General features: G+C 34.8%; 8 protein-coding genes across 10 annotated transcripts; 5 read left to right on the top strand and 3 right to left on the bottom strand.

Moving 5' to 3' along the window:
- The first annotated feature begins 2,066 nt into the window (after positions 1 to 2,066).
- On the top strand, positions 2,067 to 3,272 carry LOC107060912 (uncharacterized). The gene is made up of 2 exons (XM_015309475.1): positions 2,067 to 2,428; positions 2,534 to 3,272. Exons 1-2 carry the CDS (start codon positions 2,067 to 2,069, stop codon positions 3,270 to 3,272), a joined length of 1,101 nt encoding a protein of 366 aa, XP_015164961.1.
- Positions 3,273 to 13,010: 9,738 nt separating this feature from the next.
- LOC102596658 (DEAD-box ATP-dependent RNA helicase 24) lies at positions 13,011 to 22,834 on the top strand. Of its 2 annotated transcripts, none has more exons than XM_006349115.2 (6): positions 13,011 to 13,920; positions 18,101 to 19,329; positions 21,400 to 21,439; positions 21,655 to 22,054; positions 22,151 to 22,214; positions 22,415 to 22,834. In XM_006349115.2, exons 1-5 carry the CDS (start codon positions 13,317 to 13,319, stop codon positions 22,200 to 22,202), a joined length of 2,325 nt encoding a protein of 774 aa, XP_006349177.1. In that variant the 5' UTR covers positions 13,011 to 13,316; the 3' UTR covers positions 22,203 to 22,214; positions 22,415 to 22,834. The 2 variants fall into 2 exon arrangements, with proteins under 2 accessions (XP_006349177.1, XP_015164981.1); XM_015309495.1 differs by having other exon boundaries at positions 22,151 to 22,245.
- An 821-nt stretch (positions 22,835 to 23,655) lies between these two features.
- LOC102596329 (pentatricopeptide repeat-containing protein At1g02370, mitochondrial) lies at positions 23,656 to 26,097 on the top strand. The gene is made up of 2 exons (XM_006349114.2): positions 23,656 to 24,024; positions 24,766 to 26,097. The coding sequence occupies exons 1-2, from the start codon at positions 23,770 to 23,772 to the stop codon at positions 25,996 to 25,998; spliced, it is 1,488 nt and encodes a 495-aa protein (XP_006349176.1). The 5' UTR covers positions 23,656 to 23,769; the 3' UTR covers positions 25,999 to 26,097.
- Positions 26,098 to 26,359: 262 nt separating this feature from the next.
- Positions 26,360 to 31,947, bottom strand: LOC102593579 (uncharacterized). The gene is made up of 9 exons (XM_015309474.1): positions 31,933 to 31,947; positions 31,564 to 31,857; positions 31,060 to 31,127; positions 30,334 to 30,400; positions 30,050 to 30,204; positions 29,875 to 29,945; positions 29,074 to 29,139; positions 27,245 to 27,345; positions 26,360 to 26,949 (listed from the first exon to the last, which is right to left on the bottom strand). Exons 1-9 carry the CDS (start codon positions 31,945 to 31,947, stop codon positions 26,707 to 26,709), a joined length of 1,080 nt encoding a protein of 359 aa, XP_015164960.1. The 3' UTR covers positions 26,360 to 26,706.
- On the bottom strand, positions 31,842 to 34,808 carry LOC107057673 (uncharacterized). The gene has a single exon (XM_015309494.1). The coding sequence runs from the start codon at positions 34,668 to 34,670 to the stop codon at positions 31,947 to 31,949; it is 2,724 nt and encodes a 907-aa protein (XP_015164980.1). The 5' UTR covers positions 34,671 to 34,808; the 3' UTR covers positions 31,842 to 31,946.
- A 3,155-nt stretch (positions 34,809 to 37,963) lies between these two features.
- Positions 37,964 to 43,777, bottom strand: LOC102596002 (uncharacterized). 2 transcript variants are annotated; one of them, XM_006349113.2, is made up of 8 exons: positions 43,396 to 43,777; positions 42,887 to 42,954; positions 42,197 to 42,263; positions 41,913 to 42,067; positions 41,738 to 41,808; positions 40,944 to 41,012; positions 38,847 to 38,947; positions 37,964 to 38,555 (listed from the first exon to the last, which is right to left on the bottom strand). In XM_006349113.2, exons 1-8 carry the CDS (start codon positions 43,654 to 43,656, stop codon positions 38,262 to 38,264), a joined length of 1,086 nt encoding a protein of 361 aa, XP_006349175.2. In that variant the 5' UTR covers positions 43,657 to 43,777; the 3' UTR covers positions 37,964 to 38,261. The 2 variants fall into 2 exon arrangements, with proteins under 2 accessions (XP_006349175.2, XP_015164979.1); XM_015309493.1 differs by having other exon boundaries at positions 40,944 to 41,009; positions 43,396 to 43,776.
- Positions 43,778 to 48,949: 5,172 nt separating this feature from the next.
- Positions 48,950 to 52,206, top strand: LOC102595658 (stachyose synthase). The gene is made up of 4 exons (XM_006349112.2): positions 48,950 to 50,493; positions 50,583 to 50,760; positions 51,002 to 51,369; positions 51,492 to 52,206. The coding sequence occupies exons 1-4, from the start codon at positions 49,009 to 49,011 to the stop codon at positions 52,080 to 52,082; spliced, it is 2,622 nt and encodes an 873-aa protein (XP_006349174.1). The 5' UTR covers positions 48,950 to 49,008; the 3' UTR covers positions 52,083 to 52,206.
- An 8,717-nt stretch (positions 52,207 to 60,923) lies between these two features.
- LOC102595328 (putative ubiquitin-conjugating enzyme E2 38) lies at positions 60,924 to 62,003 on the top strand. Its single transcript, XM_006349111.2, has one exon. The coding sequence runs from the start codon at positions 61,002 to 61,004 to the stop codon at positions 61,854 to 61,856; it is 855 nt and encodes a 284-aa protein (XP_006349173.1). The 5' UTR covers positions 60,924 to 61,001; the 3' UTR covers positions 61,857 to 62,003.
- Positions 62,004 to 71,340: the final 9,337 nt, after the last annotated feature.

Below are 71,340 nucleotides of genomic sequence, written 5' to 3'. Positions count from 1 at the left end.
TACATGATGATTGCAATTGATTGAGTTTTGTTAGGTTTATTATTGACCATCACATGAATCTTTCTTGTGTTCTTATTTTCCGTATTTCATGATTGATCAGTATAAAAATAAATTTATTGTCCAAATTGAACTCGGGAGAGGAATAAGAGGATAGAACGTGGGACATAAGGAGCTTGTTGAACTCTAAATAACTAGGGTTGATTCGTTTTTAGGATAGGGATATACCTAGAAACCTCGCTTGGATCACCATACATGAAGATAACTTAATGCTCGGTAGGTAATCAGTCTATCCCTGCTCAAGGATGTAGTTAGGGTGTTATCTATCGTAGACGATTAGAGGTCGGAGACCATGATCATACATCTTACCATGTGATTCATTGATTCGATAGTTAATAATTACCCATATAAATGATATTGATTGCATGAATCCTGATAGAAGCTGCAGCCCTGGATCTTTCCCAAATCATTGTTTGAAACCCGTGAAACTGAATCTTGTATTTACATTTTGTTTTAAAATTTAGAAATGGAAATAAACAACCCTTTAAATCTGGAAATACATTTGTGGTTAATTGAGAACTAGAGAAATTGATAGTATCTAAGTGTGAGTCCCTGTAGGTACGATACCTGGCTCTCGAAAAGAGCCAATTTATTACTTGTACGATCACGTGCACTTGCGTGTACGATTAGACCGCAACAAGTTTTTGGCGCCGTTGCCGAGGACTTTAGAATTAGAAAGTATTTGAATTTTTCTTATTTCTGAAGTTGAAACGCAAGTGTTGACATCTTGATCTTAGCATTCCATTGTTGCATATTGTTTTGAAACTCCAAACTGGACGACGATTAAGGATTGTTATCACCTCTTTCAGAACCTAAAAGATTCGTACACTTACATAGAAGGCAGAGACGATTAGCATATCCGGTTCCCCTAGTTATAGGTGAGCTAGAATTTCCGGGACCAAAAACCGAAGAAGAAGAACTTGAGACAATGGCTGCTGAGTTGAAAGTACGAGACGTGGCAATCCCACTCCCATCAATGTGACTTTGTGCATACAGAAACCTGAACCTGGTGGGAGATTTGTGTTAAAGCAGAGTATGGTGCAAATTTGCACCTGAATGGGCAGTTTACTGGTCTTTCACATGAGGATCCCACAGTTCACATTCAGAACTTCCTTGAGATCAGTGATACTTACACTCCAACTTAGGTGAATAAAGATTACGTGAGGCTCACCTTATTCCATTTCTCTCTGCTTGGGGAAGCAAAAAGATGGTTGAACTCAGAGCCTGCAAATTCAATTACCACCTGGGACGATTTGGGACAGAAATTCCTCATCAGATTTTTTCCATCTGGGAAAACAGCTAAACTGAGGAGTGATATTCTGAGTTTTAGGCAGAAGGGTGGTGAGAACTTGTACCAAGCTTGGGACAGGTTTAAATCGATGTTGATGAGTTGCCCTCATCATCATCAATCTAATGAGGTGTTAGTCCATACCTTCATTGAAGGGTTGGAGCCTAACACTAAGATTTTGCTTGATTCAGTTGCAGGTGGACAGGCCTTAGAGAAGACTTATGCAGAAATGTTCACCTTGTTGAACCGGATCTTTCAGGGTAATTCGGAGTGGAACGGAGGGGGAATGAAACCTATAGTATAGAAAACTGCAGGTATGCTGGAAGTAGATGCGATGAGAGCTCTAACTGCACAGATTTCTGCTATGGAGAATATGAAGAGTACATATTTCAGCAACATGGCATTGGGACAACAACATGCGCAGGTAAATGCAGTTCAACAACCACCGTCTTGGTATGAGATCTGCGAAGGTAGCGATCACGGTGCAGAGGTATGTAATGCAAACCCAAATTCTGTTAATTTTGTAGGGAATACCCAGAGAGGAGGAGACCAACAAAACTATGGAAATTCTTATAACCCAAGTTGGCGTAACCACCCAAACTTTTCTTGGGGTAGAAATCAGAACCAGGGACAAGGGTAAAACCATTATAGGCCACAATGTAATGCCAATGGTTATCAACCACAAGCACAAAGGGAGCAACCTAAGCAGCAAACCGAAAACATGAGTCTGGAGGAGATGCTAAAAAAGATTATGGCTGATCAAGCCCAGTTAGCTGCTGATGTAAGGAATAATCAATTAGCTACACAGAATCTGGAGAAGCAATTTGGGCAGTTTGCTAGTGCCCAAAATTCACGACCGCAAGGAGGTTTGCCTGGAAACACTAACCCAAATCCTAAACAGGTGAATGCAGTAAGCACACGCAGTGGTTTGCAATTGGAGAAGTTTACTGCTAAGGAAAGAAACACTGAAGTTATAAACACAGAGAGTGAACCTAAAGAGGGCGAGCTTAAGGAGAATGAAGTAGTTGCACCGGAAGAAAACGTGCAACCAATAGTGAGACCACCCCCTCCATTTCCTCAAAAGTTCAAGAAACAAAAGAAGGACAAATGTTTTGGTAAGTTTCTCTCTCTCCTGAAACAAGTTCACATTAACTTGCCATTGGTGGATGTTTTGCAAGGTAAACCCAGGTATTCTAAGTACGTGAAAGAGATCGTAGCAAACAAAAGGAGGCTGACAGAGTATGAGACTGTGGCACTTACTGAAGAGTGCAGCTCTAGAATTCAGAACAAGCTTCCCATTAAACTAAAAGATCCGGGTAGTTTTACTATGCATATTACTATAGGGCAAAGCATCCATACTCGAGGGTTGTGTGATCTAGGAGCTAGTATAAACTTGATGCCAACTTCTCTGTACAAAAAGCTGGGGTTGGGTAATCCTAAACCAACTACCATAATTTTGCAGTTGGCGGATAGATCTGTACAAATGGTATCTCTAATTTTCCCAGTAGACTTTGTAGTATTGAATTTCAAGCCTAATCCTGAGATCCCTTTCATCTTAGGACGACCTTTCTTAGCGACTGGTAGGGTAATGATAGATGAAGCAGCTGGGAAGCTTACTATGAGAGCTCATGATAAAGTGGAGGTGTTTGATGTATACAAAGCCTTAAAATTGCCAGTTGTGTATGAGGAGTTGTCTTCCATAATCGTGATAGATCTTGAGGCAGAAGCTAAATATATTACAGCTAAGGATCCTCTAGAGCGAGTGTTAGTGGGTGATGACATATATGGGGATGCTGAGGCACATGAAATGGTGCAATTCCTTGATGTGTCTCTTATGGTTACTGTTGGAGAGCGCTGGGAGCCTCTGAATAGGGTGTTGGGTCCTCCACCTAAACCCTCCATTGAAGAAGCGCCCAAGTTGGAGTAGAAAACACTGCCAGCCCACCTCAGGTATGCATTTTTGGGTGAAGATGAAACTTTACCGGTTAATTTGTCTGCAGCATTATCTGATGAACAGATGGAAGCCGCACTACTCATTTTGAAGAAGAGGAAAGCAGCTCTGGGATAGCAAATGTCTGACATCCATGGTATTAGTCATGTACTGTGTATGCACAAAATATACATGGAAGAAGGGTACAAGGCAAGGGCACAACATCAGCAGAGACTAAATCCATTGATGAAGGATGTTGTCAGAAAAAAAGTCATCAAGTGGCTGGATGCAGGGATTGTGTAATCTAATAGTAAATGGGTAAGTCCAGTGCAGTGTGTGCCTAAGAAGGGAGAAATGACAGTTGTGACCAATGAGAAAAATGAGTTGATCCCCACAAGAACAGTAACTGGGTGGAGGATATGCATGGACTACAGAAAACTCAATTAACCCACCATGAAGGACCACTATCCGGTACCGCTCATTGATCAAATGGTAGACAGATGGCTGGCCAAGAGTATTATTGTTTCCTTGATGGTTATTCAGGGTATAATCAGATCGTCATTGCACCTAAGGATCAAGAGAAGAAGACATTCACCTGCCCATATGGCACGTATGCGTTCAAACGCATGCCATTTGGCTTGTGCAATGCCCCAGCCACATTTCAGAGATGTATGATGGCAATCTTCCATGATATGGTGGAAGATTTTGTTGAAGTATTCATGGACGATTTCTCGGTGTTTGGTGAGTCGTTCGAACTTTGTTTATCTAATCTTGATAGAGTTCTTGTTAGGTGTGAGGAGACCAATCTGGTGCTGAACTGGGAGAAGTTTCACTTTCTGGTCAGAGAAGGAATTGTGTTGGGGCACAAAATCTCCAAGAGTGGGCTAGAAGTAGACAAAGCGAAGGTGGAAGTGATTGAGAAGTTGCCACCACTAATATCAGTGAAGGGAGTGTGAAGCTTCCTTGGACATACTGGTTTTTACAGAAGGTTCATCATGGACTTCTCTAAAACTGCAAGACCTATGTGCAGCTTATTAGAGAAAGAGATGAAATTTATGTTTGATGAAAAATGTTTGCAGGCTTTTGAGATATTGAAACAGAAGTTGATTGAGGCTCATATTCTTATTGCTCCAAATTGGGAGCTTCCCTTCGAGCTGATGTGTGATGCTAGTGATATAGCAGTTGGGGCAGTGCTTGGGCAGAGAAAGGACAAGGTGTTTCACTCTATCTACAATGCGAGCAAAACACTTAACGCAGCCCAATCGAACTACACAGTTACTGAGAAGGAGATGTTGGCATTGGTGTTTGCATTCAACAAGTTCAGGTCATACTTGGTGGGAACCAAAGTGATAGTCTACACTGATCTTGCGGCCATTCGGTACTTGGTCAACAAGAAGGATGCCAAACCTAGGCTGATTAGGTGGATCCTGCTGCTACAAGAGTTTGACCTCGAAATAAGAGATAGGAAGGGAACTGAGAACCAAATAGCTGATCATCTGTCCCTCCTAAAGGATTCGTCTCATGTGAAAAATGAAAGGCAGATTCGTGAAGAGTTTCATGATGAGCAGTTGCTTGCTTTGGACATTTCTCAGGTGGCTTGGTATGCAGACATTGTAAATTTTCTGGTGAGTGATTTATTTCCACCTGGGGCGTCAACACATCAGAAGTAGAAGTTAAAGTATGATGCCCGCTTTTATATATGGGATGAGCCTTATTTGTTCAAGCAGGGTCCGGATCAGATGATTAGAAGGTGTATAGCTGAGAAGGAGGTGACACAAGTGTTGGAGAGTTGCCACGCGTCGCCATATGGTGGGCATCATAGAGGCGAAAAAACTGCGCATAAGGTATTGCAATCTAGTTTCTTTTGGCCTACTCTGTTTAAAGATGTTGTTTTGTTTGTGAAAGGTTGCGATCAGTGTCAGAGGATGAGCACCATTTCGAAGAGGCATGAGATACCATTGAACAACATACTAGAGGTGGAGATCTTTGATGTGTGGGGGATAGACTTTATGGGACCATTCCCATCGTCCCGGAGAAATCAATACATTCTAGTCGTTGTGGACTATGTGTCTAAGTGGGTGAAGGTTGTTGCATTGCCAACAAATGATGCCAAAGTGGTTATCAAGTTCATTCGAAAGCACATCTTCACCAGGCTTGGAACGCCAAGGGCGATAATCAGTGATAGAGGTAAGCACTTTATCAATAACTCAGTTCATAGTCTGTTAGCGAAGTATGGGGTGCGGCACAAAATGGCTACAACATATCATCCCCAAACTAGCGGACAAGTAGAGGTATCAAACAGGGAGGTCAAACAGATCCTCCAAAAGACTGTGAATGCCCAAAGAAAATATTGGGCTAACAAGTTAGATGATGTCTTATGGGCATATCCGACTGCTTACAAGACACCGATAGGGACTTCTCCTTATCGAATGGTGTTTGGGAAAGCTTGTCACTTACCAGCTGAGTTAGAGCACAAGGCATATTGGGCAATTAAGAAGCTGAATCTAGATGCTGAGTTAGCAGGCAGAAAGCGGATCACACAGCTGCACAAGCTAGAAGAGTTTAGGCTTCACGCCTATGAAAATGCAAAGTTGTATAAAGAGAAGACCAAAAGGTGGCATGCCAAGCATATTGTGTCACGCACATTTGAGCCTGGTCAGTTAGTGTTACTTTTCAATTCTAGATTGAAGTTTTTCCCAGGGAAGCTTCGGTCTAAGTGGAGTGGTCCGTTTGAGGTGGTGAGGATGACTCAACATGGTGTTGTAGAATTGCGAAACAAGGATAAGAGCTCTACTTTCCTTGTAAATGGTCAACAGGTCAAGCACTACTTCAGTACGGATGTAGATCGTGAGCTTGAAGCGCTCACATTGAATGATGAATGAGTCATGAGATAGGTCGTGCCGCGACGTTAAATCAGGCGCTACACGGGAGGCAACCTGTGAACCATTGTAATAGTTAGGATTTATTTGTTCTTATTTGGTTATTTCAATTCTTAGGAATTAGTAAAAAAAAAGGATATATCAAGAAAAATGAAGAAGAGCAAGAAGGAAGTAGTTGCGCGACACGGGACAGTTTGAGATGTCTTGCCATGGGTTGTTGGTTGCTCGATTTTCAGGGAGTTGGGAAGGGTGTTTTATGTTGTCATTATCGTGTGTTTCGTGTTGGGATATGTGTGTTTCAAAGTCTGAGTAGAAATACAGTGTTGCCTGATTCTTAGGTTAAATTGCTAGGGTATATAATATGTGGGAATGTTTGACAAATTGTTTTTGGGTGTACTCGATTCCTTACGTGTAATATGCCTTGGTTAATCATAGGTTTCTGCGTTGGGCGATATTGTGGTTATAGGTGATTTTGAATTCTTGAGTAAAAATCACTTAATGTTCATTGTTGTTGATCTAGCATGAGGTAAAGATTTGTGGGTTATGTTTGCTCGTGATCAATTATGTCTGAATGGTTAATGATTGATGTAGTGTTTGCAGTGAATTGAGAGGTAGTATGGGGGTTTGACTACCTCGACTATTGAAGGTCTAGTATCTTGTATTTTGGCAAACACGGAGTGAACGATTACTGTTGCTAGGAAATGTTGGCCGGGTGGTAGTGTGTACTCAGGGGTCTATATTAGTTGTGTGAAGTGTTGAGTAACACTTTCTACTTGTTTTGTGGTTGTCTCTGATATTGTGATGCCTCACCGATTTGATGAGCTTGGTAATTACTTGAGTATGTTGCTGGTAAATTGTGGGAAGTCTGAGTACCTAAGCTGAGACTGCATTGAACTAAGTGTGGGGTGGTGTGCGCACACCACCCATATTATTATCATTGTTTTGCAGTCACGGGGGTTGAACTTTGGTATATTTTGCAGGTCACCATATCTAGCTCACACATACCCGGCAAAGAAGTGGCCACATCAAGCAATAGGAAACATGTCCGGAGTGGGAATGTCCCACCCACACCTGCACTTCCCAGGGATCAAACTAGGCGATTTGGGGTGAAGGTTGTTACCAAAGAAGGAAAGGCTTGGTATAAGAAGCACATCGAGGCCACTTATTTTTCTGATGTCTGTGTTGACTGAGACAGTCTGGCACGTGAGTTCCCCCAGATCCGGAGGCGAATTAGGGAGCTCAGCATGGAGTTCATCTTTGCTGACCCAGACGAATGTAACTTGCACATGGTCTGGGAGTTTTACACCAACTAGGCACCCGAGGCGCGATCCCACTATGTGACGGTGCGTGGTAAGAATGTGCCCATCACTCCCACAGGTATTAATGATATATTGGGTACACCGCAAGACACCGACCCACTAGTGCTGACAGGGCTGAAGATACGCCCTCCATACCAGGCCATCCGCCACATGCTATGCGGGCCACAGTCCATGGCTCAATGGACTAAGCATAGTGGGAAGAGATATCATAAATCTCTCATATACGCTCACATGCTGCGGGAGACACGTGTTTGGCTAAAGGTGGTGATGAACTAACTGATCCCGGGCTTACATTACACTGATATCACGCGTGACTGGGTGTGCCTGGTTTATGCTTTGATGACTGGCATCAAGTTGAACATCGGAGCCATCATAAAATCTTCGATGAGGAAGGCTCGGGTTCACAAAGGACATAGGTATGCATTTGGTGGTCTGATTACCAAAATGTGTCGTGTTGCAAGTGTCCCTAAAGAGAATTTAGATTACATGGCACCACTTTATCCAGCACCGGTGGACATTATTCGCATTAAGGGGCCGGACACTGACTTCGGCCTAACACTCACCACCGTAGAGTGCCACAGGAGAGATGAGTTGATCATGGCTATGATGTATGGCCTTGAGATGTTACGACACAAGACTGGTGGTCGGCCATCTACTGATCTGGAAATAGGGGAGGTCAATATGCGTTATCTTCTGAATGACCATGCTAAAGCATTACTTGGCATTGGTCCTGAGTTCCGGGAGCCGACTGAGAATGATATCCCGACTGATGAAGAGAACTTGCATACCAGCTCAGATGTGGAGTCCGATTCGAATGAGGAGATAAACCCCATACAGGCCGAGGCTGAGGCCGATGGGGGTGATATAATGGATGACTAATCAGGGAGTTTCTTTTTCACTTTACCTTTTCGAACTTTATTGAGATTTTGACATGCACTGGGGACAGTGCTATTGTATAAGTGTGGGAGGAAGATGGAAAACATATACGATTTGTACATATATTGGGTTGAACATTGTTTTCTGTTTTGTTTGATTTTGGGTTCCTTGGTAGTTGTTTTCGGTTCTTTAGCCAAGGATAGTCCCTTTGAACCGTACAAAAATACATAAAGATTTTGTTTCTAGGATTGAGTCTGTAGTCATAGATTGAGTCAAGCTGCCCAATGATAAATGGATGACGACCATCTTAAGGGCAATTTCGTCATTGAGTCTTAGGCTTGGTTGTGCTGAAGCTGAAAATCTCTGATGTATGAAAAGCATGGTTGAAATTGATGTATGAATGCAGTGAATTCGTGTATAAGCTTCATCTGAACCTTCTGCGTGACATGATTGTGTGTTGTGATTGATCCATTTTGAATACAACTTGTGCCAGGAGTGGTGAGTTTTGTATGATATCCATGATTGCATCTGAGTCTAGAACTTGCCCAGGTTGTTATTGAAGCGAAATACAAGTGGTATTATGTTTGAAAGGTGATAACAGGCTTTCTTTGAATTGTTTGAAATTTGAGCCTGTTCAGAAAGAAGATCCCTAGTCTAGCCCAATTGAGCCTTTTAGCCTTGATTTTGTTCTAACCCACATAATAAACTGAATCCCTTTTATTGATACCGTAGTTTTGATCCTAACCCCTAATGCACTATGTTAGGAAGAAAGGTAAAAACAACGGAAAGAGTAGATAGGGTGGAAATGCGTAGTTGTTAGGGAAGAATGAAAGAAAAGGTAATTGATACCCCATGATTGTGAATCTGAGATTGGCCCTGGTCCTAAAAAGGATAATGTGCACCTTAACTCAAGAGAAATCTCCGAGTAAAGGGTGGCTAGTGTTCATAAAAATAATAAAAATAATAATAATAATAATAATAATAATAATAATTTGAGGAAATAAAGGGGCAAGTAAGCATTAAGGCAAGGTTAGTAACACTAGTGAAATCTTATGAAGAAGAAGAGGGCTAATGAAAAGAAAAAGTTATGAATGAAAGAAGAGAGCTGAATATAGTGCATTAGGGAGGACGAGTCACTAATCGCATCTAAATGAATCCTCCCCCACCTTAAGCCTGCAACACAACCAAACCAAGTACTGTTTGATTTTGAGCATTTTACACTTTATTAGTAAAGATGTACATAATGGTCAAGCTTATGGTTCTCAGTGCATACATGTGTGATGTTGTTTGCTGAGTGAGAGTGCATATTGTCTGCAAAGTCCTTAAATTATATTCAATGGGCTAACTCGAGTGCATGGACTATTCCTTGGAGTGAGGGGCACTTGTTGTATGAATGATAGGTGATAGGTAATGGTGCATATGTTGTGAATGCGTTGGTTGCAAAAAGTTGTCCAGTCATCTACTTGAGTTATGCATATTATAAATGAAAACATGCAGTGTGAATTATGAACAGATCCTTAGAAGTTAGTAGTGGATGCACAATCCAAGGTAGTGAGTCTAGGTCTAGGAGTTGTTAGTAGTTGTTCGAGGACGAACAAAGTTTTAAGTGTGGGGTAGTGATCTTAGCCATATTTATATGTCTAGAATACTAATTATGTCCACATTTACGCCTAGTTTGAATTCAAAATGTATTTGTTTGTAGTCTTATCGAGTCATTTGCTTATTTATGAGCTAACCAACATGATTAGTTGTGTAGGTATGCTTAATGGGAGAAACGAGCACAAAAATGGATAAAGGAAGATATCTGAAGATTTGAGTCAAAAGAGAACAAGGAAGAAGTTGAGGAAAATACACCAAGGTATTTACGTGTTCTCTCCGCGTCGCGCGGTTGAATGCAGAATGTGGGTTGCAAAAATCAACTTCTAGGCAGAACACCTCGTGCTGCTCGCGCGTCGCGCAGAAGACAAAAGTATCGTGGACTCGAAATTTAGAAGTCATTGCGCGTCGAGCGCCTGAGTACCAGATTTGGCCGTTTTGACTATTAGTATAAATAGGGTTTTATTTTATTTTATTAAGGATCTTTTTCTGGGTTTTAAAGGACGACGATTTGGAAGAACGTTTTTCTTCAGTTTTAGGGTTATTTCTTAAACTCTTTTCCTTTCAATCGTTTGATGATTCATAACCATTGTATGATTGAATGTTGGACTATGAGTAGCTAAATACTCTAGTTCTAGGGTTGTGGCTACATGATGATTGCAATTGATTGAGTTTTGTTGGGTTTATTATTGACCATCACATGAATCTTTCTTGTGTTCTTATTTTCCGTATTTCATGATTGATCACTATAGAAATAAATTTATTGTCCAAATTAAACTCGGGAGAGGAATAAGAGGATAGAACGTGGGGCATAAGGAGCTTGTTGAACTCTAAATAGCTAGGGTCGATTCGTTTCTAGGATAGGGATATACCTAAAGACCTCGCTTGGATCACCATACAGGAAGATAACTTAATGCTCGGTAGGTAATCAGTCTATCCCCGCTTAACGATGTAGTTAGGGTGTTATCTATCGTAGGCGATTAGAGGTCGGGAGACCATGATCATACATCTTACCATGTGATTCATTGATTCGATAATTAATAATTACCCATATAAATGATATTGATTGCATGAATCCTGATAGAAGCTGCAACCCTGGATCTTTCCCAAATCATTGTTTGAAACCCGTGAAACTGAATCTTGTATTTACATTTTGTTTTAAAATTTAGAAATAGAAATAAACAACCCTTTAAGTCTGGAAATACATTTGTGGTTAACCGAGAACTAGAGAAATTGATAGTTTCTAAGCGTGAGTCCCTGTGGGCACGATACCCGGCTCTCGAAAAGAGCCAATTTATTACTTGTACGATCATGTGCACTTGCGTGTGCGATTAGACCACAACAATAGCTTTTCAACTAAAAATTCTCATATTGTGAGAAAGACCTTTCATAACATGTCATGATTATTCATTAGTGTACAATTGAGAATAGCCTTTCAATCAACACATCATCATAACATAATCATAGAAACTTCATTCATGAGTGTGTGTATGTGAGAATAGCCTTTCAACTACCACACCATTACAATATAGTCATAATCACATTACTTTCATTGAAATCACAAGGCATGTACATAAGCATCATGATTATACAACAATCTTCATAATTTGCCCTCCAAGGCCATGCATCATAATTCACCAACACACCTAGAATACTACAATTTAGGCATGAATAATGACATAAGTCAAGTAACTATACCATTACAAGGACAATTGCATAACATTCATCTTACTACAATTCACCCACATCAAAGTCATAAATTAGGGTTATGGAAAATCATGGATTCATGGAGAATTTTATCTTAAAACCACCATAAAACAACAATTCAATCTTAATATATGATAATTAAACCATTGAAAAATGTTTTGAGAAAAAATCCATGACCTAGAATGAAAACCCTTAGTTTTGGAGAATTTCCAACTTTGAAATTGAAGGTTTGAGAACTTCATGGATGAAAAGTTAACCATGAATCAAAACTTACCATACCCTTAATTGAAGATTCCTCACGAATTTGGGTGGAAAAGATGAGTCCTTCTTCTTCTTCTTCCTTCTTCAATGGAGGTTTTAGAGAGAGAATTATTTGGAGAGGAGTTGGTTACTATTTTGGGTTTGGAAATTATGAATTGTAAAGGAGTGGTTAATGACAAAGTACTTATATATGTGAAATAAAACAATATAAATCGACCCCATTAATTAACTAACTAATTTGGAATTTACCAACTTGCCCCTCATTTGGCCGAACCTAGGCAGATTGCAGGCAACATCCACGACCCATGACTCACGGACCGTGAGTGGGGCTACGCCCCATCCTGCAGGTCCGTGGGTGGTGGTCTGCAACTTCTCATTTGGGGTCTTGACCTACGAACCTCCCCCACGAGGCGTGGATGGACCTACAGGGCGTAGGTCTCATCCGTAGCCCACACCATTTTGGCAACTTGGGCAGTTTTGGGGAGCTTTAGGGTCCTCCTCAAGGACCCTTGGTTGGTCCTTGGGGGGTCGTACCTTAACGTTTAACCCCTAAACTCCTCAACCGAAGTTCGGGAAGTCATTTTATACTTCTAAACCTTACATCAAACTCAACAACTCACACGTAAGGCTCTAGTTTCACCTACTAGTTTTTCCGAAGCGTTACACTACTCCCCCCTCACTCTTTCTATATCTCTCCTCTCTTTATGTTTGGTGATGATGTATATCAATGCATATCTTGATCCTAGATACACTATTTTATATCAAACACATGTATCTATGTATAGTATATAAATATTTGATATCAGATGCATAGATACAATTGATATCGAACACATGAGATGAGGTTAATATTAAATATATTGAATAAAGTTGATATAAATATAGTGAATGAAATTAATTTTAAATTCATAATTTTTTTGAAATTTATAAAAAGTGAGGCGAGCGAGGAAGGAAGATCAACGAGTGAGAGAAAACAGAAATGAGCGAGAAAATTAATAAATATATATCAAATTTCAAATACATACAAATTACAACTAAATAGTAATAGTTTATTCGGAAATAAATATTTTCATATACTTAGGGAAACTATTGTTTCACGATATGTATAATATCCTCATAAAAAGGGATTAGCAAAAAGAAAGGAAAAAAAACAAAATAAAATAGGCCGTGGGCCGACCTTAGTTCAGTCGCCGTTCCCGCTGCTCATATCAGCTTCCGTTTAGCGGCAAAACAATCAGGCGTTTTTCAGAAGCAAACCGATGATAAGCAAGATGGTTTAGATTTTACAATTTGGATAGCTATCTTTGCACTGGCCGAAATTTGTTAGATAACACCATATCTGTATATTCAGTTTTTTTTTTAGGGTTCAGTAAACTAGGGTTTGAACTTTGAACCAAACGAATATGTCGAAGAGAAAATTCGGATTCGAAGGATTTGGCATTAATCGGCAAACAACGTACAACTTCGAGCGAAATCAAGCTCCTCAGCGACTGTATGTTCCGCCATCCTCACGTTCCGGAGGTAGCCATGACAATTACGAAGATACCGACTTAGATAACATTGAGTACGATGACCACGAAGCTGTCGGAGGGAACAACGATGATGGAGGCGGAGGAGGTGGTGAGGATGATGAAATTGATCCACTTGATGCGTTTATGGAAGGGATTCATGAAGAAATGAAGGCTGCACCGCCTCCTAAGCCGAAAGAGAAGTTGGATAAGTATAAGGATGATGTAGATGATGATCCGATGGAGAGTTTTCTGAGAGCGAAGAAGGATGTAGGGTTACAATTGGCTGCTGATGCTCTTCACGCTGGTTATAATTCCGACGAGGAGGTGTATGCTGCAGCAAAGGCGGTTGATGCAGGGTTAGTTGAGTATGACTCCGACGATAATCCAATTGTTGTTGATAAAAAGAAGATTGAGCCTATTACTGCTCTGGATCATAGTGAGATTGACTATGAGCCTTTCAACAAGGATTTTTATGAGGAAAAGCCTTCTATTTCAGGTACACTGTGTTCTGTTTGATGATTTCTCCTCTTGATCTAGTTTACTCGTGGTCCACAATTTAACTTCGTTCTTTTGTTGGTTAGAATGACATAACGTGCACTGAAAAACCATAGATAAGAACAAGAGGTGAAAAACTAGAGATGGATTCATGATTCTAAGTTAGTGGGTGTAGAGCATTGGCGGATTCATGATTTCCAGTATAAATGTGTGAATAAGCTAGCAAAACACAATTCCAAGGGAGGCAGTAGTATATAATTTATAGGTAGATAAAGTTTGATTAGTGGGATTAAAAGTCCCTAATTCCACTATTCCAGTACTTTATTTTTAAAAATAATAATTATAGTGAAACGACGACGTTTTGGGCAATTGACTCCTGGCTGTTTTGGAATTAAATGGAAAAAAATAACAAAAGCTAAATGTAAAATAAATAACTTAGTTGGTCAGATTCGAACCCTGAACACAAGGTACATTTTGAAGGCCCTATGCCACTGAGCTACGTTTTGTTTCTTGTTCAGGGTGTTCAAAATTAATATATGTACGTAAATGCAGTATATCTACCCTATATACAGTGTAAATTTTTGTTGTGAACCCTCTCCCGCCTCCTAGATCCGCCCATGGTGCAGAGCACTATCAACCTCCTGCTACTTTTAGCAACACTTGCAAACTCAGGATAAATTCAAATTTTCTTGCTTAACTATATGTGTAGTTCAAGCAGAGGACAATGTGTGGCTAGGACAATGTGCGGCTGCACCAGTGCCTGCATATTGCATCCGCTTATGGGGAGAGTAGAGCCTGCCTCATGATCTGTCAGACCTGGTGGTTTTTAGAGCTTGTTATAAATAATGGCTTCTAATACTTCATGTAAAGATTAATTGTTACAAAAACGGAAAAGGGTTAAATATTATCCATGTACTATCAAAAATAGTTTAAATATACCATTCATTATACTTTTGGCTAAATATATCTCCTTTTTTTAAAATTTGTCTAAATATATCCTTTATGTTATACTTTTGGTCTAAATTTACCCCTCTTATTATACTTAGACACTAATTTGCCTTTAATTTTGACGGAGCGACACGTGACAAGCTCATAATCAAATGACCAATGTAATCTCCAATTTTAAATACCCAATTTCTTTAGAAACTCACATGTTTAACCCATTCCCGACCCATGAAATTTCCGAAAGTGAGGTTACTCTCATATTTGATTTCACATCCTCTTGTGTCTCCACTCATCGCTGCCTCAGGTGTGCAAATAATTGAATGTACCCATTCATATTCATAATGAGATCTCTATTCAGATATGAACTCTTTCAATTTTGGAAAAGATAATGCTTATATATGTTTAGAAATTCCATAGGAATCACGTATTTATTTGCTCTGTATGTGGACGTGATTGTTTTTAGTAATAAAATAAGCTTACATTGAGAAGGCTTTTAAATAATTGAAAACCGATTATTGTAGTCAGAGAAAATATAGTCGAACTAAAGAAGTAAATTACTCCATCCGTTCCATGTACATGTCGTCCTTACTAAAAATAGATGTTCCTTAATATTTGTCATTTCACAAAGCCAATGCATAAATGACACTATTCTTCCTATTTTACCCTCAAGAGTTCTTAGCCTTGAAAGCATGCGTTTGACCAATATAGGAAAACTAAGTAATTGATTCATGTTCATTGGTAATTAATTAAAATAAATTAATTCATGTTGATTCATTGAAAATTTGACTTCAAGAGAACACTCAATAAGGGTACAATTTACCTAGTTTGTTAAGGGGCATGAAACCTAAAATGGTGACAACCAAATAAGAAAGGAGGGAGTATAACGATAGGTTGCTCATGAGCACTGAAATTGTAATTTGATGGTATTACTTTTATCATTTACTGATTTTCGTGATCGAAAGTATGATAGGCTTATGCTTGCTTGGAGACGAAGTTTCTAGAGAACGCAATGCTAATTCAAAATATTCATGGTGATTGAGAAGATAGAATTAGAAGAAGATGAAAAGAAAACAACTCAAAAGGGAGGGAATGGGTTAAACGGGTGTGTTTCGAAAGAAATCAAATATTTAAAATTGGGAATTATTTAAGTGGAGAAGGGTAGAGGGGTGGGCTCATTATCCACCGAGTTTAGAAGGCTGTGATTGGTCCAAAGGGCGGGTCACAGACGGATTTCTCGGTTATCAAAAAAAATTAAAAAAAAATTGGGAATCACATCGGCCATTTGATTTTGAGCTTGCCACGTGTCCCTTCGTCAAAATAAGGGCAAATTTGTGCCAAAGTATAACGGGAGGGGTATATTTAAGCCAAAAGTATAACGCGAGGTATTTTTTATACCAAAAGTATAACGAGGGGTATATTTAACCCTTTTCTGTTATGAAAATTGTAATGTGGGCGATTTTAGTTTTTTGGTAGTAAATGTTGACACTTCACGAATATATGCTGTTTTTAGTTTCTTTTGGAATGAGATACAATTTTTGGTTCATATGGGGTATGGCGTTGTACTAATCCCTAACATTTCCCTGGTGCTTTGGTCCTTTGTTTGAACTTAAAAATGATGAATCCATTTTAGAAATGTTGGGTTGGGGACTGTTGTAAATTTTATTTAAACATTGTTTCTATTGATCATTGATGTGCAAAATGTTATAATTTGAGCTTATTCTAACTTATGGCTTCTGGCTTATTTTTAGCTTAAAGCTAAGTGCTTATAAGCACTTTTTTAACTTACCCGAACACTCCAAAAGTGCTTACAAGCAATTTCAGCTTAAAAGCACTTGAATAGACCAATCCGAACGGGCTCTTAGTTGTTTTGTTCCTGAAAGATGGATAATTCCATGAGACCCTTCACTTGCTGAGGCAGATTAGACAGGAAGTTTAACACCTGGCTTTCATTATGATCATGGCTTAGGGCAGTGTTATCAAAGGCGCGCTTTAAGTGCGCTTAAGCCCTGAAGCGAGGCTCAAAACGTGTTAAGTGCTTCGCCTCGTTTTATGTGCACTTCAGTGTTGTCATCAAGGTTCTAAGGCAAACATGTCCTTACCAATGAGCCTCTTATGAAGAAGTGACACTAAATAATTGATATTTCATTAATCATAATTATTTTTTAATTTCTTTGGTCATATATTTGTCATTCATATTTATAATTATTAGTCTTGGACAAAACAAATATATTTGTATTCTTTTCTCCATTTGCGCCTTTTTTCATTAAAGCCCACACTTTATTTGTGCTTTGCGCTTAAAGCCCCCACGGACCTTAGAGCTTTTTTGCGCTTTTCGCCTTTGATAACACTGGCTTAGGGATGCCAGCTTACCAGTAGGTTTATTAGCTTCCCTAAAGCAGTGGTTGATATTGAAGCCATGAACTTCAACTAAATTCTGAATCTATTTGATGTAGCTGTCAGTATAACTACACTTTGAGTTGCTTTGATGTAGCTATCAATATTCCAAGGAGATTCCCATTCACCTTTTACACTTTGTGAGCAAAAGAGAGTCTGTTTCTGCAATACTCAACACTAGGTTCCTATAGTCGCACCAGTTCAAGCCATAGAGTGTAGCTGCTGCATCTGCCATGTTGCTGGTACCAGGGCCTAGGGTAATAGAGTATGCTCATAGAGTGATCCCCTGGCTATTTCTGATGAGTCCACCACTTCCACATAGTCCTTGGATGCAACTTCCATCACTATCTAGTTTCACTAGCTGAGGCGGTGGTCTTATCCATTTGACAATGGTGACAGTTCTTTGTTGAAGTGTGGCATCACAGACTTGACAAATACTTCTCCAGTTCTGTCCCAGATTAGCTTTTCCAAATCTTCTCATTGTTACCTGCAAAATAGTGTACACAATATTAGTGATTGTTCTGTATATGGAAGGTTTGATGGCCTCAAATTTATTACTGCATCTTGTCCTCCATATTTCCCAACATTTGTATGGAGTCTGTTGTAATTTGATTCTACTTGTATGGGGTTGGAGCTGAGCCCCAGTTCAGCATTATTTTATTGGTTCTCCTTGTATTCATGTGTATTTTGAATGTAGGGTTGTTTAGTGCAGTCAATAAGGAGCCCAGCTCTTCATGGTGATTGCAAGCAGCCATTATCGTTTTGCTAGGTCTTCTTTGGATTGCACATTATCTGTAATCAGTATCTTCCTTCATCCAGGTTAATGCTTTTGCTTTATGCAGGTATGAGCGATCAGGAAGTTAATGAATATAGTACAAGCTTGGCCATTCGTGTATCGGGCTTTGATGTACCAAGGCCAATTAAGACATTTGAAGACTCTGGTTTTTCTGTTGAGTTGATGAAAGCTATCAGTAAACAGGGTTATGAAAAGCCTACACCAATACAGTGTCAAGCATTACCAATTGTGCTCTCTGGGAGAGATATTATTGGTATTGCTAAAACTGGGTCCGGTAAGACTGCTGCTTTTGTGCTTCCTATGATTGTCCACATCATGGATCAGCCTGAACTGCAGAAAGAAGAAGGCCCCATTGGAGTTATTTGTGCACCCACTAGGGAATTAGCACATCAAATATTTGTGGAGGCAAAGAAATTTTCGAAATCGCATGGTATCCGTGTGTCTGCAGTTTATGGAGGAATGTCTAAATTGGATCAATACAAAGAACTAAAGGCAGGGTGTGAGATTGTTGTTGCTACTCCAGGGAGGTTGATAGATATGATCAGAAAGAAGGCATTTACAATGTTGAGAGCAACTTATCTAGTGCTTGATGAGGCTGATCGGATGTTTGACCTTGGTTTCGAGCCTCAGATAAGGTCCATTGTTGGTCAAATTAGACCTGATCGCCAAACATTGCTCTTTTCAGCAACTATGCCCCGCAAAGTTGAGAAGCTTGCCAGAGAAATATTGACGGATCCTGTAAGAGTTACTGTGGGTGAGATTGGCACGGCTAATGAGGATATTACACAAATAGTTGAAGTGATTCCTTCGGATGCTGAAAAATTGCCTTGGCTTCTGGAGAAGCTCCCTGGACTGATTGACAATGGTGATGTTCTTGTCTTTGCTTCGAAAAAGGCAACAGTGGATGAGATTGAATCCCAATTGGCTCAGAAGGGATTTAGAGTTGCAGCTCTCCATGGTGACAAGGATCAAGTTTCTCGTACGGAGACGCTGCAAAAATTTAAATCTGGCATATATCATGTTCTCATCGCAACTGATGTTGCTGCTCGTGGTCTTGATATCAAATCACTTAAGTCAGTGGTGAACTATGATATAGCTAAAGATATGGACATGCATGTTCACAGAATTGGGAGAACAGGTCGTGCTGGTGACAAAGATGGAACGGCCTACACTCTTATTACTCACAAGGAAGCACGTTTTGCTGGTGAACTGGCGAACAGTTTGGTTGCTGCTGGTCAAACTGTGTCCGTGGAACTAATGGACCTTGCTATGAAGGTACTTCTATATTTTTTATTTGAAATGCTTGAAGCTTAGGATTAAGGATTCTATTTTCTTGTTTTATCCTCTTAAATTTCACCAAGTGCATTACATTTTGTGATATTCACCTCTTCCATTCATTGCCACTGCTCAAGTTTGTGTGCCACACACTCAGACACAAAATTAAAGTAAAAGATGAACCAAGAAAAAGGGAAACATTTTCCCTTTTGAAGTCAAAATCTATAATGGCATCCTTTCCGTAGATATTCTTTACTAGAAAGCTACGATGATAGATCAGAGAATGTTTATTTGTTCTTTTGGTTTCTCAAACGAAATACGAGTCCAAGGATGCAATGTTGTGGGCTGCTGGGATTCAATTGTCGCACAATCACGGGTTGCTAGGATTCATGTTGAAGTATACAATTGAAGGATGGATCAGAGATGCTTTAACATGATTTGGAGATTACATAGTCATTGCAACACAAGAAGCCTCCAAACCTTTCTTGTCTAGCTGAGTTTTATTGTAGACATCTTAAAAAACCTAGCAGGAGTATCTTGAGATGCCAAGCTAATATATGAAATATTAACTATTTTATTTATGGATGTGAATTGGAAAAATAGGAGTATGTAAACCTTGGTAGAAATGTTATTAGACTATGTAGTATCGCGTAGCACCTGGTAAGGTATGATATGTAAATATATTGAGAACTATCTAGAGACGGAAACCAAGGATGTGGCCTATTGGTCAATGGAGTAGTTTGGGAACCATGAGGTCTCAAGTTCAAATCTCAGCAAAGGCAACTTTGCCTCTGCTCCCTCCATCCCAATTTAAGTGGCACCGTTTGACTTGCACAAAGTTAAAGAAAGAAAAGAAGACTTTTGGAATGGGTAGTCTAAAATAAACCTTAGACATTTGTGTGGCTATGAATCATTTCATCAAGGCTAAAAGGGCAATTTTAAAGTTGTACTCTTTCTAATTATAGATAGGTGACATTCTATTTCGGATGGATTAAAAAGGATAGTCTACCACATAGATTGGGCAGTGGGAGTATTTTATTTTCCGCTATTGCTGCATAGATTTCAATAGATCATAGGTTTTTTGAGATAAATTTTCATGTGATTTTAGGTCTGCATCACACTTTTAACTCCTTCACTCAACCTCTTATTTATCCTCTCTGTGTGTGTTGCACCTTTTGACGAATGTGGTCATATCTAATTTTGTCTAATCATGTAGAATATTATATTTGTCTTAAAAACCAGTCTTGCAACATTTATCTTGTGGATTTTAGATATGTAATATTTACTCCCATACAATGGTGCTAGTCTTACAACTATTGTATAAAACTTCCCTCATTTAGTAGGTATTTCCGTCACATAGCAGATCGGCAACACTTAACCAATTCAACCATCCCTTTTTGATTCTGTGTGAACCCTCATTTATTATACTATTCTCTGGATCATCAAATCTATATATCTAAATAAAAAAAAGACAAGTTCAATTCTGTCTGAACTTCACCCCAACTTGAATGTTCGTATGCTAACTAAATTTGCAGTATATTTAGTCTCTCTTATCCTTAAGCTCTTACTATCTGGTGTGCTTCTCCACATTCCAAGCCTTTGGTTGACACCCTTGTAAATTTTGTCGATTAGCATAATTTGTCTGCAAATGGCTTACACAGCGGGACCTCATCAGGTATAATGTCAGTTAGCTCATCCATAACATATAGGGTACATAACTACAGGTTCAATGCCGTTCCCTGGTGTAAAGTGTAAACCATGGTTGTGGAGATATTCTTTGTATTTCCTACTTCTGTTCCCACTGTGGATGATAAGGTCTTGCAGAAACTGTTGTAGCGTCTTCTTTCTTTTGGATTATTGCTCCACTTTTGGTCTTTTGGAGATATCTCTTTTGTTTGGATGATTGGTGAATTTCCTTTACTTAATTAAGCACCTTCTGAGCACAGCATTATTTTAGACATTTATTGTCATTTTTTGCTCCTTGTTTTGTGCTTCTTATTTGGGTTGTTGCTTAAAATACTCAGATCTTGTTCTGTTTGCATGATTAAATTTATTGTGTGTAAAATTTAGGATGGAAGGTTTCGGTCCAAAAGGGATGCAAGGAAAGGAGGTAAGGATTTATTCTTATTGTTGATCTTATTGAAGATTTTCCCCAAAATCGTACATTGATGGGCACTGATGGTTCCATATAGTAACTCTTGGGGATTTTGTTCTATTGATCCACCCTCCTTTTAACAACTGTAAAGCTTGGGGAGAAGGGAAGTGGGACTTCTTTAGATTCTTGATTGCCTAACCAAACTATTAATGAGAATTTTATGCCTTCAGGTGGAAAAAGGGCCAAAGGAAGGGGAGGAGGAAACAATAAAGGTGTACGAGGTGTGGATTTTGGTCTAGGGATTGGATACAATCCTGAATCAAATAACCCTCCCCAGAGCGCTGCTCCAAGCCGTTCTGCAGCTGTTAATTCCCTGAGGACAGGAATGATGGCACAATTTAAAAGTAGCTTTGTTGCTGCATCATCAAAGTCTCAAAATCAAGGGATGAATAACACAGAGGGCACGTTTCCCAACAAGAAAATGGTCTTGCAAGGCTTTGTCTCTGGTGGGACTATAGGTGGAAATAGTAATACTTCCCATAATAGTTCCACATTTACTGCTGCAACATCTGGGGCATATACTTCTAGTCAGCCAGCTAGAGATGGAGCTAACCAGAAAAGTTCAGAGAGGTGACTATATCACCTTATCTACATCTGGTTTCTCAATTAATGTAAATGAAGTACTTGAACATTAAATTAATTAAAGTCATTTTTTCACCCTTGCAGTTCAAAGGAGAAGTCCAGAGAAAGACGGAGGCCTTCTGGTTGGGATCGTTGATTTGTTATTTAGGTATACTGGGATAATCAACTTGTTGGAAAATGTACTTTTCCTTTCAAATTAACCTTGATCTTCTTCTTTTTTCGGTCAATTTTTTTCTTCGTCTTCTATATAGTATTAAGTTATTGCACAGTTATTTCGCTTAGATTTGTGTACTTGTAGTTTCTGTCTAGTTGGTGTTTGATTCCCCTCCTATGATTTTGGTGATGCAGTACTGTGGGATATGCTTGGTTTATGTGTCACTCCCCATCATGGTCTTAAGTTGGTGCAGCTTTTCTTTCGAACTCATCATTCACATCGAGGAAATGAAGGGAGGATAAATTGTTATATCCTTAACAAGTAGGGAGTGTGCAAAGTCCAATCAGATTGGCGTCCATTGCAGAAATGGCTTGGGAGGAAGTTATGGTGCTTCTGAAATGGTTCGTGTAAAATGATCTTTATTGTTCAAGAGTGTATCTTATATGTAGCATTTGGTTCTCTTGATACATCAAAATTGTTCCTGTAACTTTAATACCTTTCTGGACTTCAGAAAATTTTAACATAGGGCTCAAGTATGGAAGAGACGCAAGTGTAAATTATTCACTTTGGCTGCTGTTTCAATTGCACTGTTAACTTTTGCTACTTGTGGATTATGTCGTAAGAACATCCAAAGACTGCCTCACCCATGTCAAATCCTCCCATAACTCTATTTTTGGAAGATGAGATACGGCATGGGGCCGCTGTGTTTTGGAAGAGCCGAGTAACATAGCTTATGGATGAAATCAATTTTGATTTGGTCGTCCTGAAACTTTCTGCTTCAAAATTATGTCTTCCCAATGATACTTATAAGATGGATATGGTAAAGCCATATGCTATCTCAAGTGTTCTTATGGCTATCAAACTGTAGGTTATATGATTGTATCTAAAATTTAAGAATGAATCAAGATTTTTGAAATTTATGATTTAAAATAAATTATATATATTTGGGTGATTATAAATTATTTTGGTAATCTATATTCATTCCATTCACTTCTACTTGTCTATCACATTAAATATATATTAGAGTACACTTTTACTTGTCACTCATCACATATAATATTTTTCAATAATATTTTATTCTCAAGACCTAAGATTATATATCAATTAATATGACTTTACGGTGAAATATTTATATTAATTTTTGGTGTATTTTGAAGAAGTAGCACCAAGTAATAATCATCTAAAATAAATTACTCCCTCCGTTTTAAATTTGATAGGCATTTTAGTTTTAAAGAATTATTCCAAGTAATTACCATTTAAAAAAATTTAAGATTGAGATTGACAATTAACTTTAGTTGTATCCTTAACATCACATACTAATTACTTTTAATAATACTCAAATTCTCAAAAATATAAAATTACTAAATATTTATAATATTCTTTTAATATACTTGAAACTTGAAAGTAAACTAAAACTTTATTAGTTAAAAAATAAGGAGGAGATATTTGAGTGAAATTGGAAAGAAAAGAAAGAGAATGCTTAAACCCTAGTACAAAACCCTTGCGAATGCGAGCTGGAGGTTATACTTGAGAAAGTTATCGGGCCAAAATGATCCGGAATTTGACCCGTCAGATTTCAAACGAGACCCGACTGAACCTCAGAAGACTATGTTTCACGGCGGCGGAGCAGAGTGGAAGAGATTCGAGGCTCTACCGGAGATTGTCGGCTTTAGGAGCCACAAAAGGGTCGGTTACTGAAACAATAAATGCGTATACGAGAGAAGGCAGAGTTGTGAAGAAGTATGAACTGGAAAAATGCATCAAGGAGCTTCGCAAATATAAAAGATACCAGCATGCTCTTGAGGTATAGTATACTATACCCTCTGAAATCTCTTGATCATTTAGCTTACCAAGTTTACTTTATTAGGAATAGAATGAAATGAGCTGGTAAAATGGAATGTATATAGTTTACATTGCTGATAATACTGTGATTGACAGACTTGTGTGGAGTTTAGGGACGAATTGTTTAGGATATAGATGATTCATATGATGATTGATTGCTATAGTTTTGGAATTGGAACATTTAAATTTAGAATGACAACTTTTACCGTATAGTGAAAAGGGTTTTCAATCTGTAGTTGCCAAGCTCTTGTTATTGGCTCACTATATCTTCCCATTCCTATCCTTTCCGTAGTACAAGGCATGCTTTCAGGCTTAACCAGTTCCTGTATAAGATGTAAAAATATCAAGAAGAAACAAGCTTGTATTAACTCTCAAGACAAATTGTTGGCCGGTATTGGAATGAATGCCCTGAATATAGTGGTATGTGAATACGTATATGAGATTTTTATAGCCGACCCCAAATAGTTTGCGATATTGATAAGGCATTGTTGATTGTTGTGTTATAATGAGCTAGTTAGATCTTTTGGAGTTACGCTCCAGAGAGGAGATATTTTTCCAGCTGCAACTGTATTGTATTTTTCTATCAACTGTTCGCCAAGAATATGTTTATGCAGACATTGTTTCGTTATGCCATCTAGATGGAGTATATCCACATAAAATGATTTTGAATATCATGAGTTGATATTCCTATTTATTGTTGCAGATAATGGAGTGGATGGAGAAAAGAGGTATAAACTTTTCGTATGGTGATTATGGAGTACGATTGGATCTCATAGCAAAAGTTCAAGGAATAACTGCAGCTGAAAAATACTTTGGCGGCCTCTCACCCTCCATGCAGAATCAAAGCACTTATGGAGCACTCTTGAATTGCTACTGTGTTGAAAAAATGGCAGACAAGGCGTTATCCTTCTTTGAGAAAATGGATCAATTGAAGTTCACAAATAAATCATTGGCATTCAACAATCTTATGTCGTTATATATGAGACTAGGGCAACCAGAAAAAGTTGCCCCTTTGGTACAGGAAATGAAGAGCAGAAAGGTTCCGCTATGCACATTTTCATATAATATCTGGATGAATAGCTATTCTTGTTTAGATGATATAGAAGGAGTGGAAAGGGTCTTCGAAGAGCTAAAACAGGAGAATGCAAAGGAGTGTGATTGGACTACATATAGTAACTTGGCTGTTGCCTATGTTAAGGCTGGGCATAACGAAAAAGCTGAGTTAGCTCTAAAGAAGCTTGAGGAAGAGATGGGACCTCGTAATCGTCAGGCTTACCACTATTTGATTAGTTTGCACGCCAGAATATCTAATCTAGGTGAGGTTTATCGTATTTGGGGTTCTCTAAAGAGTTCCTTGGATCTAACCAATTCTAGTTATCTTGTCATGCTTCAGTCCCTTAGTAAGCATAACGACATGGATGGTTTAAAGAAATACTACGAGGAATGGGAATCAAGCTGCTCTACTTATGATATGAGGCTGGCAAATAATGTCATTGGAGCTTATCTGAGACATGACATGTTAAACAATGCAGAGAAAGTCTTCCATAGTGCTTTGAAGAGATCACAAGGACCTTTCTTCTTGGCTTGGGAAATGTTCATGCTTTTCTATTTGAGGAAGCGTCAAATCAATTTTGCTCAACAGTGCATGGAAGCAATTGCCTCTCGGATAAAGGAAAACAAATGGCGACCAAAATATGAAACCATAAGTAATTTTCTCGAGTATTTTGTTGAAGAAAAAGATGTTGATGGTGCTGAGGATTTCTACAAGTTTCTGAAGAAGGTAAATTGCCTTAGTAGTGATGTTTATAGTTCATTGCTTCGCACTTATGCAGCTGCCAACAGAACAACAGACGATATGAGACTGAGAATTAAGGAAGATGGTATTGAAATGAGTTGTGAGCTTGAAGAATTGCTTAAAAGTGTTTGTCCTGAATAATTAAAAGGATCTTTACCTACTATATGGTTTTGTTTCTTTTCCATCTTCTTTTTGTGTAACATATGTTCTTTAAAGAAGCATACTATGGTAATTCTTTCATTTCACATTTTTCATTTTCTTTTCCTCTACTCTGCATATTCGGTCATAAGGGCGAAATTTAAAGAACTGAATCAGGGGGAATCCAACTCTTCAGGTACAGATTCTCAAGAGCTCAGTAACTTTTTCTCCACTAAAAACTTATAAATATTTGATTTTGAACCCGATTATCATTAGAAATTAATTTCAGATTATTGTAGGAACTCATAAACTTCAATCCTGGATCTGCCTTGGCTTGGAATGAGTAATGACATAGACTTTAATATATGCAGAAAATTAGTATTGGGATTGAAGTTGATATGACTCATATGGTTCACATAGTTCTCAAAGGAACCTTTCCAAGTTGCATGATTTACACTTTTGCATCTTGAAATGTATAGTCAGTTAGTGACATAGCAATATAGTTTTGAATTTTGATGCTACTCCAACACAGAAGAGAAAGAAACTGCAAAATCCAAGTGTAAAGTTCTTTATTTTATCACAAAACAGAACTAGAATCAAGAATGATCTAATCAACGTCAACTCGAAAGCAAAAAAGTTGTCTGCAGAAACCTGTCCCAGTTTTAAAGATTGCTCATGGGTGTAAAAGGGATGTTCTTGGTTCTCGAGACTCTATGCCCAACAAAGATGGATATACAAAAAGCCACTGCTGAAGAGAAGGGAGAATACTGTAGCAGCATCCCAAGAACTTCGCTGTGGCACCTTGGTGAGCTCAGAACTATCTGGCAAGATATCCAGCAGTATCCAATTGCAGCTAATTGAAAAATGACCAGACCCGTGCCACGGTTTTCCATCCATGGGGTACCAAAATGCCACAGACATCTTACTTGCTTTGCCAATTGTGAACTGAGCATCCTGCGAAAAATCCACACCCCTCAAAATCAATCAACTAAACCTCAGTAGAAATTAAAGGGCTGATTTGGCAGACAAAAGGAAAATGGGGTTGACAAATGACAACATTTTGTCTTAAGTTCTTTGCACCCTCCCCCACCCCGAAAGGCCAACACTCTGTTCTTGCAGGTTTAAGTTGTGTAAATAAGAAATGCGTATAAACAGAAAGAATGAACTACTCTAAAGTCTACTGCCAGAGGGAATTTCAACTGTAACAGAATTTCATCCAATTACTAATGTTGCATTAACACTTTGTTACCTGTTGAAGGCAATCCATTGTTCTCAGCGGCCTGGAAAATTCAAAATAATACGCACCCGATTGGTTGCTGGACGAATATGGGCTGTCATCCTTAATAAAACCTGTTTCAACAGGTATTAGATGTTGGAACAAAAGTAGTAAACGACAAGAATTTTAAGACACTAACTATCAAACAATAATAAAGATTTTGCTTCATAGGCTTCCTAACATTTTTTCATGACATGTCAACAGCCTCCACAATGAGAAGCCACAGTGGTCCAACATAGAGGTATAGAACACAACCAAGGTCACTGCCTGCAACACAAGATTATCTTCCTCTAATCTCTTTCTTTACCTAAGAGATTTTAATGACTGAAAACAGCATGGTGCTGGTGTATGCACAAAGTTAAGGATACAGAAGCTCAGTCCTGATGCTAAATCTTTTGGTAACTGAGGGAGTCCTGTAAAGATTCCTAACTCTAAATACGGCCTTCCGGAAAGTGGCTACTGTATGACAACTGTGAATATTTGGACATCATTACAGTTAGACCTATAAATACCTCTTATTTTCTAGTTAGTGTAGTCACGGAGACCTAGGTTGGAAAGAGCATTCTATCTCACCGGAACCTAAACTAGTCTTCTGTGGTATGACAGATCTCTACTGGTTACGACAGATAATCTTCACAGTCATTCAGCTATACTATCTTCAAAATGCAGAAAAGGTGTAATGAGTCTTGCTCGTATCCATTGATTAGCATGGTTGAGAAAGACAGAACTTTACTAAGACTTCCACAACGTAGGAGCACAAAAAGAATCTAATTGACAGATGACTCCTGGGAAAGTTTAGTCATGCTCTACATAGACCCCCCAAATGCACCATTCTGTAAGTCTGGCACCCTGATGATTGAAGATGTCAAAAAGAGACGAGGTTGACCACCTTACTTTACATATGATTTGGAAAATTACTCCTGGTTCTTACCAATGTTTTCCATTTGACTTGCAGCATATGATGCCTAAGCAGGTCGGGTAATCCAGTGTCCAGCTTCAATCAAATAGTAAAGGTTTGTTTTGTTGTTCAATTTATCATCTTCTGCAATGAGGCCCTAACATATTTGTAAACCAGCACTTTGTATAGTAGATCTATGTGGATAAAAATATATGTAAAAAAAGAAACAAACCAGAGATTTGAAAGAAAAACATTTCAACAAGGTGAATAACAAGGACATTAAGACATCCCACACAGAAAAGCATTTTAACAAGGTGCATAACAAGGACATTAAGACATCCCACACGAGACATAACTGATATCATTTCAAAATCCAAAAAGGTGTCTGTGGAAGTTCGGTTGAGAATCTGGAAGAAAAAGAAAAGGAAGGTCGTGCAACAAAAGAAGATCCATTACAGGGTCAATTTCTTAGATCAATGAAATCAAACAACCAATTGATCCGCAGAAAGTTGGTGAAGCTTGCTCATCGCTTTCAGTCTTTAAGACTGTTACTGAAGTGGAGTAGGTTATATTTCACTTTTCACTCAGAATAATCTGCCTATAAACCCTTCTGAGTTTCAGACTAAATAAGATAACTATTGTTCTATTCTATGAGCCAATTTGTTTTTGCACTTCCAACCACAACGGTTTCACAATTGTCCTATACCTGTATGTAACTTTTGAAACTTCTAGATTCATCAAAAATTGAGAAGGCTTCCTAATATATTTATACCACTTGCTATAGGCTAGATAAGAATGCAGCTTAATTCCTCCTAATTTTGTTTTACTACAGAAGAAAAAGTAAAATATACTCAAGTGAGAAAAGGACAAATGTTCAGGGATTAGAAGCCATATCGCTATTTACCTGAGTGAGTCAAGCTACTGTGCCACCATGTTCCTTTCCAATCATTATGTGCAGTAGTATCATTTACTGTTATACAAGGAGAAGTCAATAGGCAGACCAGAGGGAAAAACAGAAAAATCGGTTGAAACATAAATAGGCAATATAATTCCACACTCCACAGTTTGGATACTAAAATGGTATTTCCAACAAGACATTTCAGACAAAATTTCCCTCTTGTACAGGAGAATTATCTTACATCCCAGTCAAGTTTACTCAGACAAATTTTGCAGGTTGTTGAAAATAATGACTGACATAATGCAATTTTATTTCCTCGTGGAAAGTAGATCCAGTGACACTCAGTGAAGGAAGGACCAACATATACACTGTTGACAGCAGTTCCCTTAAAATGTGGAGACGGGAGAGTTTTATGCAGAATTAGTTTTAAAATGATACAATTCACAAATCTAATATAAATGGAAAGACACACAAACACAAAATAAATAAATAAAATCTAATCCTGGCAATACAAGTTCTATATCTCAATCCAAGTTAAAATGTTGCACATCATGATAACAAATAGGTAATATGCATATAAACAACTTCCTTGCTACTTGACGAGTCTTTTGCAGTTCTACATTCGTTTCTGTGTCTCAGTACAATAGAATGCAATGATATCACTACACTATTATCCATGCTACTGATTGGAAAACAAAGAAGCAACTATTAGCTATACTATCTACCATCCAATTATACACACATGAGACCAATCTTGAAGCTTCTCAAAGAAAAAACGTATTTAGAAAAAAAATCTCCAAATCATACCTGATGGACCATAGCCATCCAAAAAACGACAGTGTGGGTTCCAACAATACAGATCAACCAAATGACCAAACCTGTCCTAGTGTGCCAACAGAAACGAATTAGTACTTCTTTACTAATTTAATGGCACAAAAATTGTTGTGATTTGCAAGAAAGAGTGCAGAACCAGTTTGATTACCTGTCGCCTCCATTTCCCTCACTGTTATCTAGCAGGTTCCCTCCATAGAGTCTTCCAGGAATTGCCTTTCCTATTGAGAAACGCATAAGGTCAACTTCATGGCACTTGCATGACTTGCTCGTGCAAGTATCAGGTTCTTCTTCACACCCTCCCATCTTGAAGTTATGAAGTAGAAGAACTTCTCAGATGTTATTCCAAAAGCAGTTCATGATATTTAACAGGAAGAAGTAGGATAAAGAAAGGAAGGAAAGAAAAGAGAAAGAATAGGTGTTGGAGCCACTTACTCTATGATAAGATGCATTTTCACCAATTTGGAACATAAAAGCAACTGATGCTGTCTTGTTACTGTATCTGAAAGTGAGCGATAAAAATGTGAGAATTAAGGGTCTCAAACAAGGAAAGAGATGTCAGACATTGTTTGAGAAGCAACAACTAAATATCACAAGCATTCCTACAGTCAAATTAACTGTACAGATGATGGTGAAGAAGGTAAGAATGCACAAATGAGCTTTTGTTATTCCAGTCAACTCAAACCTTTACCCAACTAATGTTGTTTCCCATAATTGATCAAACTGCTAATGTTTTAGATCAACTTAAGCATATTAAATAACTGAATGACATGGAAATACAGCCTCTTGCCCAAGTAACTTGTTACCCTTTCTGTCTGACCAAATTTATTTGATGTTACTACTTAATTGAAGAGTCTCCACCTCTAAACTAATCAATCAATCAATAGACCGATCAACTATAACAATCCCAAACTCTATGCGAGCTTCACATTACCATTCCTAAGCCTTGATAAAGGAGGATGTTGCGAGTTAATGGTTAACATAAAAATGTCATAAAATCAAGAATCTACCTCTAAACTAAGCTCATTCACAATTTTTAATCGAACATGACATTTCTTTGAATATCTACTTATATCCTTTTTTCCTTCCTAATTAAGCAGGAAATACAAATTGTCATAAAGCATGAAGGTCACTTTGTCCTAACATTTGAAAAATCCATATCCTTCAGAATATGTATAATCCCCATCTACTTGCAACATGAAGAAAACATCTTTGCCATCATGTGACACCTGCGCAAAAGGACAAAAACATCTTGTGCTCAAACTCATCCTAGTAAATACAATCAATAAGCAGTGGCGTAGCCACTTACAGTTGAATACCTTCGTCGAAAAATTGCAATATATATAGAAAATTATACAAAGTATATATGTCTATACATTAATTTTTGAACATCCTTAACAAAATTTCTGACTTCGCCACTGTCAATAAGTAAATGCAATCAATCAACTATGCTTCAATCACAGGCTAATCGATCGGGTAGAGCCATATGAATCATTTCTAACTTATCCATTTCATCCGGATTTCAGGGAAATTCAACAAAAAATCAAAAGTATTTAAGACAAAAATTTAGTCTTTTCGAGGCTATTTCACAAAAGGGCAATTCCAACAAGAATCCAAAGTTCAAAAAAAACTGAATCTTTTCTTCCAAAATGAGTTGACAAGTACCTTGACGGTCATTTTCCCACCATTGTATGCCTTATCTGCATCTGGGTCTAAAGCAGGTAAAACAGAAAATGCAGAACCATCAATATCTTTCCAGTCATCAACTTGTCCATCAAGGGTTATTCTTCCTGGGTTGAAGTGGGCTTGAACATGGGTATCGGTGTTGGAATCGCAACTCCAGTGAGCTGCTTCATGGTGACAATTCAGAATTCCAGTTTGAGCGAAGATCAAGATCGTTACAAGTGAAGAAACTCTTCCAGTTTGAAAGTAGTATTTCTTGGAGAACACTGGATACCCCTAACAGTACTTCACCGAAACAATCCTCTTTCAAATAAAATAGCAAAGTAATTAAGAGGAAGTAAATAGGAAAACTCGGGACCTTGTCATCACTTATGACATCCAGTTAAATACTCTTGATACAGCTGAAATTTTTTCTGAAAACCTAAATCCTTTTGTTTCAACAATCTAAAAGTTTGCAGCTCATTTACCCCCAGCATTGCGAGACTATCATTGAATTTGAGCTCTACGGGACACCCCTCATCAAACAACTCCACTCCTGTCATCTCTTTGCTGGCATTTGAGATAGGTTCTTCGTGTTTTTTATAGATGAAGGTTGTAAATCTTTTATCAGGTTCTACTCCCAAATCCAATTTTGAGATATAACAGTCTGAGAATGCCACAGGTTCATGTAAACAGAGAGGCCTCATTTTTTCCATCCAATCGCTAGGGCACTCAGTATCTGCATCAAGAGAAACTGAATAGCCATCATCAGGCTCATTATCAGAGTGTGACAAACCGATTTCACGGGCCACCTTCATAACTTTATCACTCTGAAGCCTCAACTCAGCATCAAGTGGCAATATATCTCTTTCTGCAATTCGAAGGTTATTAAGAGCTACCAGAAAAGGAGGAGGAAGAACGGTAGCAGAAGAACGGCAAGACTGAACTTCTTCTGGTGTCTCATCAATACAACATTTATGCAAGGGAAAAGGCAATGGATATAGTTTGTCGAAAATGTCAGAAAATTCTAGAGAACGTTTCTTCGGTTTCAGGGGAAATTCAGGGAATCTAAAGAAGGCAGAGAAAGTGAACCCCAGAAGATTATTAGGCAAACTGGTGCTAATGCTTTCTAGTGCAATCTCATAAATGCTTGCTGGCAAGCTGATACCTTTGATTACATCAGAAACAGTTAGAGATGATTTTAGTATTGTGACGCCACATTCTTGAAGCTTCTGACATATTTGCTGGTGGAACTCTGACCGGTTTTCTTCAGAATCCTTTAGATTCTCTATGTATTTCCTACTAATGAATTTAGGTAGTTTTCCATTCAGATACTCTTTAAGAAAGTCAAGGCCCAGGTAGATGTGGTTCTTTTTCAATTCCAATTCTTCAACACCCATATCATATAGAAGGTTATTTTCAGAACACAGAGAATTTCCTCCATAAGGTGCTTCTGACTTTTCCTCAGAGTCCCATGCTGCAGTGTATCTCTGAGCTTCTAAACTACCACAGGACATTAACCTCACAAGGAAAAAGCTAGCAGAGCTATCAGTATCATCTGATTGGATAGAAAGGCCATTGTTGAGAATACCAAACCCCAAAACAATGACTTTCTTTTGCCTCCAATCAATCCAATCAGGAAGAATATCTTCAGAGAAATATGCTCTCATAAGACAACTTTCACGACAACAATCACGACCAGATAGTGAGAGGCCTGAAGGTCTCCCCCAAGCATACACTGATTTACTGAGCCTCGAAATTTCTGAAAATTTATGGCTGTGATTGCTGTCTGGCCCATAGCAGAATAGAGCAAATTCACAGTCCCAGAATGATCCTACCAAAATGCAACGCCCTGATTCAGTAGCCCAAGCCCATTTATCATCTCTAGTACGTCGCCTCAGGTCAGACAATCTCAAAACAGTCACGTAAGCTGGATTATTCAGACCATGTACCCACCGCAACAATGGCATCAATGGCTTCCGCACATCACAAAGAAGAAGGAAGCGTCCAGAAACAGCAGTAAAACAGAAGGCGTCAGCCTCCACTCTAGAAAGTGCAAGAAATCTATCAGTTCTATCCGACGACAGTGCCTCAATATTTAGCAAGGTGCAGACTTTGCACTTGTCTGACCTCAAATCCACCAAAAATACAGCCCTTGAATTTGCAACAATCAAAATCCTTGGATGCCAGCTAAATTCACAGGTTACCCACTGTTCATCTCTATCCAACTTATCCCACAGAACTTGCAATTTCTTGCCTTGCAATACATCAGAAGCACAGAAAGCCTGACTCTTTCCGCAAGAACCCATATCAAACAAAAACAAATCCCCATTTTTCAACATCACCACACACTCTTCTCTCAAATGTGGGCTCCAACAAGCATGAGAAACAGTCCCACCCTTAAACAAGTTTCTATCAGCACTACCCACATAATCTAACATAACATTTTCATCTCCTTTAACCCCTATCTTTACGCTATACCAATGAACAGAATACAAAGTACAAACCAATAAATACCCAAAAGTAATATAACTAGAAGAACAAGAATCATCAATTTCACTAACTGGGTTCACTAATAACCTCAAAATTCTAAAATTCAGCTTGTGATTATGCACTAAAAAAGATGTAGCATTCTTGAATTTCTTAGCCACAAATTGGGTGTCTTCAGAACAGAGCATAAATAACCCAACTTGGTCATAATTCTCCCCAGTTGGAGAAATTCCTATAATTGAATTGGGTTTGCTATTTTCACCAACATTAGGAAGAGGAAGAAACTGGATTGAATTAAAGTTGTGAATTGAGTCAGAAACCTGTTGAGTAAACTCTGTAGCAATTGAAGAAGCGGCAGAAAAAAGCATACCACTTGAAGTTTGAAGGAATCTTGACAAAGAGAGGTCAGGAACCGGAGGAGGAAGCCGAGTTGATAACAATGGCGAACGAAGGAGTAGCGTCACCGTTTCTTCACATGGTCTGAAAATCAAAGGTTCAATTGGACTATCAATACGGCGGCGTTTCGAAGAGGATTCTTCGTGTGAATTTGAGAGTAGAAGTGGTGGAGAATAGGATGAACATATTGGCCAAAGAGACTTCCACTCGACGGAAAAATCCATCCTTCCTTTTCTTGCCGGCAGGCAGGTTAAACTCACTCAAGTTAAAAATTAAACTCCACCCAAAAATAGGAACATTTGTGGGATACAGAGTGTAAAAAATCTGAAATTATTTGGCAGGGGACTCCATAGGGATCACCCAAGAAGAAAGGGAACCTGAAATTAATGTGGGTAGGCCCAAAAGTCAACTTAGAGAGTTGGCCCATTCAAGTTGTGCCTCCCCGGCCCTATATCTGTCTAATCAACCAACATAGGTGATTTGCCCACAACCATAAGATGGGTATCTTTACGAAAATATTATCTAAATACGCAACTTATTTTATTATATCTTTTAAAATTTTCTATTATTTGAAAAGAATTAGAAAATTTCCTACTCATTTTTACGCGATGTATCGAGACACATCTTGAGACGTTGAGTGATGTATCGAGATGTGGTGTATCAAAACGTTGAAGGATATATCTGAAACCGGGATGCGATATATCAAGACGTTTTGGGATGTATCTTAATTCCACAAAATTTAAGAGATTTTTGTGATTTAAAAAGAGTAGGAATAAGATGTAATTAGCTCTTAACATGACTATGAGATTTGTGATGTATCGGTCCAATATATGGATAAGATGTAACTAGCTCTTGACACTATGAGATTTGTGATGTATCGATAGGATATATCACTTTATGCGATGTATTGGGACGTTGAGTGATGTATCCAAAATCGAGACACAATGTATTGAAATGTTGAGTGATGTACCCGAGACGTGATGTATTGGGACATTTTGGGATGTATCCAAATTCCACCAATTTTAAGGGACTTTTGTGATTTGGAAAAGAGTATAGATAAGATGTAATCAACTCTTAACACTATTAGATTTGTGTAAAATTTTCTATCTTTATTTGTGCAATGGGTGTTCACGATTCGGATAAAAATTAATTTAAATTAAATAATTAAAATAAATCAATTAAACTACGAGTGTACTTGGATTTGGTGTTGTTTGATTTTATATATTTTTAAAAATAACAATAATTGATTTTGTTCGAAAGAATTTGAAGAAATAATTAAATCGACATATTGTGTGTGTATATATATATATATATAATATTGAGGAACTTTCACATATAGCCACTCAAAAATAACATAATTACTCTCCATAGTTATAGTTTGATAATTACACTTCGTAGCTACATGTTATAGGGAGGAGAGAGGCGAGCGATACTGGGAGAGAGAGGACAGAGAGTGGGAGAGAGGTGAATTGTATATGTATATCGGTTAGATAATTGTATATTATACATATGCATTTGTATATATGGCAAGCGAGATTGGGAGAAGGAGGAAAGAGGCGAGCGAAGTTGGGAGAGGGAGGAGAGAGGCGAGCGAGAGAGGCAGAGAGGTGGGAGAAAGGTGAATTGTATATGTATATCGGTTAGATAATTGTATATTATACATATGCATTTGTATATCTCAAACGAGACCCGACTGAACCTAAGAAGACTATGTTTCACGGCGGCGAAGCAGAGTGGAAGAGATTCGAGGCTCTACCGGAGACTGTCGGCTTTAGGAGCCACAAAAGGGTCGGTTACTGAAACAATAAATGCGTATACGAGAGAAGGCAGAGTTGTGAAGAAGTATGAACTGGAAAAATGCATCAAGGAGCTCCGCAAATATAAAAGATACCAGCATGCTCTTGAGGTATGGTATAGTTTACCCTCTGAAATCTCTTGATCATTTAGCTCACCAAGTTTACTTTATTAGTAATAGAATGGAATGAGATGGTAAAATGGAATGTATATAGTTTACATTACGAATGGGGCAAATTACAGAAATCACATACTTTTAAGGCAAAATTACAATCTATTCCTTTAAAGTTTATAATTACAGAAATCCCTCAAACAGATACAATAATATAAGCGTTGATACATTAATCTGATGCGCGAGATACATTAATCGTTAAGTAAGATACATTATATTTTATACATGATACATTAATCTGATGTGCTGATACATTAATCTGATGCGTGAGATACACTAATCTGATGCGTGAAAATGAGGAATTTTGGAGATTTTTAAAACTTATAGGAGATAATGGTAATAAGTAAACTAAAAGGTGAGATTTCTGTAAATAATATATTGTGGTTGACAGACTTGTGTGGAGTTTAGGGATGAATTGTTTAGGATTAGAGTCAAATGAGTCCAAATGAAGTAGAATGGATATAGATGATTCATATAGCCGATTTTAACTAATTCGGGATTGAGGTAGATGATTGATTGCTATAGTTTTGGAATTGGAACATTTAAGTTTAGAAATGACAATTTTTATGATATGGTGAGAAGCAAGGGAAAAGGATTCTCAATCTGTAGTCGCCAACCTCTTGTCAATGACTCATTATTTCTTCCCCATTCCTATCCTTTCCGAAGAACAAGGCATGTTTTCAGGCTTAACCAGTTCCTGTATAAGATGCAAAAATATCAAGAAGAAAGAAGCTTGTATTAACTCTTAAGACAAATTGTTGGCCGGTATTGAAATGAATGCCCTGAATATAGTGGTATGTAAATACGTATATGAGATTTTTATAGCCGACCCCAAATATTTTGCGATATTGATAAGGCATTGTTGATTGTTGTGTTATAATGAGCTAGTTAGATCTTTTGGTGTTATAATTGCCTCTTGGATAAAGGAAAACAAATGGCGACCAAAATATGAAACCATAAGTAATTTTCTCGAGTATTTTGTTGAAGAAAAAGATGTTGATGGTGCTGAGGATTTCTACAAGTTTCTGAAGAAGGTAAATTGCCTTAGTAGTGATGTCTATAGTTCATTGCTTCGCACTTATGCAGCTGCCAACAGAACAACAGACGATATGAGACTGAGAATTAAGGAAGATGGTATTGAAATGAGTTGTGAGCTTGAAGAATTGCTTAAAAGTGTTTGTCCTGAATAATTAAAAGGATCTTTACCTACTATATGGTTTTGTTTCTTTTCCATCTTCTTTTTGTGTAACATATGTTCTTTAAAGAAGCATACTATGGTAATTCTTTCATTTCACATTTTTCATTTTCTTTTCCTCTACTCTGCATATTCGGTCATAAGGGCGAAATTTAAAGAACTGAATCAGGGGGAATCCAACTCTTCAGGTACAGATTCTCAAGAGCTCAGTAACTTTTTCTCCACTAAAAACTTATAAATATTTGATTTTGAACCCGATTATCATTAGAAATTAATTTCAGATTATTGTAGGAACTCATAAACTTCAATCCTGGATCTGCCTTGGCTTGGAATGAGTAATGACATAGACTTTAATATATGCAGAAAATTAGTATTGGGATTGAAGTTGATATGACTCATATGGTTCACATAGTTCTCAAAGGAACCTTTCCAAGTTGCATGATTTACACTTTTGCATCTTGAAATGTATAGTCAGTTAGTGACATAGCAATATAGTTTTGAATTTTGATGCTACTCCAACACAGAAGAGAAAGAAACTGTAAAATCCAAGTGTAAAGTTCTTTATTTTAACACAAAACAGAACTAGAATCAAGAATGATCTAATCAATGTCAACTCGAAAGCAAAAAAGTTGTCTGCAGAAACCTGTCCCAGTTTTAAAGATTGCTCATGGGTGTAAAAGGGATGTTCTTGGTTCTCGAGACTCTATGCCCAACAAAGATGGATATACAAAAAGCCACTACTGAAAAGAGAAGGGAGAATGCTGTAGCAGCATCCCAAGAACTTCTCTGTGGCACCTTGGTGAGCTCAGAACTATCTGGCAAGATATCCAACAGTATCCAATCGCAGTTAATTGAAAAATGACCAGACCCGTGCCACGGTTTTCCATCCATGGGGTACCAAAATGCCACAGACATCTTACTTGTTTTGCCAATTGTGAACTGAGCATCCTGCGAAAAATCCACACCCCTTGAAATCAATCAACTAAAACTCAGCAGAAATTAAAGGGCTGATTTGGCAGACAAAAGGAAAATGGTGTTCAACAACATTTTGTCTTAAAAAAATTTTGCACCCTCCCGCACCCCAAACGGCCAAGACTCTGTTCTTGCAAGTTTAAGTCATGTAAATTAGAAATGTGTGTTAACAGAAAGAATGAACTACTCTAAAGTCTACTGCCGGAGGGAATTTCAACTGTAACAGAATCTCATCCAATTACTAATATCGCATTAACACTTTGTTACCTGTTGAAGGTGATCCATTGTTCTCAGCGGCCTGGAAAATTCAAAATAATATGTACCGGATTGGTTGCTGGACGAATATGGGCTGTCATCCTTAATAAAACCTGTTTCAATAGTATTAGATGTTGGAACAAAGGTAGTAAATGACAAGAGTTTTAAGACACAATAACTATCAAACAATAATAAAGATTTTGCTACATAGGCTTCCTAAAATATTTTCTTGACAAGTCAAAAGCCTCCGCAATGAGAAGCCACAATGGTCCAACATAGAGGTACAGAACACAACCAAGGCCACTGCCTGCAACACAAGATTATCTTCCTTTAATCTCTTTTTTTTTTTTTTTTGATGGCAAGGGAAACCCGCAGCCGTTACCCTTTGGGTGCGCACAGGGTAAAACCCCCGCTCCTATACAATAGCTCGCAAACCACATAGGAGAGGTAACCCGCACTAGGCAAGCCCGGTGCGATGAGCCTGACCCAGAAGGCAAACCCCTTGCTTTCACTAGCAAGGGGTTTCGAACTTGAGACCTCCAACATGGAAGTCCCAAGCCCAAACCACTGGGCCACCCTGAAGGGTTAATCTCTTTCTTTGTTAACTAAGAGATTTTAATGACTGAAAACAGCATGGTGCTGGTGTATGCACAAAGTCAAGGATACAAAAGCTCAGCCCTGATGCTAAATCTTTTGGTAACTGAGGGAGTCCTTTAAAGATTCTTAACTCTAAATACGGCCTTCCGAAAAGTGGCTACTGTACGACAACTGTGAATGTTTGGACATCATTACAGTAGGATCTCTAAATACCTCTTATTTTCTAGTTAGTGTAGTGACAAAGACCAAGGTTGGAAAGAGCATTCTATCTCACTGGAACCTAAACTAGTCTTCTGTGGTATGACAGATCTCTACTGGTTACGACAGATAATCTTCCCAGTCATTCAGCTATACATACTATCTTCAAAATGCAGAAAAGGTGTAATGAGTCTTGCTCATATCCATTGATTAGCATGGTTGAGAAAGACACAACTTAACTAAGACTTTCACAACGTAGGAGCACAAAAAGAATCTAATGGACAGATGACTCCTGGGAAAGTTTAGTCATGCTCTACACAGACCCCCCAAATGCACCATTTTGTAAGTCTGGCACCCTGATGATTGAAGGTGTCAAAAAGGGACGAGATGGACCACCTTACATTACATATGATTTGGAAAATTACTCCTGGTTCTTACTAATGTTTTCCATTTGACTCCCAGCACATGATTCCTAAGCAGGTCTGGTAATCCAGTATCCAGCTTCAATCTAATAGTAAAGATTTGTTTTTGTTGTTCAATTTATCATCTTCTGCAATGAGGCCCTAACATATTTGCAAACCAGCATTTTATATAGTAGATCTATGTGGATAAAAATATATGTAACAAAAGAAACTAACCAGAGTTTTGAAAGAAAAACATTTTAACAAGGTGAATAACAAGGACACCAAGACATCCCACACAGAAAAGCATTTCAACAAGGTGCATAACAAGGACATTAAGACATCCCGTACAAGCCTTAACAGCTATTATTTCAAAATCCAAAGAGGTGCCTGTGGAAGTTCAGTTGAGAATCTGGAAGAAAGAAGGTCGTGCAACAAAAGAAGAAGAAGAAGATCCATTACAGGGTCAATTTCTTAGATCAATGAAATCAAACAACCAACTGATCCGCAGAAAGTTAGTGAAGCTGGCTCATCACTTTCAGTCTTTAAGACTGTTACTGAAGTGGAGTAGGTTATATTTCACTGTTCACTCAGAACAATCTGCCTATAAACCCTTCTGAGTTTCACATTAAATAAGGTAACTATTTGTTCTATTCTATGAGACAATTTGTTTTTGCACTTGCAACCACAACGGTTTCACAATTGTCCAATTCCTGTATCTAACTTTTGAAACTTCTAGATTCATCAAAAATTGAAAAGGCTTCCTAATATATTTATACCACGTGCTATAGGCTATAGATAAGAAAGCAGCTTAATTCTTCCTAATTTTGTTTTACTACAGAAGAAAAAGTAAAATATTCTCAAGTGAGAGAAGGACAAATGTTCAGGGATTAGAAGCCATATCGCTATTTACCTGAGTGAGTCAAGCTACTGTGCCACCATGTTCCTTTCCAATCATTCTGTGCACTAGTATCATTTACTGCTATACAAGGAGAAGTCAATTAGCAGACCGGAGGGAAAAAGAGAAAAATCGGTTGAAACATAAACAAGTAATATAATTCCGCAGTTTCGATACTAAAACGGTATTTCCAACAAGACTTCAGACAAAATTTCCCTCTTGTACAGGAGAATTATCTTACATCACAGTCAAGTTTACTCAAACAAATTTTGCAGGTTGTTGAAAATAATGACTGTCTAATGTCTTAATGCAATTTTATTTCTTCATGGAAAGTAGATCCAGTGACACTCAGTGAAGGAAGGACCATATACACTGTTGGCAGCAGCTCCCTTAAAATGTGGAGGCGGGTGAGTTTGATGCAGAATTAGATTTAAAATGACACAATTCACAAATCTAATATAAAAGGAAAGACACACAAACACAAAATAAATAAACAAATCTAATCCTGGCAATACAAGATCTATATCTCAATCCAGGTTAAAATGTTGCACATCATGATAAACAAATAGCTAATACGCATATAAACAACTTCCTTGCTACTTGACGAGTCTTTTGCAGTTCTACATTTGTTTGTGTCTCAGTACAATAGAACGCAATGATATCACTTCACTATTTATCCATGCTACTGATTGGAAAACAAAGAAGCAACTATTAGCTATACTATCCACCATCCAATTACACATACGTGAGACCAAGCTTGAAGCTTCTCAACGAAAAAACGTATTTAAAAAAAAATCTCCAAATCATACCTGATGGACCATAGCCATCCAAATAACGGCAGTGTGGGTTCCAACAATACAGATCAACCAAATGACCAAACCTGTCCTAGTGTGCCAACAGAAACGAATTAGTACTTCTTTACTAATTTAATGGCACAAAAATTGTTGTGATTTGCAAGAAAGAGTGCAGAACCAGTTTGATTACCTGTCACCCCCATTTCCCTCACTGTTATCTAGCAGGTTCCCTCCATAGAGTCTTCCAGGAATTGCCGTTCCTATTGAGAAATGCATAAGGTCAACTTCATGGCCCTTGCATGACTTGCTCGTGCAAGTATCAGGTTCTTCTTCACACCCTCCCATCTTGAAGTTATGAAGTAGAAGAACTTCTCAGATGTAATTCCAAAAGCAGTTCATGATATTTAACAGGAAGAAGTAGGATAAAGAAAGGAAGGAAAAGAAAGATAAAGATTAGGTGTTGGAGGCAATTACTCTGTGATAAGATGCATTTTCACCAATTTGGAACATAAAAGCAACTGATGCAGTCTTGTTACTGTATCTGAAGTGAGCAATAAAAATGTGAGAATTAAGGGTCTCAAACAAGGAAAAAGATGTCAGACATTGTTTGAAAAGCAACAACTAAATATCGCAAACATTCATACAGTCAAATTAACTTCATAGATGATGGTGAAGAAGGCAAGAAAGCACAAATGAGCTTTTGTTATTCCAGTCAAAACTCAAACCTTTACCCAACTAATGTGGTTTCCTAGAATTGATCAAACTGCTAATGTTTTAGATCAACTAAAGCATATTAAATAACTGAATGACATGGAAATACAGCCTCTTGCCCAAGTAACTTGTTACCCTTTCTGTCTGACCAAATTTATTTGATGTTACTACTTAATTGAAGAGTCTCCACCTCTAAGCTAATCAATTAATAGACCAATCAACTATACTTCAAATCCCAAACTCTATGCGAGCTTCACATTACCATTCCTAAGCCTGGATAAAGGAGGATGTTGTGAGTTGATGGTTAACATAAAAATGTCATAAAATCAAGAATCTACCTCTAACTAAGCTCCTTCACAATTTTTAATCGAACATAACATTTCTTTGAATATCTACCTATATCCTCTATTTCCTTCCTAATTAAGCAGTAAATACAAATTGAAAAATCCATACCCTTCAGAATATGTATAATCCCCGTCGACTTGCAACATGAAGAAAACATCCTTGCCATCATGTGACGCCTGCGCAAAAGGACAAAAACATCTTGTGCTCAAACTCATCCTAGTAAATACAATCAATAAGCAGTGGCGTATCCACTTACAGTCAAACACCCTTCGTCGAAAAATTGCAATATATATAGAAAATTATACAAAGTATATATCTCTATATATTAATTTTGAACATCCTTAACGAAATTTCCAACTTCGCCACAGTCAATAAGTAAATGCAATCAATCAACTACGCTTCAATCAGAAGCAAGTCGGTCGGGTAAGGCCATATGAATCATTTCTAACTTATCCATTTCATCCGGATTTCAGGGCAATTCAACAGAAATCAAAAGTATTCAAGACAAAAAATTTAGTCTTTTCGAGTCTATTTCACAAAAGGGTAATTCCAACAAGAATCCAAAGTTTAAAAAAAAAAAAACTGAATCTTTTCTTCCAAAATGAGTTGACAAGTACCTTGACGGCCATTTTCCCACCATTGTATGCCTTATCTGCATCTGGGTCTAAAGCAGGTAAAACAGAAAATGCAGAACCATCAATCTCTTTCCAATCATCAACTTGTCCATCGAGGGTTATTCTTCCTGGGTTGAAGTGAGCTTGAACATGGGTATCGGTGTTGGAATCGCAACTCCAGTGAGCTGCTTCATGGTGAGAATTTAGAATTCCAGTTTGAGCGAAGATCAAGATCGTTACAAGTGATGAAACTCTTCCTAACATCTTGGAAACAACAAAATCAAGTGACAGTATTAATAACTAATTGTTCATTAATTTGAAACCTAACTTAAAAATCCATATTAAGTCAAAACTTATATGGATCTGGTATTTTTATTAAATTATTAATGTGATTTATCATAGTCATGTCATAATTATGGTGAAAAATATATATTCCCTTTATGTTAATTTATTTATCTTATTTTTTAAAATCCATTTTAAAAAGAAGGTATTTTTCTTCGGGCATAATATATAAAACATGTTATTTTAATTTAGTTTCAACGGACATATGTGCCTTTCAAATTGGATGTACACAACTCATAAATAAACACTTATAAATTATTATAAAGTTGAACAAGTAGATGTTCGCGTCTTACATGACAAGTCGTGTGAGCTTCACTTGTCCTACATATCAAATCGTATGAGATTTTTCATGTAGAATGTGTGTGTCTACTTGTGTACATTTAAAGTTGGAGGATGTAGATGCCAATTGAGGCCATGTTAGATGCTATGTTTATAAATTATACTTTTTTCTTATTTTTGGCAATTCTTTAATTTCAACTTTCTACGTGACATGTTTAACGCTATAAGATAAAAGAACATTTTGTTACATCTTACATATCTTTAATTTAAGACTATAAGATTCCAAAGTCATATTTACTTTTTTAAACTCTATACAAAATTAAATCAAACAAGCAGATTAAAATATGAAGAGTGATAATTAATTATAATTAGGCTATAAAAAGGTATGCATAAGACACATGTTATGCTATCTTTTGTTTGAGTGTGAGTAAGTATTTATCTATATTTCGAGATAGAAAGATTTATCTACATCAACTATTTGAGTAAATATTTCAAAAAGTTACTCTACAAAAAAAATTATTTGAGAAAATCACTCAACTTAGTTTTGCATAAATCAAGTCATTCAACTTATGCTTTTCTTTTTATAATGTCACTCAAGTTAAAACAATTTTTTTCATAGTCATTATAACTAAAAGATAAAAAAAAAAAAATTACAGATAACCCCTCAAACTTTATTTTCATAATATTGTTGAGTTTTATAATATTATGCTTACCTCTTTTATTTTATTTTAATAATAATTTTCTTAACTTAATTATTATTTTTTTGGATGGAATAACTTAATTATTGTTAATATAAAGAAATTGTGATTTGACTAAAGTTTTATCATATATTATTTTGTTTAATTAATTTTATAACATCAGTCATTTTAGAAAAGCCTGACTTGACAAAATAAACTAAAACTTCATGTCAAATAAATATAGACAATAATACTTCCAATGTCTTGTATTAATTGTACACTTTCTTCTTTACATGTTTCTTAAAAAAACATAAATAAGAAGGAAATTTTACTAATTTACCCTTAAAAGAATTTTTTAGAAGTTTACAAAATTGTTTACACTTACAAAAAGAATCAATTGTAAAAGTAGAATTAAAAAAATAATAATTTTGTCTTGATTTTGTAAATTGACAAGTAATTTGAGACAAATTTTTTTATAATAAGGTGCACAACTAATATAGAACGAAAGAAATGACATATTAAAAGACTCATATCAAAGATTCGACTCGCAGGTCAAAATGATCCTACCTTTTTATGACATAATTTATGGGTTCTGAAACTAAATTCTTGCTTCATCGACATAAGTTATGTAGGAATGAATAACTTATTATGCTTTTTAGTAATTTTTTTGTGCATTCTAAAATTGAAATTATGTCTCACTCGACATAATTATGTGTAATGATGATACATAATATAACATAATTAATTATGACTTTTTACGACATAAATTATGAGACACTATACCGAAAAAATATAAATTTATACCTCATGAAAAATTATTTATTATTTTGATATTCAGAATATTTCCAATCATTTTTTTTATTACTTCAAGTGTGAAAAAGACAAAAAAATTAATGACTATAAATTTAAAACATAAAAATTAAAGAGCCACCCAAAAATAGGAACATTTGTGGGCTATAGAGTGTAAAAATCTGAAATTATTTTGTAGGGTACTTCATTAGGGATTACCCAAGAAGAAAGGGAACCAGAAATTAACGTGGGTAGGCCCAAAAGTCGACTTAGAGAGTTGGCCCATTTAATATGAAACAAAAGTTGTGTCTCTCCGGCCCAATATCTGTCTAATCAACCAACAGAGGTGATTTGCCCACAACCACAAGATGGGTATCTTTACGGAAATATTATCTAAATACATAACTTATTTTATTATATTTTAAAAACTTTCTATTATTTGAAAAAAATTACAAAATTTTCTACTCTTGGATACATCACTTTACGTGATGTATCAATCAAATATATTATTTTACCCGATGTATCGAGATGTACGTGATATCTTGGGAGATTGAGTGATGTATTCGAAATCGAGATGTGGTGTATCGAAACGTTGAGGAATGTATCTAAAATCGGGATGTGATGTATCATGACGTTTTGGGATGTATTCGAACAAATTTAAGGGATTTTTGTAATTTGAAAAAGAGTAGGGATAATATGTAATTAACTCTTAACACTATGAGAATTTGTGATGTATCGGTCAAATATATGGATAAGATGTAATTAGATTTTCACACTATGAGATTTGTGATGTATCGGGACGTTGAGTAATGTATTTGAAATCAAGACACAATGTATCGGAATGGTGAGTGATGTAACTGAAACCGAAACGCGATGTTCGGGACATTTTGGGATGTATCCGTATTCCACCAATTTTAAGAGACTTCTGTGATTTGAAAAAAAATATGGATAAAATGTAATTAGTTTTTAACACTATGAGATTTTGTAAAATTTTCTATCTTTATTTGTGCAATGGGTGTTCATGATTCGGATAAAAACTGATTTAAATTAAAGAATTTAAATAAATCAATTAAACTACCAGTGCACTTGGATTTGGTGTTGTTTGATTTTATTTTAAAATAATGATATTCGATTTGTTAAAAAGATTGAAGAAATAATTGAATCGACAGAGATTATATATATATATATATATATATTGTTTTTACAAATAACTTTAAATATCTTATATATGTTTTCATCGAAATTTATTTATGATTTAAGTAGGTAAATGAAATTAACTTGGAGGCATGATCCAACTGTTAATTGTTCCAATTTTGATTTCATTTTCTCCAAAGACTCAACTGAAAGATAAAAGTATATTATAATGGATGGTGTTGGTAGGTGTATGTTTACTAAGTAATTTATTTATTTTATTCTTTCATCTTGTTTTTTGATTTTATTTTTGCGTATGATTAACATCGGAATTAAAATTAATAACAATTAACTCAATATATATATATATATATATATATATTATGTTTAATTTAATTTTTAATAATTTAATAATTAATTTAATTTTAATTTTAATCGATAATCAATTCAATTCGATCCATGAATCCCTAATTAGAACACAAAAAAATCAGATCCTAGTGCTTTGTAATGAATGAAAATTATGGACATACTCCACCAAGAATCTTTCACATATTCAAGAACCTTCTCGTTTTACCAACAACAAGAAGTTATCAAATTTTAATACTATTATAATTTAATTATATATGTACCAACTTTAATATTTGTTATAGTATTTTCGACCAAGTTATCGAATAATACAATTTACACTTTTTAAGTTGAACAAACAATATATTTCCTGCAGATGTTGTAAAATGGAAGAAAAAGAGAATGAAGAGTACGTTCTACTTCCTTTATCTATTTTACTTGGAATTATATTTAAAAATAATGTCGAATTTTATTTGTTCAGTCCTATTTTTACTTGGAATTATATTAATAATAATCAATGTTTAACTTTATTTGTTCAGTTTAAAATATTAATTTTTTTAAAATTATTTATCATTAACTATGGTCATTTTTTAAAATATTAAATTTATTATATCTAAAAAGTGACAACTGACATGATAATAAAATTGTCATTCTATTTATTGCTTCTTCTTAAAGAAAACATTGAGTTGAACAAGTAAAAATGAACATGAATAGTTAATTGCTTAATTTCTCTACTTTATTACATATTAAATTACGCTCAACTTTATTACTGGTATTTAGGGTGTGCATATTTCGGCAAATCCAAAATTAGTTATTTTATTTGAATTATGAATTGAATTTTAATTTTAATTTTTAAACAACAACAACAATTATTATTATTATTTTTATTATTATTCCAGTGGGAACCTTCCAGTATCGACTATCCACATTTCTCAACCATCTTTTGTTTCTTCACGAAATAAAATTATTTATTTTTCTCCATTCCTAAATGTTCCTCAAATCTCCACTCCACCTTCCAATGTTTGATTGCGTTTTTCATTATTTCTGTTATGAACAGTGTAATTATGTATATTAAAGTGTTCCATAAAATAAAAAAGTATGATATATATATAATTTTTTTACAAAAATATTTACTGTTTCTTTTAAGGAAAAACAAGAGTAATAGACATCCCATCAAATTAAGACAATCCGTATTAAAAACGGCAGCCAAACTAGTGTTGGTCCACCTACTATCTATTCAAACTTTTAGTTATCCTATCTAAAAAATATTTATTTAATTATGTCTTCACCAAGTTTCTATTAGATGTTTGCCTCATTCTTTTGATCATGTGACAATTGTTAACATAATGGATAACGACGAAACATGAACCTAAGAACTCTGGTATCTATCGTACTTAACTGTGTGACTATCTCATCTAAAACAAAATTCCTCATTCTTAAATGATTGAATAGTTTTTTGTCAACAGAGCAAGATGACATTTCAGTTAAATTTGTCTTTTCAATTTCCAAAACAAATGAAATAAATATGGACCCTTTGCTCTACTAGAAGGATCATACAGGTGGGCCACCCTCAAGAAATCCCTTTATGAAAATAACTGCTATCACCGTAATCAACCGTCCTAACCCCTTTTTCCTCCTTTTTTCAACCAACCTGGACATACGTAACTCGGATTCTTTAAAAATGTCAATATGTGCGTGTTAAATTTCTGAAAGATAAATGTATCTTTAGAAAATTTGCCATGGATGAGGCATTGAAAGTGAATAGTCCACACAACTTAGATCGCAATCCTCAACAACCTACTTATAAAGTTGCAATTTGTTTATCTGGTTTTGATTTAATACGAACTTTAAGAAGGTAATTTTGAAGTTTTGGATAGTAAGACAAACAAATGGAAATGGACGATTATAATTTTATTTCTTTCAAAGCATGAATTCCCTCTATATATACTTGCAATCTTTGCTTCTTAATTCATTCAACTTAACCATATTATTCCTGTTTTTTTTTTCCTTACTCATTTGTGTCCTCTGTTTTATTTCTCTGTTTTCCCCTGTCATGGCACCACCAAATGATCCAATTAACTCAATTCTCAATGTAATGAAAACTCATAAAGAGGACAACTTTTTTGAATTATCTAATGGAAAACTCTTTGTTAAGAAAGTTCCATTACTCTTTGAAGTTCCAAGCAATGTTAGTTTCTCAAGCTTTTCATCAATTTGCCAAACATCCAGTGCTCCACTTCCCCTGTTCCATCGCGCTCATTCAACGTCTTCCAAAGGCGGATTCTTGGGATTCAACAAAGATGATCCATCTCATCACTTGATGAATTCCTTGGGGAAATTCACTTGCAGAAATTTCCTCAGCATTTTCAGGTTCAAGACTTGGTGGTCTACACAATGGGTAGGAAATTCTGGTTCTGATTTGCAAATGGAAACTCAATGGGTACTCTTAGATGTCCCTGAGATAAAATCTTATGTGATTATTATACCAATAATTGAAGGGAAATTCAGGTCTGCACTTCACCCTGGCATAGATGGTCATGTTCTTATTTGTGCTGAGAGTGGTTCTAGCCAAGTGAAAGCATCATCCTTTGGCGCTATCGCGTATGTTCATGTGTCTGATAATCCTTACACCCTGATGAAAGAAGCTTATACTTCTCTTAGAGTTTATCTAAATACCTTTAAGCTCTTGGAAGAGAAATCAGTTCCATCCCTTGTGGATAAATTTGGTTGGTGTACTTGGGATGCTTTTTACTTAACTGTTGAACCTACAGGGGTTTGGCATGGAGTGAAAGAGTTTTCCCAAGGTGGGGTATCGCCGCGATTCCTTATTATTGATGATGGTTGGCAAAGTATCAATTTTGATCATCAAGAACCTCATGAGGATGCGAAAAATTTGGTTCTTGGTGGAACTCAAATGACTGCCAGGCTTCATAGGCTTGATGAAGGTGAGAAATTCAGGAAGTACAAAGGTGGAGCCTTGTTAGGACCAAATCCTCCACTTTTTGACCTCAATAAGCCAAAGATACTAATCTCTAAGGCAATTGAGATTGAGCATGCAGAAAAGGCTCGCGACAAGGCGATTCAGTCTGGAGTTACTGACCTGTCATTGTTTGAAATAAAGATTGAGAAACTGAAGAAGGAGTTGGATGAAATGTTTGGTGGGGACCAAGAAAACTCTCTTCAGCTCATGTGCAAGGATGGTGAAGAATTGGAATTTAACTCCGAGGACTCGGGGATGAAAGCGTTTACCAGGGATTTGAGAACACATTTCAAAGGCCTGGATGATATTTATGTATGGCATGCCTTGTGTGGTGCTTGGGGTGGTGTAAGGCCTGGAACTACCCACCTGAATTCCAAGATCATCGCGTGTAAACTTTCTCAGGGCCTTGATGGGACAATGGATGATCTTGCAGTGATCAAAATAGTAGAAGGTGGCATTGGACTTGTTCATCCTGATCAAGCTGATGATTTTTATGATTCAATGCATTCTTACCTCTCTGAAGTGGGAATTACAGGAGTTAAAGTCGACGTTATCCATGTACGTTTCCAATTTAGTTTCAGCAAGTGTTTTCTTGTTTTCATTTTACTTAATAAGCACATTTTTTTAATTGGGATTTTTTCTTGCAGACACTAGAATATGTTAGCGAGGAATATGGTGGTCGAGTTGAGCTTGCAAAGAAATATTACGATCGGCTATCGAAATCCCTAGCAAAGAACTTCAATGGTACTGGACTCATATCCAGTATGCAACAATGTAATGACTTCTTCCTCCTAGGAACAAAACAAATCTCTATTGGAAGAGTTGGTAAGAATTTCTTACTGTCCTTTTCATAATGTAAATTTATCAGGATATGTAGACACTAGTAAAGTTGTTGGAGGTCAGGGGGTCGAGTTGTGGAAGTAGCCTCTTGCAGAAATGTAGGGTAAGACTGTGTACGTTGTACCCTTGAGGTCCGGCCCTTTCCCGGACATGTGCATAGTGGGAGCTTAGTGCACCAAACTGTCCTTTTATGTAGATTCTAGTAATGTTTTTGTTGTTATTATAGGGGATGATTTTTGGTTCCAAGATCCAAATGGTGACCCGAATGGAGTGTACTGGCTACAGGGTGTTCATATGATTCATTGTGCCTACAACAGTATGTGGATGGGTCAGATTATTCAACCAGACTGGGACATGTTCCAATCTGATCATGTCTGTGCTAAGTTCCATGCTGGCTCCAGGGCTATCTGTGGAGGACCTGTTTATGTCAGTGACTCCTTGGGTGGCCATGATTTCGATCTTTTAACGAAGCTAGTTTACCCTGATGGCACCATTCCCAAGTGCCAATATTTTGCACTCCCTACTAGAGACTGCATCTTCAAGAATCCACTCTTTGATGGCAAAACCATACTCAAGATTTGGAATTTCAACAAGGTATGCCAACACACAATTGCTTCTAAATACTTGAATGTGATTTAGCTTGCCTATTTGTATGTGTTCATAGATCGCTTACTATTTTTTGCAATAATTTACGATTTTCATTGTCTTGTGCATAGTATGGAGGAGTCATTGGTGCATTCAATTGCCAAGGAGCAGGGTGGGATCCAAAGGAGAAAAGAATCAAGGGATACTCAAATTGCTACAAGCCAATGAAAGGATCAGTCCATGTGAATGACATCGAATGGGACCAACTTATCGAAGCATCTGAAATGGGCAAAGCAGAGGAATATGTTGTATATCTCAACCAAGCTGAGAAATTGTTGTTAACAAAGGCTACATCAGACACAACTCCAATGTCCCTTGAACCATCTACTTTCGAGATTTTTAGCTTTGTACCGATAAAACAGCTCAGCCCTATTGCTAAATTTGCTCCAATTGGACTCACTAACATGTTCAATAGTGGAGGAGCCATACAAGGAGTTCAATATGAGGAGGCTAATGGTGATGGTGCTAATTATGTAAGTGCAAAAGTTGAAGTTAAAGGTGGTGGGAGTCTATTAGCATACACAAATGTGTTGCCTAACAAGTGTTACTTGAATGGTACTGAAGTTGAGTTTGAGTGGTCTTCACAAGATGGCAAATTGATCATCAATCTTCCTTGGATTGAAGAGGACAATGGCATTTCTAGTGTAACTTTTATTTTTTAGTGCATTAGTCTTTGGATATGGCCAATATGTTGCTTAATTAAGGATGTTTGACAATATAAAAGAACTAAAGATAATTGTAAATTTGTCAAGTTGTCATGTTTAGTGGTATAAAAAATATGTTTGCACAACACTATCCAAGTCATATAAGTGGATAACCAGTCAATTTATCAGTAAATGTGGGACCCTTCTTCACGTTCACACCTAACTGGAGCATGGATATGCTCAAACGGGGATGAACGGATTTTGATACAATATAAAGATATTAAATTGGGCCTAAATCAACACCGAAAAAGCTAGCTTATGATGGAGATTATCCAAATTTATATAAGTAGACTAAACGTGGAACTTTAACCCACTCTAACAATAATAACGGGAATTAAAGTGAAATCATCAAGTGTAGATCCATATTAATTAATGTCTCAATCAATTAGAGAGTTAAATACACGATAGAAGGATCTCTAATGTTACCGATTGCTACATGTTCAACAGCGTTAGTAGGTAGAACAACTAATACAAATTTATGTAATTATTCTTAGAGATTGTTTTTTCCCTTTTATCTTTCATTATTTGCTTTTGCTATACTATAAAAGTTTGTTTGTTTGCCAATAAAGAGAAGTGCTTTTTGAGGAGCAACACAAGCAATATTTATGAAAGTTGAAAATTTCTACTTCTTAAAAAAAAAGAAGTTATCATGCATTTTTAATTCATAATTATAAGGAGAAATATCTCTACCTTTAATTATGAAACAATCTATTTAATTAATACGTATAGCAACTCATAACCTTTTGATTATGTAATCCTGCATTTTATATAATTTTTTCTTTCATATTTTTAATACAATTAAATTATCATGTTAATATTATATTAATATTTAATATTCCCTCTGATTTATCCACGTACTGTATTGATTGAAAATTTTAATATATACTTTGTTTTAATTAAATAAAAATTGAAACTTTAATTAAATTCTTTCATAATTGATTTTAAAAATAATTTCTCTGGATAAAATAACTTTAATAATAAATGTTTTTTTATATTTATCCTTTTCTATAATTTGATACTCAAATATTATTATTTTTAACTAATAGTCCAACATAATTTTTTTAATTAAAAGCATTCAATAAAACTTTAAAATGAATTAACCAAACACAAACTATTTATCAACCAAAAAATTATATTTATCAAAACAAGTCATTTCTAAGCGCTTGACCAAACATTCTCTTTTAAATCTCAAGTCTTAATACAATGTTACTCTTTAAAATATGTAGATATTTAATAATGCACCCTATATCCCTTGCCGACGGTTTGTTTCTATATTCGTGTCGGAAAGTCTGACATAAGGGATAAAATGCTCTTTAACAAATACAAATTAATATTTGGGGAATTTAAATTCGAGATCTCTAATTAAAATTTAAAAAAAAAAAAAATTTCGCTCCACCACAATCTTGATCGGTAACGTTGTGAGTTAAGTGTGAACATTAGTACTAATACAATTGGTGAACATTATCTACTTACTATTATCATTATCTTAAACTTGCCGACCAATTTCTAAAAACAAGTAAAGCAAGTAGCTTAAATTGGTCCTTGCACGACACCAACTACCTTTGAACAACTTTTTCAAAGGGGTGAGTGAGGTAATTAAGACACATGTATATCATCCAACCATATTTTTGTTACTAGTAAGTAGACAATCTACAAGGAAACAACACCCAAATAACTACTCTACCAGTATATAACAGTTATTCTGTGGATCCTTTAATTATTTGTCCACTTTTGAATAGTAACATACATATGAAGAAAATAATGATTGACATAGTGAATTTACTATTTTACCCCTATTAATTATGAAGTGAGTGAATTATTTTCAAAAAGTTCTACCTTTTTCAAAGTAATTAATTGAGGGCATAATACATTAAAGTGGGGAGGCACTATAATAAACTTAATTATGCTTCATAGCTATAGTTTGCATATTTACGGGTTGTAGCTACAGTTTAAGCTGACTCGTTTGTATAATTTACGGATTTGTATAATTCGCGGGTACATTTGTATAATTGAGTTATTTTTGTATAAACTCGAAATAATGAATTTATACAATTACAAACAGCATAAGTGTAAACAATTATACAAATTCTGAATCATACAAACGTGCAAATTATACAAAATTAAAAAGCTGAGCCGCTTAATTATAGCTAAAAGTAGGTTATGGATTGTAATTAAGGTAAAGTATAGATATATTAATTAATTAACTAGTATATGTTTTGATTATACGTATAAATTTTTTTTAAAAAATTATTATTTCTTAATTTGTTAAAGTGAACAAGTATAAAAGAAAATGGACAAGTAATTCCAAAAAGGTATTCAATTATTTATGGCATGAATAACGGTTGTGTCGGTTTGTCAATTGTCATTATACTTACTAGCTAGGTGGTCAAACTAAATTTAACAGCGCTTTATCCAATTAAACCGACCTTGAACCTCTCCTTCTACAAACAATTTCCTAATATGTGTAGACTTTATCGCTATCTACATTCTAGGGTAGAAAGACTATTTTTAAAAGATCCTTGATTTAAGTGAATCTAATTCAAATAAAAAAAAATTGTGTAAAGTCTACAAGAATTAAAGAAATAATAACAATAACAAAATAGTGTGACAATCGAAATATAATAAGACATATATATATTTTCTATACTATCTTAAAAGCATGAACTCCTAAACTGAATGTTGAATTACTATAATACCCCCAATTAAAAATACTCAATTTATTTTATTTATTAATTTAATTATTTGTAAGTAGATACCCTTTCATATTAAAGGGTTGTGATTTTCTTGAAGCGATGTGACTTTTTCAAGGGGTTGCGATTTTTTTATCGGGTTTTGACATTTTCGATGAGTTGTGACTTTTTCGAAGGGTTGTGCCTTTTTCGATGAGTTGTGACTTTTTGCAAAAGGTTGTGATTTTTTTCGATGAGCAATGACTTTTTCGAAAGGTTGTAACTTTTTTGATAAGGAACAATTAGCAACTATTAATACTACTATTTGTTAGCTATAAATAGAGGGTTTCCTCTCACTTTTTAAACTACGATTTTTAAAGTTTTCTACTCTTCTTCTTCTTAAAAAATCTTAGGGTTATTTGCAACAGTTGATTAAGTTCAAAATTTAACGAAATTTGAGGTACCACATAAGAAAGAGTTGGTGAACAAATTGTAGCAAATCATTCATAAATTCACACTCGTATTTTTTCTTACAATTTTCATGAGTTAACATTGACGAAAAGTTGTGGGAAAGACAATAATAATAAACAAATATGAATAAAGTCACATGATTTGGATAAGATATTTCTTCTTTGATTTTTTATTTTTTATTTATTTACCCTCAAATGAAGCAGTTTCTTTCTGATTTTACTAAAACAACGGCCATCAACGTAGTCCATTGAATCATTAGTTTTGATATTAAATCCACTATTTAAAAAATAGATTTTCACTTTTACTTATAATATGATAATATAGACATGATAATAATTACTTTTTAATAGATATCTAAGTAAAAATGAATGAAGGAAGTAAAGTGTTGGTGACAAGAGATTTTAATCAAATGGAACACTATAGTGAATATAGCATCAACATATATTTTCGTCTTCCTTCTTCATTGGCTATGTATCGTTCCATTCATTTTTTTTCCTATTATTTTGTATTCATTTTAATTTGAGAAAAATTTATGTCACAAGATAAACGCCTTGTTAGCTATATAAAAATAGATAAAGAAAATAGTGATTGATCATAAAATAATCTTAAATCAAACTAAAGATTCTATAAACAATACTTCAAATTTTATTCATCTATTAATTTTTTTTATTGAAAAAATTTAATATTTTATATCATGATAAAACTTCTATAAGATACTAGATATTTTCATTAGACAACAACTATATGATATGTATGCGACAGAAAAAAAAAGAATACTACAATTCTACAAAAATAAGGTAAAAACTTAAAGAAATGAAATATTTTTCACCAAAGGCGATGTTGTTCATATATTAAAATTAAATTATGCTACTGAAATATATATGTATATCTAAAACAAAGAATTGGTCAAGCTAAATATCTGACATACACTCAAACCTCAATTTTTGTAGAATTACCTCTCTATGATAGTCTTACTCAAATATTAATTGGTAAAAGATAGATTACGTATAAACATAAAATATTGAAATATTTATGGTAATCCTTAATAGTATCATACACATACTAAATTTCAAGTATGAATATTTAAGAGAAAAATTATACTTAAATGGTGTCCATCATTTATGTTCATAACCTCAAGAGGAAAGACTATTGGTGACATTTTTTGTATTGATATTTTTTTAAAATTTTGTTGGTTAGATTTGTTTACAAAATTGAGTGAAGTAAATAATAATATTATTACAGAAATGTCACTTTTTCCCCATATTTAAACTTTGAATATATTTTGAAATGTTTCAATAATATCTGGTCATTTTGATCTCAATATACAAGTAACTTTATGACAATCTATATTAATCATTTAAAAGCACTTGTCCTATGTTCTTTAAATTATAATTATTTACTAAAAAACTTTAATTTAGTAATATTACTTCTATTTTACAACATCGTATACTATATATACGATACACACGTACAACGCATGTGCCGTGAAACTAGTATATACATATATATATATCAATTGTTATTTTTGATAAATGTGTCAATTTCAAATATGACAATTAAAAATAAATAGACGGAGTACTATATTATAATTAAGTTCATTATCAAATAGTTATAAATTTTTCTTTCCATAAATTTTGTGATATATATACAGATTAAATACTAGATATTAAGAAATTGATAATCTTGAACTTTTGAATCTCGCTTACTTCATCAACAAAAGATCAAAGGTCAAAAGTTAATAAACTTAAGTTTGGTTCATGAAGCAAAGCATGGTCAAAATTTCAAGATCAATTTTTTACTTGAGATTTAGGTTAGAAGTGGTCTTTGGGTGGTTGAATTAGGGGCCGCCTAGTTCATTAATATATCTCAATCCAAGTACGCGATTCATGGCTGAAATTAGATTAATTTAATAATCTTGAAAATTGGTGGTCTTCAACTTTCGACTCTATTTACACAATTGACAAATCTTAAAAGGCAAAAACTAAAAATTGTTAAATTTGAAATTTGGCTCATGAAACAAGTGGGGTCAAATAATGAAGAGTAACTTTCACATATAGCAAACAAAAAAATCATATTTGTATGCTATAACAAAGTTTGCATAATTGCGCTCCATAGCAAACATATATATGTATAATTCGCTATACATATACAATTAAAAGTTATCTATTTCGCTATACATATATACAAAAAGAAACAATTGTATAATTCGTTGGCTCCTCTTCAGAATTGTATAATTTCGCTGGCAGGCCATTTGTATAAATTGTTGTTAGCCTCTCGTTTGTATAAATCGTTGACAAAAATATTTGTATATAAAAAATCGCTCTCTTTCACTTTATACAAACATAAATTATACATTATACAAACATAAAACTGGGCAGGGGAATATTTTTATTGTATAATTATAAGTGTATAGGACGAATATATATGTATTTGCATGTGTATATACAATTTTCTCGCGCTTTATACAAACAGAAACGCAATTTATACAATTCTGTTGTATAAACGAGAAAGAGAGAAAGACAAAAGAGAACTGGGCAGGGGAATATTTTTATTGTATAATTATAAGTGTATAGGACGAATATATATGTATTTGCATGTGTATATACAATTTTCTCTCGCTTTATACAAACAGAAACGCAATTTATACACTTCTGTTGTATAAAGCGAGAGAGGCGAGCACAAAGGGAGTGAGCGAGAGAGGAGAGTGGCGAGCGAGAGTTTGAGGGAGAGAGGCGCTGGCAAACAGTTTGCTACAGGACACAATTAAATCAAAGTGTGATTATACCATTTAATTTGAATTAATAGTTTGCCATTATATACAATTTTCCCAATAATGAACCATATAAAGTTGTTATTTCTCTTTAATTGCATTTTAAATGATGACAAAATAATATTAACAAGTGGTCCAAAAACCAGCCATCTAAACAAACTTTTCCTAATTTTACTAAAGAATTTGATATTAATTTTTGATAAACTTACATAAATGACTATAGTTTATGCGTTATCATATTTCTCTAGCTATAATTACCATAATTACTTTGTGTAGCTATAATTATTATGATAAAATCGCTATATTTCATGTATTCAAAGTTTATTTATTTTGTATACTAGGATATAATTCAAAATTAGATGGCATTAAAAATGACAGAATCCTTTTTTAAATATGACAATGCCTTAAATCACGCCAATTTGCATTGTCATACTACCCATTATTAAACAACGATCTATATTTGGTTGGATCTGTTTTAAGATTATTTAGTGTGTAAACGCATAAAATATTTAAAAAGTAGTATCAATTTTTTATAAAAAATACAAAATATTTCTGAACATTTTATATTAATTTGGGCTAAGCTTTGGCTTCAAATCATGGATTATATTGTTATTTATAGATTTACATATACGGAGCTTCAATTAGAAATATAACACATGAAATCCGATTCACTGCATATAATACATAAACAAAAATTAATAATATATAGAATACATAACAATATAATAATGATACACTTGTAATGATACATGAATATATTTGTATAAATAAATACAGTGAATATACATACATTGAATATAACAGGTATACCAACTAAATATACATTCCTATCATCTAAAAATGGATAGAATAAATACAATTTCCGATTTGTTGAATAATCATACGGTGAATACACTTATACACCTATTGTTTGAATATGGAATACATCTATCTGTTTGATAACTAAATGTATCCATGTATAATAATGTATCCAAGTATTTTTTTTTTTTGAATACACTGTTGAATTTTTTTTAAAATACATTTTATTTCTGTATCCATGTATGATACTGTATACATATATCAAAATGTATATTTATATAAGGAAAAGGAATTACATGTATTGATAACTACACATTTTCATGTATTAAGAAAATCAACAATGAAGTATGCATATCTCTAACTATATTGTGCAATTCAATATGAAGTTAGTAATGATACAAACACAGAAAATTATACAAATATTCAATTGTATGCAAAGTACACGGGAACAAGTAAATACAAACTAATTGGGGAATGATAAAATACTCTTTTGGTGGTTTATGTGGTTCTTTTGGGAACACATACTTTTCTTTCTTTTTAACTTTTTTTTATATAGATTTTGAAATTTGAACACCATCCTTTCTGTTGAGAGAGTTTTTCCCTTGCTCTTGGTTAAGTTGTTGCATCGGTATGGAGTCATTGTGATTTTTATCAAATAATGTTATACCTCGCGTAACCTTCTTCAAAATACTAATCTTCGCCATTTTAATGGAGAAAATAAAAGGTTCAACTAAAACCCTATGAATTTGAAATTATAAACACGCTTAAACAAATACTATGAAAAAATTGAACAAGGAGAATAAATTGATGCTCTACCTGAAAAATAAGTATACCGAATTAGATGCAAAAATCAGGCAAATTATCTGATCTTGAAAAAAAATTACATTGATTTAAGCTAATGAAAGAGAAAGATCAAATCGGGGATATAGGGAGTTGTGTGCTTGTGGCCGAGAAAGACGCCTAGAAAAAGTATACTGGCATGCAAGTTTCTCTTTGCTAATTAACAGTAAAATATATTCATATATAATAATTATTTTAAATTGTAGCTATAGACACTAAATACTTATCAATGTTAGCTATATTGTGTAGTTTTTCCTTAATTTTATTGGAAGGACAAAATGTCTGTAATTTACTCGCACAAATAGCTATAGACATTAAATACTTATCAACGTTAGCTATATTGTGTAGTTTTTCCTTAATTTTATTGGAAGGACAAAATGTCTGTAATTTACTCGCACAAACAATATGTCAAGTTTTAATCATTTTAACTAAAGTTATGTTTTGAGAAATATAACTTGAACCCGTTGGTTTGAAGTTAATTTTGACTTCGATTAAAACTCAAATGGGCTATTTGTGCACTTGCCAAGCCCTAAGAAGCTTAGTACGAAGCCCAAGTGATAGTATGTTGGTCTCAATTTGCAAGTCCAACTTTGAAATTCGAAGAAAGCCCAAAAGAGAAGCTTTCTTTTCGAGAAGAAATTGACAAATTGTCACCTTTTAGACAGTGAAAATTTTATAATTATAGGACCAATAATTATAAGTTATGACATAATTCTTTATCTTTCAACAATTACTATCATTTTTTCAGATGACTAATTCCATTTAGTCATTTTTTAGTGTGAAGAAAATTATTTGAGTAAAAATCACCTTTACCTATCACATGTAAAAATTCACTATAATGTCCTTAAATTCAAATGGGTGAGAAAATTCTCTTACCCTTAATTTTATTTTTTAACTCGAGGACACAATCTTAGAATTATAACTTGCAAATAGGAGCATTATTTGTTCGGGTGTTATTTTTGTTTAAAGCCAAAGGGGTTTCAATTTTTAAAGTAAAGTTGAAAAGGGTAAATAATTTTTAACCTTGTACATTAGGGATTCTTTGAAATAGTCCATTAAGGTTTTAGTTCAATTCAAATAATTACCTTAAATATCGATCGTTTTCTTTTTCCTGACATAGTTGGGATTTAGGAATATTAGTACTATATAATTACACTTATATATAGTTACATAAATCCCTATATATTTTCATTATACCTAGCAAGGCATTGATATTGTTAGAATTATACTGAAAAATAGAATTCCTTCCAACTAAACAGGGAGGGTTTTTTCAGAGAACATAATATACAAGAAAACAATTGCTTGCTTCATAACAAGCAACACCAATCAATGGATGAGGCAAACAACAACATGTATGGGGAAATTGAAGAAATTATCGACAATATCGAACAGAGGTTTAACCAGATCAACAAATTTAGCATACTTGACTATCCTCCATATGATCATCACTTCTTCAAATATGACAGAAATTCCAAGAACATGGGATTGGAGAGCGCCTTTCGCCAACGAATCGAAAAAGAATGGCTTTTATTGGAGAACAAGCTTCCCAGTTCCATTCTTGTCAAGTCTTATGAGAAGAGGATTGATCTTATGAGGACAGTCATAGTTGGTCCACCCAATACGCCTTACGCCCATGGCCTCTTCTTTTTCGACCTACTTTTCCCAAGAAACTACCCTAATTGTCCTCCAAGAATTCATTACCATTCTTATAATCTTGACTTGAACGAATTTTTGGACCCTAAGGGTAAGGTTACACTTAGTCTATTGGAAGGTGGTAACTTTGTGACTAACTGGTATTGTGGTGTTCAAGGCAAGTGGAATCCAGAAAAGTCTAACATATTGCAAGTGCTCACAACTATTCAGACTTCAATCTTGAGTACGACACGCGTAAATCCTAGTGGTAGAGAAGGTTACAAGAAAGCATTTACCTTGACATGTAAGGGCATGATATATATGCTGAGGAGACCCCTCATGAACTTCCGAGATTTTGTAGAAGGATACTTCAGGACAAGGGCTCACTATATTCTGCTGAACTACAAGAAGCAAATGGATGGCAGTGACTTGATGGTTAATCTTTTCCATGAACTCTACAGGGCTTTTGAACAGAATGGAACCTATTGCAAGCACCATCGTTTGGTAGACCTTCCGGCAAAGGAGAAGATCAAACAGCCAAGGGTTTGTTAAGAATGTTGTAACTATCTTGAGCAACGTACTCTCTAAGCTGAAAAAACCTGGCCTGAGAAAAAAGATAGGAGTAGTAGTAGTTAATATGGTATGCGGATGAGCAGAATGTAGTTTACATAATCATTCTTTTATTTTTTTCAATGCTAGTAAATTTACCTTATTGAATCATCAATGTTTCCCAACTATTTATTGTTGAATTCCCAAATTTGGAGCAAGAAGCATACTGTACATATTTCTGATGATTATGATCAACAATTCACTTAATACATTTCATACAGCAGATGGAAATTCATTGTGGAATGAAAAAGTAATTTTTTCCTTTGATAAGTATCTGTTCTCTTTCATTTTTCCCTTCAACCCAACCCGTGTTCATGAATGTCATAGAACAGGTAAAAAGAATTCTGCAAACTTGCCAAGTTCGCTTAAATAGATAAAAGAAACATGACAAATTACCGAGTGTTATAACTAGTGTGTTGCGTCAAAAAATGAAAGTGAAATATGTTCGACTTGAAGAAGAAACCAGCTAACATCATGATAACATATCCCACTTATTATTTCACCACATAGGTACTCACACTCCCATAGGGAATACATACTCGTTAATGACTCAATTTAATACATAGCTTCACCTAATATTGAACCTTTTAGTTTTGTTCTTGGATTCAATTGCTTCCAAAGTGTAATGTCACACTCCCATATGGAATACATACTCGTTGATCGACTCAATTTAATATAGCCTAATATTGAACTTTTTAGAGTTATTCACCTAATATTGATCCTCTTAGTCTTGTTCTTGGATTCAATTGCAACAAATGTGTAATGAGCTGTAAAGTGATCCTGAAATCAGTTCATAGGACTGAGTACACCTTATAGTTAACATTTGGAAGTACTAAGGTAATCTTATGCTTTATAGCAACTGTGTATTTTACAATTCAGGCAGTGAAGCAATGTATGACTATAGAAAAAAGAAGAGAGAAAGATACTCGAGGTTTACCTCATTAAGCCTTTTCTGGATCTTACAAAGTTCACAAAACTGCTAACACCAAAATTAACCATCTTCCTCCAAAAGCAAATTCGTGAATTTGAAGTTACTTCCACAGCCGGCAAGGGATTGAATTCTCATTAGGAAGTTATGAGTGTATCACTTGAGCTAGCTTGGTACCATTAACATCAATCTTACCACATTTGTAAAACATCCAGTTAGTTAAGCCCCATGTAATTAAAAGGAATGGAAATCGTCATATAGAAATGAGCATGAATCTTTAACTATTCGTAAATAGAACTTTATCCACTAAACTAAAGATGGGTTATATGATGAATGCATAGACTTGTTGCAACTTAACATGTGACTCTCAAATTACTGACTTATAAAGGGAAGAAGTGGAAACATCTTCCCACATCATTTTAGTGTTAAATTAAGCAAAAGGTCTCAATTGGTTTAGCATCAAACTACAGCAAATCTACTCATTCATTCCGAAGTTAACTTACTCATCTATTGGGATCTAGAGAAAATAAAGATGACAAATAGTATCATGTTTACATAATAATTAAAACGAAAGGAAACAATGAAGAATTTGGAGCAAGGAACGTTGATTTAGGAAGAAAAACAAACTAGAGTTTTGAGATAAAGATACTTTGACATTGTTTACAAAAAATGCAAGTCAAGAGCCTCATATATCTGCTGCTGATTTACTATGAATTCACCATCTATTCTTATCCATTGGGTAGTTCATGCCGTTGGCATTCTACCTCCTGCTTCTCCATTCACTAATGAAGTTGTTATCATAACTGTTCCACGATTTTCGAACCTGTTCAAGCATTAGTCAACTCTTTGTGCCAAATGAGAGATGTTTATATCACGGGAGAAGTTAAAGATCAGTGTTCCTTTATTAAATTGATACTTCAAGAGACTGTATTCCCCTTATTCTCCCTCTTATTTTGGTTGAAAAGTAATGAACCTCATATATTAATGGTATAGTTGTTACCATCTTCAGTTTATTGAATAAGTGCTACTCTCAAACTGTTCACCGGAATTACCTTGGGGGCTATGTTGCTCGAACTCTTTAAAAATGGCAACGGGTACATGTCGAATTCTCCAAAAGTAGTGTATCTTTGAAGAATCCGACACGAGTGTGACTTCTTTTTTTGGAGGGTCCAAGCAACATAACTGGAGACCATGAACTTAAGCAAGTGAAATATAACAATCAAAATCACTGCAACAACACAACAACAACATATCCAGTGACATCCCAAAATTGGGGTATGGGGAATGTAGAGTGTACACAAACCTTACCGATAACTTGTGGAGACACTTGGCTTAAGTACAACAAATCCAAGTACAAGAAAGAAGAAAACTGTGGTAAAAACATAGCAACTAACAAGGGGCACTGCAAATCCCCAAAAAAGGACCAAAAACAACAAAATATCGTGATGATGGAATCACAATAAACAACTATGATGATAGATATCGCAATCAAGAACTACAATAACACCGCTAGTACAATGACAAAACGCCAACAAGCCTAGACTCTCGGAAACCAAGACACCACTCTACTATCTATTAACTTTCTACTCTAGGGAGCTTTCTCCACACTTTCCTATCAAAGGTCATCGCGCGTTCTCCACACTTTCCTAACTAAGGTCATGTCCTCGGTAACATGAAATTGAGTCATGTCCGGTCTAATCAAACTCTCTCCAACACTTCTTCAGTCTCCTACCTCTCTTCATACCTATTATAACCAACAGGAGTCTGTGCATCACATCTTCACATGCCCAAACCATCTAAATCAGTATTACTCAGGTCACCTAAATGAATCCTTTATATCAATTCAGATCCATAAGAAAAATAAAAAATAAAGGTTCAACAAGTTCATCCTCTACTCCCAATACATTAACTGCTAATTCATATGCAATAACTCATGCTACAAAATAGATAAATAAACACATGAATCATGGATTTCTAATCTAAAACAGAGTCCATTCGTCAAATTCAAGAGAGCAGATGCAGAGGCTTACCCATTTCCGAAGAGCTTCGTGGCTAATGCAAATGATACATGAGAATCAATCACATCAGTATAGAGCACGGAAACATATACAGTAACACAGATGGGAAAAGAGGTCAGGTCAGACTTCAGAGTCACACCAATTGGAGAAATAGATACAAATCAAAGCGCAGATATTCGAAAAATACATATTACGAGTTTGTGCGTGAATCTAGCAAACAACAACAGTTTTTCTGATGAAAAGGGTTGTTAGATTCACGCACAAACGTGAAATATGCCTCTTCCTGATTTTCCATTTCTGGTCTGCCGAACTTCAGATAGGATAAGAAGTTTAGAGAAAAAGGGCCGATGGAAGCCGGTGTTCGGCAGTCGGCGGCTGGGTTAGTACGGCGGATACCTAATGAAGATGAGTTTGGGGATGGGAGTCTTCATACTTTTATAGGTAAATTTAACCGCCTCCACAAACTACCGCATCTCACCAGATATAACTGTGTTACCTGAGTAAGTAAAAATGTTTTTTCTCCTTTTACCTCGGATTTTACTAGATTTTTTTGATACATTCAAATACATATTTTATATCTTAAAATATATGAAATTAAAATTAAATATAATTTATTATTCTAAATATACATGAATTCACATGACAAACAGATAACTTTGGCCATTTTCATAAACCTTCTTTTAAATTTAGTTTGATGACACTACTTTTCTAATAATATAGAAGTTGTTATAAAATAATTATCAATATTTTAAGATAATGAGAAATAATATGTGTAGTATTTTTTTCACTTATTTTTGTTTCTCTTTATTATAAGAAGGGGTATATATATATATATATATATACTTTGGACACAAAATATATCATATAATTAACTAGTATACGAAATTTAACATATGAATATCACTAACTTGATGTTCAAATGTTAACTTTCCTTTGTCCCCAAGTAGTTCCTTGTGAATATTTTTTCCTCTTTTCAAATCTTCACCCACTTGCTATTGTGTAAAGTATCATTTGATACAAAGATTAATAACAAAAAAATTAGTAATATAAAAATTAGTAATATCAAGTTTACTTTTATCAAGTGTTTGATTTATTGTTTCTCATTTCATCTTAGATTTGAATTAGAACTCTATGAAAAATTTCTTTACAATTACACTCTTGAATTATTAAAATTCAAGGGTATAATTATAATTAAAATTCCCAAGATAGCGAGTATTTAATTATGTCATTTTGCAAGAAACCAAAATTTAAGAATTGTAAAAAGTTAAAAAGACAAAATCGTAACTAGCAAGTGTTGTGATAGAATGGATAAGTGAACAAGATTTCTTTATTCTTAATTAAAAATCTTGAATGTGAGCTTTATATATATATATATATATATATATATATATTTATTGCTAAGCGTTTTTTTTCTTAGATGAATTTTACGCGGCCGAAGTCCGCATTAGTTGCCCCTACTAGAATTCATTGACATTATCCCGTTGCATATATAAATAAAAAATATAAATAAAAACACACTGCGTTGCTTGTACGTAAAGGAGCATGCCATTTTTTTAAAAATGGGGCACAAATATATATATTAGTATCCTACATTAACCTTATATTCTAATTTTATAGCAATTTAATTATTTATCATCACGTTCCAATCACAATCCATTAATTCTTTTTCCAGATATATTAGATGATGATAAAAGTTAAAAACAGGATAACATGAGTTGGAATGGGAATCATTTATTTCCTTTTTTTCTTTATTTGCTGGGCATCATTTGTTTTCTTCATAAAATTTGAACCAAGACCAACTACATTTTTCTTAATTACAATTCATAGCTATACTTGCTCTGCTAACAGGTGCAGCCTGTATAAATTGTATTTATTTGTGCATAATGGTTGTATCACTTGTATTTGTTAGCTTTAATTTTATTTGTACTCATTCGATGTACTATATCAATTGTTACTAGTTTGTATAATTTATTCATTTGTTTCTAGTTTTGCTTGTATTCGTTCGTCCAATTGTATCAATTGATACTAGCTTATACAACTTGTATTCATTCACTTTAATGTCACTTATATTCATTAATAGCTATTGCTCAATTGTTACCAACATGTATAGGTAGTATGCATTCACTTTGTCTTGTTGTATATTACTCCCTCCATTCCATATTAAGTCCATTCCATAGTAAGTTAATTTTGAGGCATTTTCCATTTTTCAAATTAACTTAATTGATCAGTTTTCAAGACTACTTTTAGAGTGTTCTTCCAATTTTACCCTTCATTAGTTAGTATTGATTAGTAATTAATTAATATTTAGTTATTTTAATCATAAATTTGACAATAATTAATAAGAGTAAAAATAGAAAACTAGGTTTAATTTATGTCTTAATCTATTTTTCTTAAAGGCCGTGAGACACCTCAAAAATTAACTTAATATGAAATGGAGGGAGTAAATTTTTTGGGTAAAGATCTATAGATATACAAAATAAGATTTATATTTACCGAATGTAGCAAGAGGTAAATTTACCAAACATAGGTGGAAATTTTTCCAAAAACATATACGATTTAACAATTCAAATCTCGCTCATAATTTCATGTATAAAATTAGAATAAATTACATTTATATAATTGTATAAATTTTGTATAAAATTCATGTTGGGTTTATGAAAAAAAGCACGCTTTGAATCTCCTTCAGAATATCATGTATGAAATCTATATAAATCTTGTATGAAATATATATATATATATATATATAAAAATAAATTTTATGTTGTTTTAATATAATTACAACAACATTATATACAACTCACATACAACATTATTTATAGAAATTTAAAACAACTACAACAACATACGAACTTAAAAACAATTTTTATCCAACTCATCATATAATTTTAATATAACTTCAATACAAATTAAAGTTACACAATTCCACTATAAATTTGAATTTCAACAAACTAGGGCTGAAATTCAGTTCAAATCCCACTCAAATTTAATCTAAATAACCTCAAATTTAAGATTCAAACTCCCTTCAGCATTCCAATTCTATTTAGATATCACCACTCCAAACGAACTCCGTTAACAGTACGTAAATCAATTTTTAATTGAAACTTGAGCTTCAAGCTCCTTTGATGGCTAACAATGAAATAAACTCTTGCTAAACTGAAAATATCTCTAAACTAGTAACAATGTTGAAATCGTTGGAAATGAGTAAAATGAGTAAATATATGAGAATTTATTTTTCTGTTTACACGCAAATTGAAAAAATAGAGATAAATCAAATCAAACATAACAATTTGAAAAGACACATTATGAGTTTGTGCATGAATCTATCAGACACCATACCCCATGATGAAAAATCATCCGATAGATTCACGCACAAACTTAACATATGACACTTCCTAATAAAAGAAGAAGGATTCACAAACTAAGATGAGTTAGATGGAGGAGAGTGTTTCTCCATTTATAGGTAAAAAATCTAACCATATGTATACAACCTACTCTTGTATTCATTAAATGTCTTACTTATTTTAGTTTTCTATTTTTTTTTTCAAAATTAATTAAATATCTTTACCAGATTAATTATTTTTCTATAATTAATTTGAGGGTCTTTAACTTTAAAATATTTTCATAAGTTTTATACAGTGGAAGATTTAGAAGAAGTTTTACCAAGGGCTCATAATATTATTACCTAATTAAAAATATTTATTCTTTTTGTTGTAATGATATTTCCATTTTTAATCTTGGTAAGAGTTCATAAATATTATTACCTAAATGAAAAAATATATTCTTTTTGTTTAATGGTTTTCCCATTTTTAATCTTGCTAAGGGTGTGTAATATTATTTCCTAATTAAAAATATTAATTATTTTTATTTTTATTTTAATCCTCTGACTAGGATACCATCTTTTACTATCCTTCCTCTTGGTCTTATGAATTATGCCTTTTGGTGGATGAGCAAACAAGTCTAATTAGAAAATAAAGGTTGGGTGATTATTGACATTTGAACACGAGATAAATAGTACTATAAATCAAATTGTATTTGCAATATTTTCATCTCTGGGTTATTCATTTGAAGAAGGATTAAAACATGATTTTAAGGTTGGATTTATGTTTGGGAAAATTACGGAGCACAACAAACATTTAACCTATATTAGGTACTATAGCTACAGTTTAAAAAAATTGTAATTAGCGGCTGCAGTTTCCCCAATTCTTGTTATTCGCTTGATTCTATGAATCTAGAATTTGTATAATTCGGTTCCTGATTGTATAAATCCACAATTTGTATATGCTTACCCTAGCTATTTGTATACGATTTATGAAAAAATCATAATAAATTACCCTCTTTGTATATTGGGAAGTGATATACAAACGGAGTTCTGAAAAATTTCTAAATGTATAAATACGGAATTTGTATATACTTACCCTATTTGTATATTCGCAAGTAAAATATACAAACGGGCAAGCGAAATATACAAACAGGCTCCATTTGTATATACTTACCGTGTTTGTATATTTGCAAACGAAATACACAAGTTGTTGCCTCCATAGCAAACGAAACTATAGCTATGGAGTGTAATTATCGAAACTATAACTATAGAGCCATATTATTTTATTATGTTTGCTATTTCTGAAATTTCCTATTATGTTTTTGGTCTTAAACTTAATTTCAGGGCTTTAGGCCCAATTTTAAAGCAAAGGCCCATTTGATTTTGGGATCTGATTAGGCCCAATCTTAAAGCAAAATTAGAAGCCTTCAAAATCATAAAACTGTGTGTCATATTTAACCAGTTTGATTCAATTTTTAAAATTATTTATGATCGATTTTTATTCAAATCTTTACTCTTAGTATGTTTTTTATTAGATTTGCCAATTAGTAAAACCGGAGGTAAATCCACTAATAACTACCTAATTTTTATAACTGAAATTTTAGGATATTATTATGAAATTACGTCAATTCAGAGTTTTTTATATGAACTATTTTTAAAAACGAGGCTGAAAAGTTATCGATTGATATTAGAGCCGTCAATATGGATTAGGCCCGTTGGGCCGGCCTGGCCTAACCCGGGATTTAATAGGGCTGGGCTAAGATTTTTGGAGCTCATTTAAGAAAAGGGCTTTTTAGCCCTGCCTGAATAAGCCTGTTGATTTGTGGGGCTTGAGAAATATAAGTAGGGCCGGCCCGTGGGCCAAATAAAAATAATTTTAAAAATATAATATAATATTAAAATTTAAAATTAAAGAGAGTCCAAACTCAAAATCAATTTAATATTTAACTAACTGAAACCGCATATAAATTGCAGATGAAAATAAAGATATTAAGACAACCTTGCCACAAACTGATTCAGATATGCTTGATGAAAATGATCATGAAGTGTTGGATACGCCATAAATTTCATGATGTGTTAGATACGCCATAAGTTTCATGAATTTTTTTAAGGAGTTTATTTTTAACTTTTTAATATTTTTAAATTATAATTTATAATTTATTTTAATAATTATAAAAAATATATAATTTTAAAAAAAGTGGGCTGGCCCGGCAAGCCTGTAGCCCACGTACTTGTGGGCTGGGCCGATCGTTTTCTGGCCCACACCAAAAATGGGCTAGCCCAGCCTGACCCGTAAAATGTAAAAGCCTGTATGGATTAGCTGGATGGGGTGGGCTAGCCCATATTGACAGTAATTGATATTTCTATTAAAACCTCCCCGTATAATTAAAAAAACATTTTAATTTTTATGATACTAGTAGGTGTGAGTCTATTGTCTCTTCTCCCATCTGAATTTTTTGTATTTTTTATATAAAAGGTTATTGCCACAACACTTATGAGTTATGGATAACATGTCTGCTTGAGTTGTGTGATTGTAGCTAAAAGGTGTGCGATTCATTTTAATTTTTTTTTTTTTAAATTGTTAGCTTACTATTATTAATGTACTATATGTTTGAAAATTATGTTATTGTAAATTACAAAATTAACAATTTAATATATTCAGTTATACATTTAAAATTACATTAAAAAAAAAGTATTATAAATCACAATAACTAATAACTTAAAATATTTTAGGCTACAAGCAAACAACTGGTGGATACATGCCTTGCTTGAGTTGTGTGCTTGTAGCCAAGGGGCGTGGACCCACTTCAGTACTCTTTCCATTTAAATTTTTGAAAATTATGTTTAAAGTATTATAAATTACAATAATTAACAATTTAATATATTCAGTTATATATTTAAAAATTATGTAAAAAATACTATAAATCAATAATTAATAATTTAAAATGTATATTTTTAAAAATTGGTTAACTCTTGAAATGCCAAATAAATTAAAATTATGTGAGTAACATATATATTATTTGAAAATAACATAAAAATTATTATAACACACAGTAATTAACAACTTCTAATATTCAGAAAACATATTAAAATTTTTTACTGTCTTTCCAAATTTAGTTACTTTACATGCCTCCATATTCCTAAATGATTTATTGATTTTCT

This window comes from Solanum tuberosum, unplaced genomic scaffold (assembly GCF_000226075.1).
Source record: "Solanum tuberosum cultivar DM 1-3 516 R44 unplaced genomic scaffold, SolTub_3.0 scf00104, whole genome shotgun sequence".
Lineage (NCBI taxonomy): Eukaryota > Viridiplantae > Streptophyta > Magnoliopsida > Solanales > Solanaceae > Solanum > Solanum tuberosum.
Note: the sequence above shows the minus strand (reverse complement) of the source record. Positions and strands in the feature narration are given on the sequence as shown.

Bases quoted from the DNA above. Each gene is read 5' to 3' on its own strand.
- LOC107060912 (XM_015309475.1), top strand. From the start codon at position 2,067: ATGAGTCTGGAGGAGATGCTAAAAAAGATTATGGCTGATCAAGCCCAG. The intron at 2,429-2,533 runs GTTCAAGAAACA...AGGTAAACCCAG, and splicing joins CCCCCTCCATTTCCTCAAAA to GTATTCTAAGTACGTGAAAG.
- LOC102596658 (XM_006349115.2), top strand. From the start codon at position 13,317: ATGTCGAAGAGAAAATTCGGATTCGAAGGATTTGGCATTAATCGGCAA. The intron at 13,921-18,100 runs GTACACTGTGTT...TGCTTTATGCAG, and splicing joins GGAAAAGCCTTCTATTTCAG to GTATGAGCGATCAGGAAGTT. The intron at 22,055-22,150 runs GTGACTATATCA...TCACCCTTGCAG, and splicing joins AACCAGAAAAGTTCAGAGAG to TTCAAAGGAGAAGTCCAGAG.
- LOC102596329 (XM_006349114.2), top strand. From the start codon at position 23,770: ATGATCCGGAATTTGACCCGTCAGATTTCAAACGAGACCCGACTGAAC. The intron at 24,025-24,765 runs GTATAGTATACT...TTATTGTTGCAG, and splicing joins GATACCAGCATGCTCTTGAG to ATAATGGAGTGGATGGAGAA.
- LOC102593579 (XM_015309474.1), bottom strand. The intron at 31,128-31,563 runs GTACTTGTCAAC...CCTTTTGCGCAG, and splicing joins GTGGGAAAATGACCGTCAAG to GTGTCACATGATGGCAAAGA. The intron at 30,205-30,333 runs GTAAGTGGCTCC...CATAACTTCAAG, and splicing joins AAAATGCATCTTATCATAGA to ATGGGAGGGTGTGAAGAAGA.
- LOC107057673 (XM_015309494.1), bottom strand. From the start codon at position 34,670: ATGGATTTTTCCGTCGAGTGGAAGTCTCTTTGGCCAATATGTTCATCC.
- LOC102596002 (XM_006349113.2), bottom strand. From the start codon at position 43,656: ATGTTAGGAAGAGTTTCATCACTTGTAACGATCTTGATCTTCGCTCAA. The intron at 42,068-42,196 runs GTAATTGCCTCC...CATAACTTCAAG, and splicing joins AAAATGCATCTTATCACAGA to ATGGGAGGGTGTGAAGAAGA. The intron at 41,013-41,737 runs GTATGATTTGGA...CTCCTTGTATAG, and splicing joins GGATGGCTATGGTCCATCAG to CAGTAAATGATACTAGTGCA.
- LOC102595658 (XM_006349112.2), top strand. From the start codon at position 49,009: ATGGCACCACCAAATGATCCAATTAACTCAATTCTCAATGTAATGAAA. The intron at 50,494-50,582 runs GTACGTTTCCAA...TTTTTCTTGCAG, and splicing joins TTAAAGTCGACGTTATCCAT to ACACTAGAATATGTTAGCGA. The intron at 50,761-51,001 runs GTAAGAATTTCT...TTGTTATTATAG, and splicing joins AATCTCTATTGGAAGAGTTG to GGGATGATTTTTGGTTCCAA.
- LOC102595328 (XM_006349111.2), top strand. From the start codon at position 61,002: ATGGATGAGGCAAACAACAACATGTATGGGGAAATTGAAGAAATTATC.